This window comes from Trachypithecus francoisi, unplaced genomic scaffold (genome assembly GCF_009764315.1).
Source record: "Trachypithecus francoisi isolate TF-2019V2 unplaced genomic scaffold, Tfra_2.0 Lachesis_group16, whole genome shotgun sequence".
NCBI classification, from domain to species: Eukaryota; Metazoa; Chordata; class Mammalia; order Primates; family Cercopithecidae; genus Trachypithecus; species Trachypithecus francoisi.
In genome coordinates this window covers 62,823,544-62,895,632 of record NW_022681461.1, presented here as the reverse complement: position 1 = coordinate 62,895,632, position 72,089 = coordinate 62,823,544, and the positions used below count along the sequence as shown (strand labels likewise).

General features: G+C 41.3%; 1 protein-coding gene and 1 long non-coding RNA gene across 4 annotated transcripts; one reads left to right on the top strand and one right to left on the bottom strand.

Annotated features, from left to right (window-relative positions):
* Window positions 1-16,059: 16,059 nt before the first annotated feature.
* On the bottom strand, window positions 16,060-26,411 carry TMEM215 (transmembrane protein 215). Of its 3 annotated transcripts, XR_004443560.1 has the most exons (3): window positions 26,093-26,381; window positions 24,933-25,807; window positions 16,060-16,148 (listed from the first exon to the last, which is right to left on the bottom strand). XR_004443560.1 is itself a non-coding variant. In XM_033237548.1 (2 exons), the coding sequence occupies exon 2, from the start codon at window positions 25,747-25,749 to the stop codon at window positions 25,042-25,044; it is 708 nt and encodes a 235-aa protein (XP_033093439.1). In that variant the 5' UTR covers window positions 25,750-25,807; window positions 26,114-26,411; the 3' UTR covers window positions 20,851-25,041. The 3 variants fall into 3 exon arrangements, 2 of the variants coding, with proteins under 2 accessions (XP_033093439.1, XP_033093438.1); XM_033237548.1 differs by lacking the exon at window positions 16,060-16,148 and having other exon boundaries at window positions 20,851-25,807; window positions 26,114-26,411; XM_033237547.1 differs by lacking the exon at window positions 16,060-16,148 and having other exon boundaries at window positions 20,851-25,807.
* A 39-nt stretch (window positions 26,412-26,450) lies between these two features.
* Window positions 26,451-45,507, top strand: LOC117098719. The gene is made up of 3 exons (XR_004443561.1): window positions 26,451-26,495; window positions 42,557-42,670; window positions 45,343-45,507. It is a non-coding gene; the product is annotated as an uncharacterized LOC117098719 (long non-coding RNA).
* Window positions 45,508-72,089: the final 26,582 nt, after the last annotated feature.

Genomic DNA, 72,089 nt, shown 5'->3' with positions numbered 1-72,089 from the left:
TACTCTGCTACTGGTTCCTGTGGATATTTCTGCTTGTGTTGTGTTTCTGCTCCAGTATTTTGATTCTCTGTACCCTCTCTCTCTATCCCTGCAATTTTGGGAGGCAGTAGATTGCCTGGTGACCTCACTTCTCCGATAGATCTGAGAGTTGTTTATTTTTCAGTTTGTTCAACTTTTTACTTGTTGTTTGAATGGAGTGGTGACTTTGAAGCTCCTTACGTGCTGGGCTAGAAACAGTGATGTTTTCTTCAAAGTGAAATCTGATTTTCCTCACTCATGTTCTTATGATAGGGTTTCTTTTGTTCATGAGGGGGACATGCCACTGGCAAGGATCATTTGAAAACTAGACCCTGCAGTTTCACGTGGTGTGAAGAACTCATTTTAAAGAGCCAGTTATCCAAGTCCTTCCTCCTCCTGAGTCCATGCCAGAGCTGGTTTGAGGGGTTCAGGGTCAAGGGCAGATGAATCTCAAAGAGAAGTCCTGCTGATGACATTGGTCAGTGAGAAGTCTACACGAGCTGCTTCCCATGATTCATAAAATAAACTGCTGAGTGAGAATCTAATTAACAATGTTTTCAGTCTAAAAAGATGTAAATGAAGGGAATATATCTTCAAAGTCTCAAAAAGTGTAGAGAGTGCAGGCAGGAGGAACGAAGTTACTTACCAAATCCTGGTGAGCTCTTGAATTTTAAAACAGGTAAATTTGTATGAGTAAAAGGACGTACACTCTTCATGGTAGTAAACTTCTAGAACTGTTTTCCTATAAAGAAGTGACATGATGGCAATGTGATTGTTGTGGATTATTATGGGAAACATTTAGAAGTTAGTGACAGGTGGATAGACATATTCTCCCACAAATCTTCTTAATGTTATTGGCCTCTGATAAAAGCACGTATTTGTGTTATAGCTGGGATCATCAAACCCCGGGCCACAGACCAGTATTATGAAGCCAGTCTGCACAGCAGGAGGTAAGCAGAGGGAGAGGGAGCATTTATCACCTGAGCTCCAGCCTCCTGCCAGATCAGCAGTGGCGTTAGGTTCTCACAGGAGAATGAACCCTGTTATGAACCGTGCATGTGAGGGATCTAGGTTGTGGTCTCCTTATGAGAATCAAATGCCTGATGAACTGAGATGGAACACTTTCATCTGGAAACCACACACCCTACCTCCTCCCCCATCCATGGAAAAATTGTCTTCCATAGAAACTGGTCCGTGGTGCCAAAAAAGTTAGGGGTTGCTATGTTGTAGGACCAAAGGGTATGCATTTTATACACTCAACTCATCCTGATTCGTCTATTTTCCTTAGCTCTGATTTGCTCACTTACTGTAGCAGTTGTGGTTGGGCTCCACCCAGATTCCCTCCTTACTATTTATGTGCATACCAACCCTACAGCCTTCCAGATGCAAAACCTGTGACTCTTTCCTGAGGGTTTTCTCTGGCCATTGTAGCCTGCTAAAATTGTGTACAGTGCAGTGCCTTGGAGTTAATACCTTCCAGAGAGCAGCCCTCAACTAATGGCTGGTGGGAATTAATAGATTAATACCCCAGGCTTCTAGCTCCTCAGGAAGGAGCCAGCTCTGAGGTGTGTTCTACACTGTCTCCCAAGCAGAATAGAGCTCCATTTGTCCGCAGCTGTAACCTGCTCAATAACACACGCTGATCGTTTCTTTTCCTTCCTGGTCTCACTTCCCACCCCACTACTGATGCTTTCTAGGATCATGTCCCAAATAAGCTACTTGCACTAAAATCCTTGGCTCAGTGTATGCCTCTAGGAGAACCCAGCTGAAGACACTGAATTTTTTAAAATTTTGTTGAATAGATAGGCTTTTAAATTGCTTTAATCCTACTTAGAACATAGCGAAGTATAAATGAATAAAAATAAAGCCATAGTATTGAGTTTTATCCAACTCATTTTTTGTAGCTTTTAATTTTATAACTTTTCATTTCAATTTCAAACATAGAAAAGGTGCAAGAGCAGCACAAAAAATACCATATGCCATTCATCCAATTTTCCATATCCTTCATCCAGATGACCACATTTGCCTATTATTTGCCTTCATCTGTTTTCGCTGCTATACCAGAATACCTGAGACTGAGTAATTTATAATGAACAGAAATTTATTGGCTCACAGCTCTGGAGGCTGAGAAGTCCAAGGTCAAAGGACCAGCATCTGGCTAGGACCTTCTTTCTGAATCATCCCATGGCAGAAGACAAAAGGGCAAAAGAAGGCAAGAGAGTGTGCCTGCAGGTTCAAGTCCTTTTTGTAATTGCCATTAATCCATTCATGTGGGTAGAGCCCTTGTAACCTAAACACATCCCTGTAAGCCCTGCTTCCCATATTGCCTTAGGGATTAAGTTTCCAACACATGCTTTTTGTAAGACACACTCAAACTGCAGCATCTTTCTTCTGAATCTTTTGAGAGTAAGGTGCAGATATCATGCTCCTTTCTCCCTAAGTACTTCAGTATCTGTTCCATAAGACTAAAGGCATGTTTTTAATATAACCATAGCAAAATGATCAAAATGAGAAAATTAACTTTGGTACAGTACTACTTTTTAATCTAAAAACCTTATTACAATATTTCTAATTGTCCCAATGTTGTTTAATAGCAAATTTTCCCCCTTAGGTTCAGTATCTGATCCAGGATTATGCATTGCATTTAGTGTCATGTCTCTAGTCTCTGTTAATCAGGATCATTTCTTAGTCTTTGTTTTTTTATGACTTTGACATTTTGATGAAGACTATAAAACCAGTTATTTTGTAGAATGTCCCCCAATTTGGATTATTCTTATGTCTCCTCATGATTATTTTGAGATTATCCACTTTTTGGCAGAAATACTATCAAAGCGATTACATGTTCTTCTCAGTACATAGTATCAAAAGGCACCATTACTGATGATGATATTAACTTGATCACTTTGTTAAGGTGTCATATACCAGGTTTATCTGCTGTAAAGTTACTATTTTGTTTTTGTAATGAATAAGTGTTTGATGGAAACATCTCATGATAAAAAGTAAAAAAAAAAAAATGCTTAAAGAGGAGACAAGTCAAAGAGAAACAGGAGCAAGCAGAAATTGTTCTCCTTGGCCAAATTTGGGACAATTTTATCATTAAAAAATGATGGTCACAGAATTCTACCCATTGCATAAAATGACAATCTGTGACAATTTGATTATTAAAAATAATAGTTATTTGTCATTTATACCTCAATAAAGCTGGAAAAATGACTGTAACAGATGATAACCCATTGCATAAAATAATAGTCCATGAATTCATACTCATTTATAAATAAATAAGTGAACAAATAAAGGGAGGAGAAGGAAAAGTTCTTTATTAGGGTAGAATTACAATTGACAAATGTAGAATGAGTGAAGACAAATGAATAGCAGTCATTAGAGTAATAATTGATTCAGGCAAGAATCATCAATGGATGCTAAAACTTTCATCATTGGGCTATAATCATATTACATCAATAATTATGTAATCAAAAATTACATAATCCAACTCACTTTTATCAAGCAAAGGGCTTTTTCAGGACCTTGTGGGGAATGACAAACAGAAGACCATGTTCTTTTGGTTAGGCTTGGTGGCTCACACCTGCAAATCCAGCACTTTAGGAGGCTAAGGTGGGTGGATCACTTGAGTCCAGGAGTTCAAGACCAGCCTGGGCAACATGGTGAAACCCTGTCTCTACTGAAAATATAATTAGCCAGATGTGATGGTGCGCGCCTGTAGTCCCAGCTATTCAGGGGGCTGAGGTGGAAAGTTCACTTGAGCCCAGGAGGTCAAGGCTACAGTGAGCCCTGATTGGGCCACTGCACTCCAGCCACGGTGACAGAGTGAGGCTCTGTCTCAAAACAAAACCAAACAACACAAACAAAGAAACAAAAAACCCCATGTTCTCCCAATACTTTATTTTTAAATTTTATTATTTTTTAAAATTTACAATTTTTATAGATTCATAATAGTTGTGCACATTTATGGGGTGCATATGATGGTTTGATATAATTATACAATGTGTAGTGATCAAATTAGGATAATTAGAATGTTCAGCATTCCAAACATTCACCACTTCTTTGTGTTGAAAATATTCCAAATGCATTCATCTAGTTATTTTGAAATATACAGTGAATTATTGTTAACTATAGTCAACCTGTTATGCTACTGAATACTAGATCTTATTCCTTCTATCTAACTGTACTTTGTACCCATTAACCAATGACTCTTTATCTCTCCTCCCCTCTACCCTTTTCAGCCTCTAGTAACCATTATTCTACTCTCTACCTTCATGAGATCAATTTTTTTTTTTCAGCTACCAGTTATAAGTATGAGTCTCTCTGTGCCTGACTTATTTCATCAAACATAATGTCCTCCAGATCCATCAAATGACAGGATTTTATTCTTTTTTTCTGGCTGAATAGTGTTCCATTGTCTACATGTACCACATTTTCTTTATCCATTCCTCTGATGGTAGACCCTTTGCTTGATTCCATATCTTGGCTCTTGTGAATAGGGCTGCAATAAACATGGAAGTGAATGTATCTCTTTTATATGGTGATTTCTTCCTAGACTTTATTTTATTTTATTGTTAGATATGGGGTCTTTCTATGTTGCCCAGGATGGTCTTGAACTCCTGAGCTCAAGCAATCCTCCCACCTTGTCCTCCCAAACTGCTGGGATTACAGGCATGAGCCATTGCACCTGGCATCCCTAGACTTTAAATGGCATACTAGCTAGTAGAGAAGATTTATGTACACAAGCCATTACAACACAAAATAAACTAATGGTGTGTCATATAAAATGAAGAGGATAAATGAAACTATCCAAGACAGAATATTAGATGGAATGCACAATGTGTCTAACCCACTGTGGTACTATTTTTACATTGTCCCTCATATGCACACAGTCCCCTAGCATCAAATGTTTTCAGTGAGGAAAAAAGCAGGCTCTAGTCCTTGGGACTAATGAGTGAGGAGGGAGAGAGATGTCTTTGTAGGCAGCTGCTACTTTGGTTTCCAAGGGAAACAGTGGTAGAAGCTGCAAAAGAAAAGGAGTGGGAAGTCTGTGGTTTAGCACAGATGGGTCATTCTACAAAGTGTCTCTACACAGGCAGTTACCTGGACTTCCTCAGAGTCCTTGGATAATAAAAATACTAAAGTGTTGGGATATTAGTAAACAAACAAATTTTACTTTTTCTTTCTGAATTTCTTGGGGAAAATCTTCATTCTTAGAATCTATTTTCCCTACAAGCCATCAAAGCCTGAATATATTTCTCTCCCATGGCCATAGTATGGTTTTCTCTTCTGTACAGTTCACAAGTCCAAGTCACAGGAAAGAAAGAAGGAAATTAGCCACTGCAATCCATGCACCTCTAGTGCAAATCTCCGTTTCAAATTCACCATCAGAACCTGGTTCAGATACTTTCCCTGTTATCCCAATGCAACTGTGCACCTGTAGGCAGGATCCTGCTGGGATCTCAGGAGTGGTTTGGTAGGGAAAAGAGTTGACCAGGAATGGTTGGGACAAACCCGATCCTGATGGAGTGGGCTTTTACCGGCAGACAAGGAGTCTAAATCCAAGAGTCTAAAGACGGCCTGTCCCACTTGGGTTCCCTCATATCTCCCTCACTAAGCAAAAGGTCTGTTTTTTGTGCACATTGTCCCTGCAAGGTCTGGAGACAGGTAGGGAGTTGTGAGCCCTGTTGAACAAGTTATGGTAGAGGACTAGGCCTCTGTTCCATCAGGGAAGGTGGAGTACACTACCCCAAAACAGAATCTCAGTCTTAGGAATTAAATAAACGGTATTATTCATTGATATGGTTTGGCTATGTCCCCACCCAAATCTCATCTTGAATTCCCACGTGTTGTTGAAGAGACCTGGTGGGAGGTCACTGAATCATGGGGGCAGGTCTTTCCTGTGCTGTTCTCATGATAGTGAATAAGTCCTATGAGATCTGATGGTTTTAAAAAGGGGAGTTTCCTGGCACAAACTCTCTTCTCTTGTCTGCCACCATGTAAGACATGCCTTTCACCTTCTGCCATGATTGTGAGGCCTCCCCAGCCATGTGGAACTGTAAGTCCAATCAACCTCTTTCTTTTGTAAATTGCCCAGTCTCGAGTGTGTCATGGACTAATATAGTAAATTGGTACCAGGAGTTGGGTACCGCTGAAAAGATAACCTGAAAATGTGGAAGTGACTTCAGAACTAGGTAACAGGCAGAGGTTGTAACAGTTTGGAGGGCTCAGAAGATAGAAGAATGTGGGAAAGTTTGGAACTCCTTAGAAACTTGCTGAATGGCTTTGACCAAAATGCTGATAATACGGACAATGAAATCCAGGCTGAGGTAGTCTCAGATGGTGATGAGGAACTTGTTGGGAACTGGAGCAAAGGTGACTCTTGTTATGTTTTAGCAAAGAGACTTGCAGCATTTTGCTCCTGCCCTAGAGATTTGTTGAACTTTGAATTTGAGAGAGATGATTTAGGGTATCTGGCGGAAGAAATTTCTAAGCAGCAAAGCATTCAAGAGGTGACTTGGGTGCTGTTAAAGACATTCAGTTTTATAAGGGAAGCAGAGTATAAAAGTTAAGAAAATTTGCAGCCTGACAATGCTATAGGAAAGAAAAATCTCATTTTCTGAGGAGAAATTCAAGGTGGCTGCAGAAATTTGCATAAGTAATGAGGAGCCAGATGTTAATCCCAAGACAATGGGGAAGATGTCTCCAGGGCATGGCAGAGGTTTTCACAGCAGCCCCTCCCATCACAGGCCCAGAGGCCTAGGAGGAAAAATGGTTTCATGGGTCAGGCCCAGGGTCCCCATGCTGTGTGACTTGGTGCCCTGCATCCCAGCTGCGCCAGGTGTGACTAAAAGTGTCCAAGGTACAGCTTGGGCCATTGCTTCAGAGGATGGAAGCCCCAAGCCTTAGCAACTTCCATGTAGTGTTGAGCCTGCAAGTGCACAGAAGTCAATAATTGAGGTTTGGGAATCTCTGCCTACCTTTCAGGAGATGTATGGAAATGCCTGGATGCCCAGGCAGAAGTTTGCTGCAGGAGTGGGGCCCTCATGGAGAACTTCTGACAGGGCAGTGTGGAAGGAAAATGTGGGGTTGGAGCCCCAACATAGAATTCCTACTGGGGCACCAACTAGTGGAGTTGTGAGAAGAGGGCCTCTGTCCTCCAGACACCATAATGGTAGATCCACTGCCAGCTTGCACCATGTGCTTGGAAAAGTAGCAGACACTCAATGCCAGTCCACGAAAGCAGCTGGGAGGGAGGCTGTACCCTACAAAGCCACAGGGGTGGAGCTGCCTAAGACCATGGGAACCCACCTCTTGCATCAGCATGACCTGGATATGAGACATGATGTCAAAGGAGTTCATTTTTGGGTTTTAAGATTTGACTGCCCGCCAGATTTCTGACTTGCATGGGGCCTATAACCCCTTTGTTTCAGCCAGTTTCTCCCCTTTGGAACAGCTGTATTTACCCAATGCCTTTACTCCCATTGTATCTAGGAAATAACTAACTTGCTTTTGATTTTACAGGCTCATAGGTGGAAGGGACTTACCTTGTCTCAGATGAGACTTTTGACTGTGGACTTTTAAGTTAATGCTGAAATAAGTTAAGACTTTAGGGGATTGTTGGGAAGGCATGATTGGTTTTGAAATGTGAGGACATAAGATTTGGGAGGGTCCAGGGGCAGAATGATATGGTTTGGCTGTGTCCCCACCCAAATCTCATCTTGAATTCTCACATGTTGTGGGAGGGATCTGGTGGGAGGCAATTGAATCATGGGGGCTGGTCTTTCTTGTGCTATTCTCATGATAGTGAATAAGTCTCATGAGATCTGATGGTTTTAAAGAGGGGAGTTTCCCTGCACAAGCTCTTTCTTCCCTTGTCTGCTGCCCTGCAAGATGGGCCTTTCACCTTCCATCATGATTGTGAGGCCTCCCCAGCCATGTGGAACTATAAGTCCAATAAACCTCTTTCTTTCCTTCTTTCCTTCTTTCTCTCTTTCTCTCTTCCTTCCTTCCTTTCTTTCTTTCTCTCTCTCTTTCTTTCTTTCCCTCTCTTTCTTTCTTCCTTCCTTCCTTCCTTCCTTCCTTCCTTCCTTTCTTTCTCTCTCTCTCTTTCTCTCACTCTCTTTCTCTCTTTCCTTCTTTCCTTCCTTCCTTCCTTCCTTCCTCCTTCCCCCTTCCCTTCCCTCCCCTCCCCTCCCCTCCTCCCCTCCCCTCCCCTCCCCTTCCCTTCCCTTTCTTTCCTCTTTCTCTTTCTTTCTTTCTTTCACCTGTCTCACTGTGTCTCCCAGGCTGGAGTGCAGTGGCACAATCTTGACTCACTGCAAGCTCCGCCTCCAGGGTTCACGCCATTCTCCTGCCTCAGCCTTGTGAGTAGCAGGGACTACAGGTGCCCACCACCATGCCTGGCTAATTTTTTCTATGTTTTGTTTTTTTTTTAATTATACTTTAAGTTCTAGGGTACATGTGCACAACGTGCAGGTTTGTTACATATGTATACTTATGCCATGTTGGTGTGCTGCACCCATCAACCCGTCAGCACCCATCAATTCATCATTTATATCATGTATAATTCCCCAATGCAATCCCTCCCTCCTCCCCGCTCCCCATGACAGGCCCCAGTGTGTGATGTTCCCCTTCCCGAGTCCAAGTGATCTCATTGTTCAGTTCCCACCTATGAGTGAGAACATGCGGTGTTTGGTTTTCTCTTCTTGTGATAGTTTGCTAAGAATGATGGTTTCCAGCTGCATCCATGTCCCTACAAAGGACGCAAACTCATCCTTTTTTTATGGCTGCATAGTATTCCATGGTGTATATGTGCCACATTTTCTTAATCCAGTCTGTCACAGATGGACATTTGGGTTGATTCCAAGTCTTTGCTATTGTGAATAGTGCCACAATAAACATACGTGTGCATGTGTCTTTGTAGTAGAATAATTTATAATCCTTTGGGTATATACCCAGTAGTGGGATGGCTGGGTCATATGGTACATCTAGTTCTAGATCCTTGAGGAATTGCCATACTGTTTTCCATAATGGTTGAACTAGTTCACAGTCCCACCAACAGTGGGAAAGTGTTCCTATTTCTCCACATCCTCTCCAACACCTGTTGTTTCCTGACTTTTTAATGATTGCCATTCTAACTGGTGTGAGATGGTATCTCATGGTGGTTTTGATTTGCATTTCTCTGATGGCCAGTGATGATGAGCATTTTTTCATGTGTCTGTTGGCTGTATGAATGTCTTCTTTTGAGAAATGTCTGTTCATATCCTTTCCCCACTTTTTGATGGGGTTGTTTATTTTTTTCTTGTATATTTGTTTGAGTTCTTTGTAGATTCTGGATATTAGCCCTTTGTCAGATGAGTAGGTTGCAAAAATTTTCTCCCATTCTGTAGGTTGCCTGTTCACTCTGATGGTAGTTTCTTTTGCTGCGCAAAAGCTCTTTAGTTTAATGAGATCCCATTTGTCAATTTTGGCTTTTGCTGCTGTTGCTTTTGGTGTTTTAGACATGAAGTCCTTGCCCATGCCTATGTCCTGAATGGTACTACCTAGATTTTCTTCTAGGGTTTTTATGGTATTAGGTCTAACATTTAAGTCTCTAATCCATCTTGAATTAATCTTCGTATAAGGGGTAAGGAAAGGATCCAGTTTCAGCTTTCTACTTATGGCTAGCCAATTTTCCCAGCACCATTTATTAAATAGGGAATCCTTACCCCATTTCTTGTTTCTCTCAGGTTTGTCAAAGATCAGATGGCTGTAGACGTGTGGTATTATTTCTGAGGACTCTGTTCTGTTCCATTGGTCTGTATCTCTGTTGTGGTACCAGTACCATGCTGTTTTGGTTACTGTAGCCTTGTAGTATAGTTTGAAGTCAGGTAGCGTGACGCCTCCAGCTTTGTCCTTTTGACTTAGGATTGTCTTGGCAATGCGGGCTCTTTTTTGGTTCCATATGAACTTTAAAGCCGTTTTTTCCAATTCTGTGAAGAAAGTCATTGGTAGCTTGATGGGGATGGCATTGAATCTATAAATCACCTTGGGCAGTATGGCCATTTTCACGATATTGATTCTTCCTATCCATGAGCATGGTATGTTCTTCCATTTGTTTGTGTCCTCTTTGATTTCACTGAGCAGTGGTTTGTAGTTCTCCTTGAAGAGGTCCTTTACATCCCTTGTAAGCTGGATTCCTAGGTATTTTATTCTCTTTGAAGCAATTGTGAATGGAAGTTCATTCCTGATTTGGCTCTCTGCTTGTCTGTTACTGGTGTATAAGAATGCTTGTGATTTTTGCACATTAATTTTGTATCCTGAGACTTTGCTGAAGTTGCTTATCAGCTTAAGGAGATTTTGGGCTGAGACGATGGGGTTTTCTAAATATACAATCATGTCATCTGCAAACAGGACAATTTGACTTCTTCTTTTCCTAACTGGATACCCTTGATTTCTTTCTCTTGCCTGATTGCCCTAGCCAGAACTTCCAATACTATGTTGAATAGGAGTGGTGAGAGAGGGCATCCCTGTCTTGTGCCAGTTTTCAAAGGGAATGCTTCCAGTTTTTGCCCATTCAGTATGATATTAGCTGTGGGTTTGTCATAAATTATTTATATTTTGAGGTACGTTCCATCAATACCGAATTTATTGAGTGTTTTTAGCATGAAGGGCTGTTGAATTTTGTCAAAAGCCTTTTCTGCATCTATTGAGATAATCATGTGGTTCTTGTCTTTGGTTCTGTTTATATGCTGGATTACGTTTATTGATTTGCATATGTTGAACCAGCCTTGCATCCCAGGGATGACGCCAACTTGATCATGGTGGATAAGCTTTTTGATGTGCTGCTGAATCCGGTTTGCCAGTATTTTATTGAGAATTTTTGCATCGATGTTCATCAGGGATATTGGTCTAAAATTGTCTTTTTTTGTTGTGTCTCTGCCAGGCTTTGGTATCAGGATGATGTTGGCCTCATAAAATGAGTTAGGGAGGATTCCCTCTTTTTCTATTGATTGGAATAGTTTCAGAAGGAATGGTACCAGCTCCTCCTTGTACCTCTGGTAGAATTCAGCTGTGAATCCATCTGGTCCTGGACTTTTTTTGGTGGGTAGGCTATTAATGTTGCCTCAATTTCAGAGCCTGCTATTTGTCTATTCAGGATTCAACTTCTTCCTGGTTTAGTCTTGGGAGAGTGTAAGTGTCCAGGAAATTATCCATTTCTTCTAGATTTTCTAGTTGATTTGTGTAGAGGCATTTATAGTATTCTCTGATGGTTGTATTTCTGTGGGGTCAGTGGTGATATCCCCTTTATCATTTTTTATTGCATCTATTTGATTCCTCTCTCTTTTCTTCTTTATTAGTCTTGCTAGCGGTCTGTCAATTTTGTTGATCTTTTCAAAAAACCAACTCCTGGATTCATTGATTTTTTGGAGGGTTTTTTGTGTCTCTATCTCCTTCAGTTCTGCTCTGATCTTAGTTATTTCTTGCCTTCTGCTAGCTTTTGAATGTGTTTGCTCTTGCCTCTCTAGTTCTTTTAATTGTGATGTTAGAGTGTCAATTTTAGATCTTTCCTGCTTTCTCTTGTGGGCATTTAGTGCTATAAATTTCCCTCTACACACTGCTTTAAATGTGTCCCAGAGATTCTGGTATGTTGTATCTTTGTTCTCATTGGTTTCAAAGAACATCTTTATTTCTGCTTTCATTTCGTTATGTACCCAGTAGTCATTCAGGAGCAGGTTGTTCAGTTTCCATGTAGTTGAGCGGTTTTGATTGAGTTTCTTAGTCCTGAGTTCTAGTTTGATTGCACTGTGGTCTGAGAGACAGTTTGTTATAATTTCTGTTCTTTTACATTTGCTGAGGAGTGCTTTACTTCCAATTATGTGGTCATTTTGGAATAAGTGCGATGTGGTGCTGAGAAGAATGTATATTCTGTTGATTTGGGGTGGAGAGTTCTATAGATGTCAATTAGGTCTGCTTGGTGCAGAGCTGAGTTCAATTCCTGGATATATCCTTGTTAACTTTCTGTCTCGTTGATCTGTCTAATGTTGACAGTGGAGTGTTGAAGTCTCTCATTATTATTGTATGGGAGTCTAAGTCTCTTTGTAGGTCTCTAAGGACTTGCTTTATGAATCTGGGTGCTCCTGTATTGGGTGCATATATATTTAGGAGAGTTAGCTCTTCCTGTTGAATTGATCCCTTTACCATGATGTAATGGCCTTCTTTGTCTCTTTTGATCTTTGATGGTTTAAAGTCTGTTTTATCAGAGACTAGGATTGCAACCCCTGCTTTTTTTTGTTCTCCATTTGCTTGGTAGATCTTCCTCCATCCCTTTATTTTGAGCCTATGTATCTCTGCCTGTGAGATGGGTCTCCTGAATACAGCAGACTGATGGGTCTTGACTCTTGATCCAGTTTGCCAGTCTGTGTCTTTTAATTGGAGCATTTAGTCCATTGACATTTAAGGTTAATATTGTTATGTGTAAACTTGATCCTGTCATTATGATATTAACTGGTTATTTTGCTCGTTAGTTGATGCAGTTTCTTCCTAGCCTCGATGGTCTTTACATTTTGGCGTGTTTTTGCAATGGCTGGTACCGGTTGTTCCTTTCCATGTTTAGGGCTTCCTTCAGGGTCTCTTGTAAGGCAGGCCCGGTGGTGACAAAATCTCTAAGCATTTGCTTATCTGTAAAGGATTTTATTTCTCCTTCACTGATGAAACTTAGTTTGGCTGGATATGAAATTCTAGGTTGAAAATTCTTTTCTTTAAGAACGTTGAATATTGGCCCCCACTCTCTTCTGGCTTGTAGAGTTTCTGCCGAGAGATCTGCTGTTAGACTGATGGGCTTCCTTTTGTGGGTAACCCGACCTTTCTCTCTGGCTGCCCTTAAGATTTTTTCCTTCATTTCAACTTTGGTGAATCTGGCAATTATGTGTCTTGGAGTTGCTCTTCTGGAGGAGTATCTTTGTGGCATTCTCTGTATTTCCTGAATTTGAATGTTGGCCTGCCCTACTAGATTGGGGAAGTTCTCCTGGATGATATCCTGAAGAGTGTTTTCCAACTTGGTTCCATTTTCCCCCTCACTTTCAGGCATCCCAATCAGACGTAGATTTGGTCTTTTTACATAATCCCATACTTCTTGCAGGCTTTGTTCATTTCTTTTTCTTCTTTTTTCTTTTGGTTTCTCTTCTCGCGTCATTTCATTCATTTGATCCTCAATCGCTGATACTCTTTCTTCCAGTTGATCGAGTCGGTTACTGAAGCTTGTGCATTTGTCACGTATTTCTCGTGTCATGGTTTTCATCTCTGTCATTTCGTTTATGATCTTCTCTGCATTAATTAATCTAGCTGTCAATTCTTCCACTCTTTTTTCAAGATTTTTAGTTTCTTTGCGCGGGGTACGTAATTCCTCCTTTAGCTCTGAGAAGTTTGAAGGACTGAAGCCTTCTTCTCTCATCTCGTCAAAGTCATTCTCTGACCAGCTTTGATCCGTTGCTGGCGATGGGCTGTGCTCCTTTGCAGGGGGAGATGCGGTCTTATTTTTTGAATTTCCAGCTTTTCTGCCCTGCTTTTTCCCCATCTTTGTGGTTTTATCTGTCTCTGGTCTTTGATGATGGTGACGTACTGATGGGGTTTTGGTATAGGTGTCCTTCCTGTTTGATAGTTTTCCGTCTGACAGTCAGAAGGACTGTCTGTTGGTCTGTTGGAGATTGCTTGAGGTCCACTCCAGACCCTGTTTGCCTGGGTATCAGCAGCAGAGGTTGCCGAAGATAGAATATTGCTGAACAGCGAGTGTACCTGTCTGATTCTTCCTTTGGAAGTTTCCTCTCAGGGGTGACTCCACCCTGTGAGGTGTGGGGTGTCAGACTGCCCCTAGTGGGGGATGTCTCCCAGCTAGGCTACTCAGGGGTCAGGGACCCACCTGAGCAGGCAGTCTGTCCGTTCTCAGATCTCAACCTCCGCGTTGGGAGATCCGCGGCTCTCCCCAAAGCTGTCAGACAGAGTTGTTCGCGTCTGCACCGGCCCCCGCTGCTTCCCCTGTTGGACTTCAGCTGTGGGCTGTCCCCAGAGGTGGAGTCTACAGAGACAGGCAGGCTTCCTTGAGCTGCTGTGAGCTCCACCCAGTTCGAGCTTCCCAGCGGCTTTGTTTACCTACTTAAGCCTCAGCAATGGCGGGCGCCCCTCCCCCAGCCTCGCTGCTGCCTTGCGGATAGATCGCGGCAGACCGCTGTGTTAGCAGTGAGGGAGGCTCCATGGGCGTGGGACCCTCCCGGCCAGGTGTGGGATATATTCTCCCGGTGTGCCTGTTTTCTTAAAGCGCAGTATTGGGGTGGGAGTTACGCGATTTTCCAGGTGTTGTGTGTCTCAGTTCCCCTGGCTAGGAAAACGGATTTCCTTCCCCCTTGCGCTTCCAGGTGAGGCGATGCCTCGCCCTGCTTCAGCTCTCTCGCTGGTCAGGCTGCAGCAGCTGACCAGCACCCATTGTCCGGCACTCCCCAGTGAGATGACCCCAGTACCTCAGTTGAAAATGCAGAAATCACCGGTCTTCTGTGTCGCTCGCGCTGGGAGTTGGAGACTGGAGCTGTTCCTATTCGGCCATCTTGCTCCGCCCCCTCTGTTTTGTTTTGTTTTTGAGACAGAGTCTCACTTTCTTGCCCAGGCTGGAGTGCAGTGGTGCATCTTGGCTCACTGCAAGCCCTGCCTCCCAGGTTCACGCCATTCTCCTGCGTCAGCCTCCCAAGTAGCTGGGACTACAGGTGCCCACCACCACGCCTGGCTAGTTTTTTTCATTTTGTGTATTTTTTTTTTTTTAATAGAGAGGGGGTTTCACCATGTTAGTCAGGATGGTCTCGATCTCCTGACCTCGTGATTCACCCATCTCAGCCTCCCAAAGTGCTGAGATTACAGGCATGAGCCACCGTGCCCAGCCCAATAAACCTCTTTCTTTTGTAAATTGCCCAGTCTTAGATATGTGTTCATCAGCAGTGTAAAAACAGACTTATACATTTACTGATTGTTTATTGTGTACCAGACATTAGATCTAAATGCTGCTGCTTGGGCATAGCTGGGCCTAGGGGCTATACCAGGTTCCTGGATATAAAACCATTTAAAAGCAGCTGGGCGTGGTAGTGCATGCCTGTTGTTCCAGCTACTCAGGTGGATGAGGTAGGAGGATTGCTTGAATCCAGCAGTTTGAAGCTGTAGATCATGTCTGTAACCTTCATTCTGGGCAACATAGCCAGATCCCACCTTTAAAAAAGTATGCATGCACCAATTGAAGGATACCTGGGACCCATATTATTGTTATAACCTGATAATTTTTTTCAGAAATGGAAATTCTGGAGGTGGCCCCAGCGTTCTATATTCCAACAAGCCCTGCAGGTGATTCTGATGTATGCTAGGGCTTGAGAACCACTGGCCTACCTTAATGATACTTGCTCAGGCTTTGGGTAGGGCTAAGAATGCTCATTGAAGGTCTCATAGGGTAAGACTAGGGAAGGCAAGGATTATGTTTTCCAATGGGTTGCTGGTTCCTTGATATATTAGATATGCATTATAAACCTTCTTAGAGCTCTTATAAAAACTCCATACCAATTTTGGTACCTAGAGTGAAGGCAGGACCTAGCAACTATTGTTGGGTAAACTTGGGGACCTCAAAATCTAACATCTGGAAGCAAAATATATCCAGCAGATGTATATGTTTTTTCTGATCATCCAAGTCTCCCTGCTGAGGGAAGAGTGGTTTGTTGGGAGATTGCTATGCAGTGAATGACAAGGGCCAAGAAAATAAGGGTAATTCTGGGGGTTGTGTAACTTTTTATTCTTTCTTTTGATTCTTCAGTCTTTCTGACTTCTGGAAATTTGGCTTCTCTGATTGATGCTTCTAGATTTGGGAATTGGGGGAAGACTTCACAAAGTATAGTTATTTGAATGCTAGTCTTCAGAAATGCCCCATGGAAGAATGTACTCTCAGTTCCTGTCTTTGTCTTTTTTTCGTGCTGCTATAATAGAATACCACATACTGGATAATTTATAAAAACCAGAAATTCATTTCTCACAGTTCTGGAGGCTGGAAAGTCCAAGATCAAGGCACCAGCATCTAGTGAGGGCTGTTCTTCGCTTCTGAGATGGTGCCTTGAAAGTTGCATCCTCTAGAGGGAAGAAACATTATGTCTTCACATGGCAGAAGGTGGAAGGGCAAAAAAGGGCCAAACTCCCTTTGCTAAGCCCTTTTATAATGGCATTATTCTATTCGTGGAGTTGGAGTCCTCATGATCTAAATATCTCCCAGAAGGCCCTACCTCCCAACACTGTTGCATTGGAAATTAAATTTCCAATGCATGAACTTTGGGGGACATATTCAGACATGTGCCTTCATTTACCTTTTTTTTTTAATTGACAGATAATAGTTTTATATATTTATGGTGTAGAATGTGATGGTTTGGTACCTGTATACATTACACAATAATTATGTCAAGCTAATGAACATAATACATCATCTCACATGCTTATGTTTTTATAGTGAGAACACCTAAGATCGATTCTTTCAGCAATGTTAAAACATACATTATTATTAACTATGGTCACCATACTTTACAATAGATTTGGAAAACTTACTCCTTTTATCTAACTAAAACTTTGTACCTATCCACCAACGTCTCCTCATTCCCTTACCCCAGCCTCTGTTAACTATCCTTCTACTCTCTACTTCTATAAGTTGAACTATTTTGGATTCCACATATGAGACCATGCCTGACTCTTTTCACTTAGTGTTGACATCCTCCAGCTTCATCCATATTGTCACAAATGATGAAATTTCCTTCTTTTTAAAGTCTGAATATTTCATTGTGTATAATATACAATGCTTTCTTTATCATTCAAATGTTAATGAAGATTTAGGTTCATATGTTGGCTATTGTGCATGGTGTTGCAATAAATATGGGAGTGCAAATATCGCTTCAACATACTGATTTCATATCGCTTGTGTATATATCCAGTAGTGGGATTTCTGGATTATATGGTAATTCTACTTTTAGTTTTCTTAGGAAGCTCCATGACTATACTAATTTACATTCCCACCCACTGTGTACAAAGGTTCCTTTTTCTGCACATCCTCTCCAGCACTTGTTATCTTTTGTCTTTTTGATAATAACCATTTTAACAGGTGTGAGGTGATATCTTATTGTGATTTTAATTTGTATTTCTTTGATGATTAATTATTTTGAGCACTTTATACCTGCTGGTCATTTGGATGTCTTCTTCGGAGAAATGTCAATTCAAGTCCTTTGCCCATTTTAAAATTGAATTGTTTTATTGCTATTGAGTTGTTTGAGCTCCTGATACATTTTGGATATTAACCTGTTTATATGGTTTGGCTCTGTGTCCCCACCCAAATCTCACCTTGAACTGTAGTAATCCCCGTGTGTTGTGGGTTGGACCCAGACAGGGAGGTAATTGAATCATGGGGGCAGGTTTTTCCGGTGCTGTTCTCATGATAGTGAGTAAGCCTTACAAGATATGATGGTTTTATAAAGGGGAGTTCCCCTGCACATGCTCTCTTGCCTGCTGTCATGTAAGTCGTCACCTTTGCCCTTCCTTTGTTTTCCTCCATGACTGTGAGGCCTCCCCAGCCATGTAGAACTGTGAGTCAACTAAATCTCTTTCCTTTATAAATTACTCAATCTTGGGTATGTCTTTATAGCAGTGTGAGAACAGACTAATACACCTGTTATCAGATGTATGGTTTGCAAATATTTTCTCCCACTCCATAGGTTATCTTCACTCTGTAGATTGTTTCCTTTTCTGTTCATAAGTATTTTAGTTTGGTGAAATCCCATTGTCTATGTTTGCATTTGTTGCCTGTGCTTTTGGTGTCATGTGGAAAAAATCATTTGGGCCTTGAATTTTTGCAACCTGAAGGGTGACAGGCTGCTTTGAGGGGATCTCGCCTGGGAGGAGAATTGAACACAACCTGTGTCCCTTGTCTGCTTTTGCCTCAGCCTGCAACACATTGCTGGGGTCTTAGTTCTCGCCTCTGTGTTGTTGCTTGCATTTAATACCCCATTCTTGTTTCAGTGGAAAATTTTGGCTGACTTTATGCCTTTAAAATTATTTAACTTTACTATCTTTATCCTTCTAATACTTCAGCTAGTCTTATTCACTTCATATTCCTTTAGCTTCATAGTTTTTATTATACTTCTTAGTCTATTATTGAATAGTTTTTGAATTCATTTGATCTTATTTATTGGATGCTATTTTATATTTCTTTTAACCCTGCCCAGCAGGATATTTCTAGCTAAATATTGCCCTTGTTGGAATATACTCTTAAATTGAGTACATATTTTCACAGCCATTTAAAAATATATTAAAATTCTCTAACATTTTCCTTTTACTCTTTACGTTTTTAAAACATTTTCTGTTTGGTTTGTCCTCTTAGTCCATTTTCTGGCATTTGCTTTTAAAGTGGAGATGAGAAGTGGTAACTAACGCTAGGGGGATGGAGGGGGTGGATGCTGCAACAATGACTGGCTTAATCAGGGATTGTTGGCTCTTCTCCCCATGCCCACAATTCTACTTTCTTTCCCCATGCTCCCTTTCCTATACATACTTAAAGGAGGTCTCTCTTGCTATTGTTAAAAGAGACCCTGATATTCACCACAGTCAAGATAAAGAGTTACTCCAATTAAATCCTATTTTTACCTGGTCGGATAGTTGGGAAAATTCACAGGAAAAATTACATGGGTCAGAAGTTATTAAGACCGGCCTCAAATACTGCTCGCAGGAATTGCTGAACAATGCCATCTCTTGTTCCAGAACAAGCCAGGACTTCTCTGAATTACAAACCATGGTCTCTGAGTATTTACAGCTTTTATGGAGAAGAGGAGCATCACTGGTGGTGGTGGGAGAGGATCTGCAACTCAGCCCCTCAATACTGACCCAAGATAATACCCAGGTGGTCTTGAAGGTCTTGTTAAGAATTATTGGTGAAAAAACTTATTAGAAGGACAATAGTCAAAGCTGAGGAATTATATTTTGTTGATCTACTTGCAGGATTAACCTGAGTACATTGATTCACCTTATTTCTGGTCAGGAATTCAATGGTTGTCATATGCTCCTAGAACCACCAGTTCTTATCACATGTTTGGTGCAGTCTCTGACTCATGGAGTGGAAGTTAGGTCAATCATGGAGGTAGGGAAAAATGTTCTGGAAGGATTTCTTTCTTTCTTCTTGTTATATAAGACGTGGTTTTCCCAAAGAAACAATATGCTAAAATAAAAGTTAGGGTCCCAATTCACAGAAGCCAATTTTAATCCACATTGTTGCAGACTATATTCAACTTGAAAAAGAAAGTAGGCATCGAGGGTGACCTAAATGGTGCAATTTAGAGTTTTCACTGAGCAAAACGGAATAAATGAGTGTGTCAGGGGGTGAAGTAGGGGATTGGAAAGATGGATAAAATGTGGTCCCCACCTTCAAGGAGTTCACAGTACAGTTGGAGAGACAGATACGTATGTAACTAATGTGTGTGATGATAGTGGTGGAGGGTGTTGTGAGGCCAGAGAATAATAGAAGGATTGGTTCTGATTCAGAAAATCCAGAAGATGGTGGAAGATGTGGCAGCTTCTCCTTGAAGGACGTTAGGGCCTTACACAGCAGAAGGGTGAAGACAGGGAATTTGAGGCACAGAAAATGGTTGGGGCAAAGCCTTGGGGTGGTCAGCTGCAGGGCACAATCAGGAGTATTCAAGAGGCTCCTGTAGGGGATGGGAGGTAGTTCGGAAAAGCAGAGGGACAGAGTGGGCCTTTCTGAGTTAGTCTGGTGCTCTAATCACTTATACAGAAAATAATGGCCAGGTGCGGTGGCTCACACCTGTAATCCTAGCATTGTGGGAGGTGGATCACCTGAGGTCAGGAGTTCGAGACCAGCCTGGTCAACATGGTGAAAGCTCGTCTCTACTAAAAATACAAAAATTTGCCATTTGGTGGCAGGCGCCTTTAATCCCGGCTACTGGGGAGACTGAGGCAGGAGAATCGCTTGAAACCTAGGAGATGGAGTTTGCAGTGAGCCAAGATCATGCCACTGCACTCCAGCATGGATGACAGAATGAGACCCTATCTCAGGAAAAAAAAAAAAAAAAAAAAAGAAAAGAAAATAATTGCCCGTACTTTTCATGTTAAGATACAGGCAGGTGATTTTCAAAAGCCTAGTTTTTTCAAACAAATGTGGTCTTGCCTCCTACTGAAGAGTTGTCTTATGTACAATAGTTCATTACCATGGAAAATAAGAAAGTGATTAATGGCAAAATTATCTTTTATGTTTAACTTTCTAAAGATAGATTTGTCAAAGAGCAGCACAGGAGATTTGTAATAGCTTTATGTACTGTTTTGTAATCGGTTCATTTTGTAACTCTGTACCTTATTAAGGATAAAGCATGCAAAGCTTCGTACTATCACCGAGAATACCAAGGCTCTAATCTGGGGTCGGGGAGGGGATAAAGGAAAAATAAAAAAAGAATCCCTAATAAGGGTCAGTCCCAGGAACAACTTGCAAAAGACTGTGGATATCTAATATCAGTGCCTGCCTGTTTGTGTATCTTGGCAGCATCATGTACACATTTCTTTTGGTTGGGTGCCCATTGAGTGAGGACCTGTGGTAGGTCATGAGAAATCAAAGTCATGGTCTCAAACTCAATGGTGTCTACATGATTTTATGTGAACTGGACAAGAGGCTGAATGGAATCTAGTCTTTTATTAAGATATTTGGGCAAACCAAGCATTTGTCCCCATTTCCATCCTCAGTTTAGTTTTTCCTAGTAAGAAACTGAAACACAGAAAACTCAAGGGCAGAGTCTATCAGATTCCTGAAATTCCAGTTCATTTGTAAGTCACTGATAGGCGACAATACATATACATATGAAATACAGTCTATTATAAAATACATGATGAGGTACTTTAAGAAAATGCTTTTGGCATATTACAAAGTCATTATTATTGTTTACATCTATTTATCATTTTGCTTGTTGAATACGATGCTCTTGAAGACTGACACCACTGTAATCTGATTGTGAGAAACACATCACTGATATCTTAGCTGGGGAAATGTTCCGTCTTACTCCTAAACATACTAGTTCTGGTCCTGATGGGAGGACCTTTTTGAAGAAGCATCATTTTGTTTCCCACCCTGGGTCTTATATGCACACGACTGAAGGGAAGACCCCCACAACCATATGGAGAGTTCCATTCATTTACACATTTCTGCCTCCTCTCAGCCACAAGGAGATGGCTATTCAATAGTAAAGTTCCTCTCTATTGGCATATAACAAATAATATAGCAGTGTAACCAGCAAAAGGAAAAAAAAAACATACAAAACCATCCATAAAACTTGGTATCTTGCCAGCAATAAGGAATGGCATGACAAATAATGGAACATCACTAAAGTGGCATATTACACAATTGTTCATTGATAATTAGAAATACTACATAGAAACATGGAAACATGCTTGGAATACAATTAAAAGAGAAAAGAAAAACACACTATTATAATATATATGCTGCACATGCATGTGGAGGAAGCCTGGAAGATGATATGCCAAAATAGAAACACAGTAGTTGCTTTAGGATAGTGAGGTTGTGAGTTTTCAGAAACCTTTTCTTTAATGTGATAAAATGCTAGTAATAATAGTGAATTCACCAAATAAATGATGTTGTGGGTACAGAGGGAGGCTATTAATAAATAAGTAGAGCTTGGACGTTGCAAAAGAGAAAAAACATTTAACAAAATGAATCTTCCTTTCCTACATTTGTCATCTCAATGGATATTAAGATCCATAATATTGAAAACATTTTCAAAGCAGCTGCTTAGTAGGGTTTGGAAGAGAGCCTGAACTTAACTGTATGTGGATTTTGTTTGCCAAGATGACTGCAACAGAAAATAAATCTTAAAACAGATGTCTAATATGCTCTCGTTTGAGTATCTTGTCTGAATTCTCACTTAAGAATGAAGAAGCAGTTTGGAAAAAAGAATCCATGTGCACAATAAGTAGGCACATAGAGCAAGAGAAATTCAGTAGAGAAATTTTGAAAATAAAATGCCTATTTAAAATCAAGTTGCAATGTCTATTTGGATTAACAGCAAAATAAAGTAATGCCTACTTAAATTTGTTTCTGTCTAGGAGCTCTTAAAGGCTACCAGGAACAATCTTCATGTCTATTATATTAATAAGAACAATTTGCTAAAACTGTCTAACTCATTGTAATGAGTTGCTGTCTTTTCCTCTAAAGGGTTGAGACACTTTTTTTCTCTTTCTCTTCTACCTCAGTTCAAAAGAATGCGGGTTTTACCTTTTTTTGTGTGTATATATTTTTTTGACTTTGGAAGTTTAACTCTGAATAGTACTTACAAGTATTGATTTGGGGTATCAGGCTACCTTGTTGCATATAGAAAGGGGTTTGTTAATATGTTAAGAGAAATTCACACATACAATCATACATTTTATTTTCACTGGTCAAAGTTAAAACCTCTCACACCAACATTTGCAAACCTTTCACAGGAAAATATTTCCTCAAATGCATACTTAAATACCTTAAGTATCTTAAGTAGGTAATGGGAGAAGAAACATGAAATAGGTTTTGTTCTGAAGCACAACTTGAAAACAAGATAAAATACCTTGTATCTCTAAACTAGTAGTTGAGCCTCAATTTAGAAAGAGACAGAATGATATGAAGGAGTTTGAAATGGTTCCAAGAAATCAGAAAGTAACTTTTCCAACCCCCAGACCATACCTGACACTGCAAGCATCTTGTTGCAGAAAACTGCAGCTTATTGTATAAGATTTGCTGAGTCTCTGTGACCATCTCTCTGTCTCACTATCTCCTCATCTCTAATGGTGGCAAACATGTTAAAGGAAGTTTTTATTCCTAAGAGTTATCCAGTAGTTGTCACCATTATAAAAATATGATTCTTTGTTTTCAAAATGCATTAAAAGTATTAAAAGTTACTGTGATTTTAGGGAACTATCTCTCCCCATCCCAAATCCAATGTCAATCACATTTAGTGCAAGGTTGTGTATTAGATTACTTTGAGTTATACCAACATTTTAAGTTTTCTCCTCAAAAATATTTTACTCTGATTATATTCACTTTATTCTCAGGAATGTATTGTGTTGAATAAATGATATTTGGTAATAAAACATCTGCTTTCCTACATCTACAAAATTCTTTTTTGAGTAGTAGCAGTGCAATCTATGTCACATAATTATCATAAATTTCATAACTTTGGCATGCATTTTACTGTAACTTATTTCCTGGCAATATATAAAGTGCCTTTGACATAATACCATAGAATATTTAAACTGAAAATGAATGATAGAAATAATCAAGTGTAAATCAATTCCCCCTCCATTCACAAAGTAAGAAACTCAGGTGTAAGAAGATAAAATTCGCCCAAGATCATGCATCTCATTTCTGACATTTAAGCCCTACTAAAATAATTACATATTTTTGATCTTGAACTTGACTTGAAAATTATGATTTTTTTTAAAAGAGCATGATTCTTAAGACAGAGCAATTGTTATAGTTAAGAAAGAATTGCAGAGTTGGAATTGAAATACACAAAAAACGTATGCCCAAATTTTTGTCCTCAATTCCCCTTTTGGGAGAAAGTGACTAAGACTATATGATCACTTAAAATGATCATTCTTTGAAGGATACAAAATACTCTGATCTTCAAGATGAACTCTATCACTATTCCTATATATAATTCAATATTTTTCTTCACCAGGGATCAAATGGCATTCTGCTTAATAGCCTTCTTATCTATTGCAGTTGAGCAAGTGAAATAGAAAGCACATTTTAGGATATCATTGTGATTTGTTGTTTTCCTCAGCAGCAAAAATGTATGAAATAAAGAGACTTTTATCATGTAATGTTCACTGATCAGGTGAGCTTAATAAAATCTAGGCTTCAGTGAAATTTAGTAGATTAGCTCTTGTTTCACTGGCATTTAGTCTGTGAGAGGAGTTGAACAAATGTACAAATAATGACACTTCCAAAGGTTTAACCATTGCATTTCATACAAATTATGTGCAATGTTCAAGGCTAATGTGTAGACTTTATAGTTTTCAGATTTTAAAAGGTATATAAGAATGGTAATTATCAGTACATATCTGCCAATGTTAAAGACTTGGATATATATGTAAAATTCATTTTGTCTTGATGAAAACAAATTCTGATCTGTGAAAGTATCATATGAAGTAATTTTGCACCTGGTAAGGAAATAAGACATGAATGATAGTAAATGTTTAGAAAAAACCCATTTCAGATAAAGACGCAATAAATGGATTTAAATGAAGAGTTTAAGAAGTAACATAGCCATCTAAAATTGTTAACTTTTCACATAGCTGGCACACTTATTTTACTTTATTAGAAACCACAATCTTGTCAGACAATAATGCCACAAGACTCAGTTACATAATCCAACTGTCTTTAACTCCCCCTTTCCCCAAAACAATCCCATCTAAGGAGGGTTTAACTCTTATATATTGATTTTTTTTTCTTTCAGCAAATACCAAGTGTGATAAGCTTTTCACCAGACAAAAATTATTTTATATAACAGATCATTAATTTTTTTCAATTTATTCAAACATAAAGCAGCTCAGTCTCCCTATGGTCAGCTCATGCATCATTTGATGCCTCACATCTGCAGCCCACTCTAGATTTATCTTGCTCTTAGCTGGTCCTGGATAGCACTTTTTGGGTTATTTTACAAAACATTCAACATTGTGTAAATTATTAAGAAGCAACAGGAGTGGCTTCCTTTCCTACCCACTGCCTCTTCCAGTGTCCTTAACCCTTATCACCCTTCCCTAAAATGTGTCCCCAACATGCCTATTTACATGACTCTTGGGTACCAGAGGTTATCACACCCATCACATACCAGGTCAATTTCTAACAGTGTGAAGGCTCTCCAAGCAGAGTAATTTCCTTCCATGGGGAGCTGGGCTTAGTCATATTTCTATCAATCCAGCGACCTTTGTATGCAGAGATTAGACGATGGTCTCATGGTCCCACCTGCCTTGTATCTGATTGATATAACAACAGTATCTGTCATAGGGGCTGTTCTGCTTGTAGGAGCAAACGATGATACTGTCCTGGGGCACAAAGAAGATGCTGTCCTCGGGCTCAGGGCACTCAGGTCTGTCCCTTGCTGAGCACTTGATGTCCAAGGCACTGTAGGTGAGGGAACTGCCCGAGGGGCAGTAGCCGTCCAGGTATCTGGACATCTCCTCCTGATGCCCACTCTGCACCAGGCTCTGGCATTCTCCTTCCTCCGTGGGTGTGGGGGTGGTGATGGAGCTGGCCATGGACACCTCACCCTGGCCTTGTGGGGGAGGCTTCCCCCTGAGGCCTGCCTTCTTAGCCAGCTCATCTGAGCTCCCCTTGCCGGACTCCAGGTCTGAAGGGGTCCTCAGCAGCTCCACCACCTCCTTGTCTTTGGGTTTCCGGAAGCAGGGCAATTTGCGGACCCATAGCAGCTCGTTCTCCGGCCACTTGGTGCATCCCTCGGTTTTCCTGGCCAGGGCAATGGCCGCAATGCCTGGTAGGCAGATGGCTGGCCCGATGGCCAGGAGGGGTATGTTTCCCAAAGTCTCCCCTTTCATCCCAGAGACGGTGAACATGAAACCGAAGACCAGGAAGACACTGACCAGGGCCACCACCAGCCCAGTCCTCGGGTTGATGTCATCAGGCCGCATCTTTCACTCCATCCAGGTTGGGGGCTGCTTGCTGACCAGGGAGCAGCGTTCCTCTATTCTGTCAGAGGTGAAAACCACAGTGCGTTTTAAAAAAAACCCAAGTCTAGCTCCCACCCACCAACTCTTGTCTCTCTCTTGCTCTTTGTCTCTGACTTGCTTCTTGACTTTCAGTCTTTGTATCTCTCTTGCAATCTCTCTGTCTCTCCGCGTTTCTCTTGCAATCTCTCCCTGTTTCTATTTCTACTCTTTCTCTCCGTCCCTTCTCCCTCCCTCCCTTTCTCTCTGGTGCCCTCCCTCTCTCCCTCTCACTATTGCAACTTCTGTCTCTCATATCAACATGCACCTGCTGGGGTCAACGAGGTACCTGAGGTTTCCTGCCCTCTCCAGGAAGTAGGGAAAGAAGCCAGCTGTCTCCTCAGAAGCCTCCACAGCAGCTGCCCCCTCGGCTCGCTCCCCTGGTTCTGGGAGGAAAGCCTGGTTTCCCCTACGGACTCTGCATTGGGGAGGTGGAACATGGGAGAGCGGTTCTCCCAGCAGTGCCCGTCGGCCCCGGTGCTGTGCAAGCCGAGCCCGGCGCCAGCTCAGCGCGCAGAGCGCGGGGCGCAGGAGGAGGGAGCACTGAGTCTGGGAAAGAGGGGACACGGCGTGAGCCTGGCCTTGTTACATCACTGTCAGAGCAGGCTCAGAAACGCAGACGGACGCGCGGGGGCGCGAGGGGGTCAGCCCCGGAGAGAGGCCACCCAGCGGTAGGCGCTGCCGGGGTCTCGTCGGGGCTGCTGGGAGCGGCCAGGATTTGTGCCGCCGCCGTCCCGGAGGCTGAGCGGGGCGACCTGACCCGTTTCCGTGCCCAGGGAGGTCTGGGGCGCGAGGCTGCCAGTGGCTAGAGTCGGAAACCAGGGTCGGTTCGCCTACCGGGCAGCCGTTGGAATGTCCGAGCTCGGGCTCCCAGTCCGGGATCCGAGGGGTTAGGTGCCAGCTGGAGATGTCCCTCGGGGACCCGCACCCTTCTCCAGTTACAAATCCGGGTGACTGACGGCAGGCCGAGGGGCTTCCCGACCGCCCTTCTCTCAATCCCTCGAGTTGGGGCTCAGGGGGCTGTGTGCCTCGGGGAGCTGGTGCCCGAGGACTGCTTTGGTCCCGGCACTGGGCGGTGGCGAGGACTGCTTTGGTCCCGGCACTGGGCGATGGCGCTGCGCGAAAGCACTCTTGCAGCGGAGCGGAGCGACTGCGCCGCGGGAGCGCACAGAACCAGCGCCCAGGCGGAGTGGGTTAGTGGTAAGGGGTGTTTGCCGGGCTAGTCCGGGCCTTGGGTGAGTCCCCGGAGTCCCCGTGGCTTTCCAGCTCCAGGCTCCGGACAGGGTGACCTTGGAGCCGGGATTTCACTTCCACAGCGCAGTTGTGCCAGGCGGACAGGGAGAAGGGCTCTCTGGCCCGCAGTTCACGAGGAGAAGTGGCCTTGTCCGGTCAGGACCACCACCCTACGACGCCGCTCCAGCTCTGGGCGATTCTCTCCTCCCTTGCTGAAGCAGGCGTTGAGATCCTGCGTTCCTCCCGCTCTGGTAGTTGGCAGAGGCAGGTGGATTCCTCTGGCCCCGGGGGCAAAACTGGCTTTGGCTGTGATTCTTCAACAGGGCTGCCCAGATAGAGGAGGGCGGTGGAGAACAGGTTGGTGAGCGGTACATGCTTTCGTGTCAAGACACTGCTTTACTGGAAAGAATTTTCGCATCTGGGTCTTCCCCACTTAAACTAGCTGTATGTTCCTGGGCAACTGACTTAAACTCTCTGAGAATCAGTCGTCCTATTTGTAAAATGAGATTCATACCAAATATATGAGGGAACATTGTGAGGATTAAATAAACGTAAAGTTCCTAGCACAATGCTTGGTACATAGTCCGTGTACAAAAATTACACACACATGCACACACGTACACATGTATATGTATATGTATTTGCCCTCATAATTAGTGTCTTCATCATGTATGACAGAAGCCAAACAAATCATAAAGGCTGTGGGACTAATGATTTTTTATCCACTAGGCAGTGAAGAACGCTGAATGTATTTTAAGCAAAGATCAATATAAAAACATTCCAGTTTGGGCCGGGCGCGGTGGCTCAAGCCTGTAATCCCAGTACTTTGGGAGGCCGAGGCGGGCGGATCACGAGGTCAGGAGATCGAGACCATCCTGGCTAACACGGTGAAACCCCGTCTCTACTAAAAAAAAAAATACAAAAGCTAGCCGGGCGAGGTGGCGGGCGCCTGTAGTCCCAGCTACTCCGGAGGCTGAGGCAGGAGAATGGCGTGAACCCGGGAGGCGGAGCTTGCAGTGAGCTGAGATCCGGCCACTGCACTCCAGCCTGGGTGGCAGAGCGAGACTCCGTCTCAAAAAAAAAAAAAAAATAAAAAAAAAATAAAAATAAAAACATTCCAGTTTGAAGGGACAGCAGGTGAGAGCATAGGTTGGAGCTGGTAAGTCTGGAAGCTGGGAGTCTTGTTAGGAGGGCAGTTCAGTAAGCTGGGCAAGACATGATGTGGCCTTAACAATGTAGGGCTGGTAGAGAAGTTAGAAGAAAGCAGATCTGAGGGTATTTAAGGGTTGAATGAAGTGTCTTGGAGCACAATGAAGTGAGATGAAGGGAGGAGCCAAGGCCTACTCCCAACTTTCTCACTTTTAAAGGGGTGGATCAGGAAGCAGATTCTTCTCATTTTCCACTCCATCATCTATTTTGTGTCTTTTGTACTCATGATCATTAGACAGCTGCTGCACCTTTAGGCATAGAATCATTTAGGAGGGAAGAAAGGAGAAAATGCAAAGGGTAAAAGTGAGGTGCCGGTTCTTTGGCCACTTTTATGAGGACAATAATAATTTTCCTGGTAGCCCCACCAAGTATATAGGCATCTGCTTATAATTGACCAGAGATGGATGAGCTTTGGGATACAAAGGTACCTGGGAAATTGTTGTTTATTTATTCACCAGATCCACTGATGGCCCGAAAAAAGGGTTTTGTTTAAAAGGAAAAAGGGAGAAAGAATACTGGGGAAGCAGCCCGCTACGTGTGTTACAACTATTGAAAACTTTTCCGTTCTTAAAACCCTCTCCTTTACTGACACTATTCTATCCTAGTTTTCTTCCTATCTCCCTGGTCACTCATTTGTAGGCTATTTTATAAACTCATATTTTATTTATTTTTATTTTAACAAACCCCTTAGATACTGATGTTCTGTGGGTTCTATTCTTGCTTCTCCCCTTTCCTGATTTCTCTTCTCTTCCTTTTCATTCTATAATAGCCTCAAACAGCCTGAATAGACTGATGACTCCCAAAACTCTCTCTTTAGCTTTGTCCTTTTCCCTCAGTCCCGAATCTGTAATATCCAACTGTCTGCTTGATATCTCTAATCTGGATGATATGCAGACACCTCCCACTTGTTAGGGATTTTAGACTTCAGGGATTTAGACTTGAGCGATTTTGATCTATGCGGATTTCAACATTAGAGGTTGTGGGGTTTGGGTTTGTGTCCTTTGGGATTATGTTCCAAACCCAACCCCATCATCATTTGCCAACTGAGAATTATTTGCAATTGTCCTTTACTCCGTTCTCTCCCTAACAGCCTACATTCAGTAAGTCACCCAAGGCATTGTAGTTTTACCTTCTAGGTCCCTTGATTATCCCCTGTTCTAGTGGTGAACCTAGGAAGATAGCTTTACCTTCCTGTGTTTCAACTTCTTAATGAAACAAAGACTTTGAATGAGGTGCTAGGTAAGATTCATTTTAGCTCTAATATTCCTTGGTTCTCTTGTAGTTACTTCTGCAGGGTTGAATTGATGTCAGTGTTGTGGAGGTGTTTCGACAATAGTGCTGGAAATAAAGTTGGGTCCTAAAGAAGCAAGATTGCTGAATGGAGACCTCCTCTCACTTGTACAAACATCTAATTCTTTTCTGATTTTTAAGCCATGCAGTTTATCTACTGAGGCATTAGATAAGACCCATGCATAAAACCACAGGAAACTTCAATTGCTGTTTAATTATAAGCCTCATTTTCAAAGCAATTCCTTCTTAGAGGTAATTTCAGATGGTCTTTGAACAGCAGGTATACTTGCCCAAGTCAGCAGCAACAGTGGGTAGGGATTGGAGACATCACTCAGGGTCACAATACTCAGAGACAGATAAGGCGTTCTTAGTATTTAATTTCTTGCCTGTATAGACTGATGGCACTTGGATTGTAAAACCTTAAGCAGTTCTTGCAATCCTCTAAGCATATACAGCCATGTACAAAGGCTTTTTATTAGAAGAGCAAGGAATTCAGGCTGAAATGAGACTTTGGCATGTGGGTGTTTCAGAAGGAAACAGAATCTTTTATTTCTGAAATTATGGAAATCATGGCATGCTAGCCTTTGGAGATACCTTGTAGTGTATCTACTCCAACTTCTTTATTGTACAGGTAAAATCCAGAAAAGTTTCATTCATCCAATATAACTTGAGTATTTATTGTGTGCTTAGCATTGTGCTGGGTCCCAGGGTACAAGTCAAATAATGACATGGTCTGCCTTTATAGAACTCACACTCTCAGAGCAAGTTGTATGTGTCAGGATAGGATAGATTATGTGGTGACAACAAAAGACCTCCAGTTCTACAGAAGCTACGTGCTCATAGTATTATACATGTCTGTAATAGGCCAGCTGGTGCCCTTCTCCGTGTCATCTTCACTCTGAGATTCCGACTGACAGAGCAGCTTCCCTTTGGGACATGGCTGATCTTGTAGCAGAGGGACAAAAGAGCAGGACAAACCACATGCTGGCTGGTAAAGTGTATTCCCTAGACTTTGCCATCACCCCCATCTCTCAGGTTCCTCATCCTTTCACTTCACTTCTTCCTTCCAGCTCAGCTATTCAACCCTGAAGGGATAATAGAGACCAGGCCTCGTGGCTCACACCCGTAATTCCAGCACTTTGGGAGGCTGAGGTGGGCAAATCACCTGAGGTCAGGAGTTCGAGACCAGCCTGGCCAACATGGTGAACCCCCATCTCTACAAAAAATACACAAATTAGCAGATGTGGTGGCATGTGCGTGTAGTCTCAGCTACTTGGGAGGTTGAGGCAGGAGAATTGCTTAAGCCTGGGAGATGGAGGTTGCAGCGAGCTGAGATCGAGCCATTGCACTCCAGCCTGGGTGATAGAGCGAGACTCCATCTCAAAGGATAGTAGAGTTTTTGGAACTCCTGAAACTTTGAAGGTTAAAGATGGAAATTTTTGTCTAGTACCATACAAATTCTGTAGTTGTTTTCTCTGAGACCGACAGATGTTTCACATTCTGCTGGATACTCATCTAACATCAGTGTCTTACTCCCTGGTGTGGGCTCAGTCCTTTCCTAGGGTGATGAAAGGAGCAGACAGGCCTGGAGGTACAGTAAATGTGGTGGCCAAATAAAGCCTGGGCCTGTTTTAGCTTGTTCCTTCTCTAGACTTTTCCCAATGTCTGTCTACCCTCTTGTAGTCTTGCTGTCTCTTCTGGGTTTGGATTTTTAGGTCTGGAGCCTGAAAACCCATGAAACATGGATCCTGCTCACCTTCTCTCTGTATTAGGAATGCTATTTTGGTTGTAGTAACATAAACTAGAGCTAGCCTGAGTCAGAAAACAAGAAGAGGTCTTTTTTGGGGGACTTTTCTGAGCACACAAGGGCAGGAATGTAGCTGAACGTCTGAAGAGAATCAGAATTGGAGACTCAAACGCTACCAGGTATTTCTCTCAGATGCTTATTTCTCTTCTCTCTGTCTACTTTGTTCTTCTCTTTCCTTGTACAGACTCATTTCCTCCCTTTATCTGGTATCCATGTGGAAAAACATGGCCCCAGTAGCTCCAGTGTGTCCACGTTACAAATCTGGTCACCTAGAGGCAGACAAGGTGGTGATCTCTAAATTTTAAAGTCCCAGGGAAAGAGTTCATTGTATCATTTTGGGACAGGTGCCCATTCATAGTCCAGTCAGCTGTTAGGTGACGTAGTTGCCAGGAACTCCTTTATTGTAACAACAGGATAGGAGGGGAATAGTGGCCAGAGGAAAAGAGTGGAGTGATTTTCTGGTGGCTGAGCTGTCAACTGAAAATGTACCTGGTGTATATTCTGCTACTTAACATCCTTCTAGAGTTTAAAGTCTTTGAGAGCAGAACTCATAGCTCCAAATTTCATATAGGGATTGGGGGCATATCTCATAACAAGACAAATTATAAGCATAATATGCTCTGCTAAAGGAGAGTATCAACAAGAAATGCATAGAGCTGAAGCCTAGAAAACTAGGAGGTTTCATTGAGATATATTAAATAAAAATGGAATAAATGGCATATTTATTAGTGGAAAGACTATGGTAAAGATTCCAACTCTTCCCCATTTAATTCATAGGTTTAGCACAAGTTCAATTAAAATCCCAAATGGAAATTTTCTTGAACCTTGAAAAAATGGCTTTTAAAGTTCATCTGGGAAATCACACATATAAATAGTAAAAATGGTTTGAGAGAGAAAAGCAATAAAATCAGGGCTTTATTAACCACCTATGAAACTAAATTTAATCACTACAATAATTAAAGCTGCCTGGTATGGTGCAAAAAAAGTCACACTTATCAATCGAGTAGAAGGCAGATGTTGGAAATAATACTATGTATTTATTAGAATTTAGTTCAAGATAAAGGAAGCATTACAGACCCAATGGCCTTGAGAAAATTGACGATTTTGGAAAAAAGATCTTGTTTTGGGATGACATTAGGACCATTCTCCACCTCCTGTCCCCAGAGAAAGATAAAATTAAAATATTGTGACTGTTGTCTACTGTTCTTGAGTCAGTTATATACATATTTGTTCCTTTTTTTTTTTTTTTTCTGAGACAGAGTCTTGCTTTGTCACCCAGGCTAGAGTGCAATGGTGCTGTCTCAGCTCACTGCAACCTCTGCCTCCCAGGTTCAAGTGATTCTCCCCCCTCAGCCTCCGAAGTAGCTGGCACTACAGGTGTACGCCACCACATTTGGCTGATTTTTGTATTTTTAGTAGAGACAGGGTTTCACTATGTTGGCCAGGCTAGTCTTGAACTTCTGACCTCGTGATCCGCCTGCCTCAGCCTCCCAAAGTACTGAGATTACAGGTGTGAGCCACCGTGCCTGGCCCATATTTGTTTCATTTTTAAGAAAGCTAGATTACAGATGGCTGGCAGTGGTGGTAGCTTGCACCTGTTATCCCAGCACTTTGGAAAGCTAAGGTGGGTGGATCACTTGAGGTCAGGAGTTCGAGACCAGCCTAGCCAATATGGTGAAACCCCGTCTCTACTAAAAGTACAAAAAAAAAAAAAAATTAGCCTCTTGTGATGATGGGTGCCTGTAGTCCCAGCTACCCAGGAGGCTGAGCCATGAGAATTGCTTGAGCCTGTGAGGCTGAGGTTGCAGTGAGCCAAGATCATACCACTGCACTCCAGCCTGGGCAACAAAGCGAGACTCTGTCAAAAAAAAAAGAAAAAGAGAGAGAGAGAGAAAGAAAGATGACAGAAAAGATGGAGAAGAGGCAAATTCTCCAGTGTCTCATACTGAAAGCCTGTTTGTTAGGAATTATGCTGGGGAATTGCCTGTGTTTTCACTAAAGAACAAAGAAAAACAAGTTTTAATATTCTGAATGAGAGTTATAATTGGATATAGTCATGAGTTTACAATTTCTGCTTCAGGGGAGTAAATAAAAAGGATTATAAAATGGTGTTCTTTTGAAATAGTCCGTTACTTCTGAAATGACCAAGAAGCTTGACTATGGGTTAGGGACAAGCACCCCTCATCTGCCTTACCCACCAAGTGAACCTTGCTTATATGGGAGCCCAACAGGGCAGTGAACAATTCCCAACTTTGGAAGAAGGTAGGAAGGTGTGCAGGGTAATGTATTAGTCAGGGTTCTCCAAAGAAACAGGTATATTTTTTAAAATTGGCTATGTGATTGTGGAAAGTTTGTGAGTCCAAAATATGTTGGGGAAGCCAGCAGTGTGGAGACTCAAGAGGGAAAGAGGGAGTTGCAGTTGAGTCCAAAGGCAGTCTGCTGTAGAACCAGGAAGAGCAGATGTTGCAGATAAAATCTGAAGGCAGTCTGCTGGAGAATACCCTTTTGCCTGGGGGAGGTCAGCCTTTTGTTCTATTCAGGCCTTCACATAAGGGGATGAGGGCTACTCACGTTATGGAGGATAATCTGTTTTACTCAAAATCCTGTGATTTAAATGTAAAATCATCCAAAAACACTCTTACCAAACATTCAGAGTAATGCCTGACCAATGTTTGGGCACTGTGTCTCAGCCAATTTGACATATAAAATTAACCATATTATCTATTAATTATTTAGATAATATCTGAATGATGCCTGGCATTGCTTTGAATAGGAATTAAAAAGTAGTGAAAATTCCTTTGTTCTGTTTCTTAGTGCCTCCAAGTTCTCTGTTGGCATGTTTTTAAAAAGAGAGATGGGGGTCTTGCTCTGTTGCTCAGGCTGGAGTGTAGTGTCTATTCACAGGCATGATCACAGTGTTTTACAGCATCAAACTCCTGGGCTCAAGTGATCTTCCTGTCTCAGACTCCCAAATAGCTTGGACTACAGGTGTGTGCCACCATGGGTGGATTCTATTGGCATATACATTTTAAAGTACGGACCAGCTTAAATATAGATCATTTGAAATTAGTCACCCTGAGGAACAAAAAGAACAAGAATGAAAAAAGAATAAAGTCTATGGTACTTATAGGACACCATCAAATTAATCAATACATGCATTATGGGCGTTCACAAAGGAGCAGAGAAAGAGAAGGGAGCAGAAAGCTTATTTAAAGAAATAATGATAGAAAAACTCCTCAAATCTGGGGAGGGAAATGAACATTCAAATCCATGAAGACCAGAGAACTCCAATTAGATTGAACATAAATAAGGCATTGCCAAGACACATTATAATCAAATTGTCAAAAGTTAAAGACGAGAATTTCAAAGCAGCAGGAGAAAAGTGATTCATCATGTACAAGAGAACCTGCAAAAGACTATCAGCAGATTTCTTAGCAAGAACTTGCAGGTCAGTGAGAGTGGGATGATATATTCAAAGTGCTGGATTTAAAAAAAAACCCTGCCAATCAAAAATGCTTTAACCAGCAAACCTCTTCAGAAATGAAGGAGAGATAAAGACTTTCCCATGCAAACAAAACCTAAGGGAATTCATTACTACTAGACATGCCTTGTAAGAGATGCTAAAGGGAGTTCTTCAAGTTGAAATGAAAGGATGAAACATGAAAAAATATGAAAGTATAAAACTTACTAGTAAAAAATATATAGTCAGATCCAGACAACTCAAATATTATAATGGTGGTGTATAAATCACTTTTAATTCTAATATGAAAGTTAAAGGACAAAAGTATTAAAAATAATTACAGCTACAATAACTTATTAGTGGATACAGAATATTAAGAAATGAGATGAAAATTGTGACAACATTAACATAAAATATTGAGGGTGGAGTAAAAGCATAGTTTTTATATGTGATCAAATTTAAGTTGCTATCAGGTTAAAATAGACTATTATAACTATAAGCTCTTTTATGTAAGCCTTATGGAAGTTACAAAGAAAAAATTATCTGTAGTGGATAAACAAAGACAAAGAGAAGGAAATTGAAACATACTATCACAAAAAATTATCAAACCACAAGGGAAGACATCAAGAGAGGAAATAAAGAGAGAAACTATAAAACAGAAAACAATAAACAAAATGACAACAGTAAGTCCTTACCTATTAATAATTACTTTAAATGTAAATAGATTAAATTCTCCAATCAAAAAGCATAGAGTGGCTAAATGGATTAGAAAAAAAATCCCACCAAGATCCACGTATATGATGCCTCCAAGAGACTCACTGTAGCCTTAAGGACACATATAGACTGAAAGCAAAGGGAGAGAAAAAGATGTCCCATGCACATGGTAACCAAAAGAGAGCAGGGGTGGGTATACTTATATCATACAAAATAGACTTTCAGTCTATTTCGAAATTAGAAGAGACAAAAAGGTCAATTCATCGAGAGGGTATAACAATTGTAAATACATATGCAGTCAACATTGGAGAATCTAAATATATAAAGCAAATATTAACAGAAGTGAAAGGAGAAATACATAGCAATACTATAATAGTAGCAGTCTTTAATACCCCACTTTCAACAATGGAAATATTATCCAGACAAAAAAAAATCAAAAAAGAATCAACAGACTTGAACAACATTATAGACCAAATAGACCTAACAGACATATACAGAGCTTTCCATCCAACAGCAGCAAAACACACATTCATCTCAAGTATGTGTGGAACATTCTCCAGGATATATCATGCCAGGCCACAAAACAAGTCTTACCAAATTTAAGAAGACTGATATCATATGGAATATCTTTTCGAGCCACAATGATGTGAAACTAGAACTCAATAACAGGAGGAAAGTTAGAAAATCCATAAATACATGGAAATTAAACCGTGTGCTCTTAAACAGCCAATGGGTCAAAGAAGAAATCAAGAGAGAAGTTAGGACCGGGTATGATGGCTCACACCTCTAATTCCTAGCACTTTGGGAGGCCAAGGTGGGCAGCTGGCTTGGGCTCAGGAATTTGAGACTAGCCTAGGCAGCATGGTAAAACCCTATCTCTACAGGTAGCACATGCCTGTGGTCCCACCAACTTGGAAGGCTGAAGCGAGGGGATTGCTTGAGCTGGGGAAGATTGCTTGAGCCTGGGAAGCTACGGTGAGCCCAGATTGCACCACTGTACTCCAGCCTGGGCAACAGAGTGAGACCTTGTCTCAAAAACAAAACAAAACAAAAACAAAAATAAAGGGAAGTCGAAAAGTATCTACTGTAAGTGCTGCCTGAGCCTGATGGTGATGGTTTTCCCAAAGCTTTGGAAATAAGGTTACCCTCTGAGTGTTTAAAAAAAAAAAAAAAAAAAAAAAAAAAACATACACAATGAAACAGTATCCAGATGTTGGATAAAATCCAGACCTTGTTTCTTCCTCCTGGAAGTGAGCTGTCCATAAGAAACAGAAAGTAGCCTGTCCCTTCACATGGAAGGCATGTTCGACTCCTCCTTTTTGGCTAGCATGGAAAATGCTTTTTGGCTACATGGCATATCTTGAGGTCTTTAATTTACTGAAGTCACACAAATATGTGTGACTGAAGAGTTTTGGCATAAGGGGAACAAGGAGGGCTTCCATGGTCTAAAATTATCTCCTTTCTGATCTGGGTGCTGGTTAAATGAGTGTGTTCTATTTGTGAAAATATATTCAGATGTACACCAATGGTTTGGCTCCTTTATGTACAAGATGCTTCAATAAATGTTAATGTAAAAATTAACAATAATTTATTGTATATTTTAAATTAGCAAAAAGAGTGGAATTGGAATATTCTTAACACAAAGACACGATAAATGCTTGAGGTGATGGATATCCCAATTATGCTGATTTGAATATTATACACTGTATACCTGTATAAAAATATTACATGTACTCTATAAATATATACTACTATTAGATACCCATAATAATTAAAAATAAAAAATTTAAAGTAAATAAATGAAATAATAAAAGGGAATCTGAAAAAAGTGGAATTTAAAAGGGATGCTTAAAAATCTAAAAATAAAAAACAGCTTTTTAACATTTATACTCTATCATAGCCATTGAAATTATTTTAACTCATTAATATGAATCATTTTGTGCTCAGAAATATTTGAGGCATAACATTCTAAATGGTGCTTTTTGCTGTTAACACATTAACATTATTGCTATCTATTAAACATATTTGACAAAATAAAATTTCTAATCCAAAAAAATTAATGTAAAAATGTGTGCAGACAAGTGCTTCTCTACCTACCTGCATCATGTCTTCCAAATTAGTAATAAAAACTTAAACCAATTGCCATTTTATCTTTTGAGCCTAACTTTCAGAGAAATGTCTTATTCTACCCAAGATTCTTTGATTTAAAGGAAGAAAAAGCCATTTGAGGTAACTAAACAAAGAACACTATTGAAAGGATACTGGAAAATCTCACCAAATGTAAGGACAGGAAGTACTGCTGGCCTTGGGCGTCTGGATATTGGCATCTTTGAAGGGCAGTCACTAATGGCACCTCTCTTCGCCACATGGTGCTGAAGAAATTGAGGAACAGAACAAAGCAGGCCAAAACACAGCCTTTATTACTGATGGACATTGGGCTTGAGGATGTGGCTTTCAGTCTATTAGCTAAGCATGTTTGTTAACTCCAACTTCAGAATTCGGTTGACTTTACCCCATTCTGAGAAAACTGGACCTGGGTAGACCCTGCCTGGAGGAGGAGAAGATGCCTTCCATGTGAAGAGACAGGCTACTTTCTGTTTCTTATGGACGGTTCACTTCCAGGAGGAAGAACAAGCCAGGCACACCTAGTTATTCTCCCAAATTTACCAGCTAGATGAGAAACTCACCTCAGAGTAGAGAGAAGCCAAGACTGCATTAGGAAGAGTCCTTCATTATGGGAACCAGGAATAGGGACAAAGCCCTTCCTTTCATGGACACTGTGATTGAGTTACTCCCTTTCTCCCAGTGTCTGTGTGTTCTCTCATCTCAACCTCTCAGCACATTTGCTTTGTCCCTGTCATTCTCCCCTGGCACATTTGTTTGTCCCTGTCATTCTCCACCACTTCTTCTTTTTTTTTTTTGAGACGGAGTCTCGCTCTGTCGCCCGGGCTGGAGTGCAGTGGCCGGATCTCAGCTCACTGCAAGCTCCGCCTCCGGGGTTTACGCCATTCTCCTGCCTCAGCCTCCGGAGTAGCTGGGACTACAGGCGCCCGCCACCTCGCCCGGCTAGTTTTTTGTATTTTTTAGTAGAGACGGGGTTTCACCGTGTTAGCCAGGATGGTCTCGATCTCCTGACCTTGTGATCCACCCGTCTCGGCCTCCCAAAGTGCTGGAATTACAGGCTTGAGCCACCGCCCCCGGCCCATTCTCCACTTCTTATTCTTACTCATAGCCTGATATGGTGGCCTTACTCCCTTAGTTTACCTCACTATCCAGCTTGGCTCCCACAGCTGACACACTTGCCCTCCCTGTGTCCCGACTCCAAATTTCCAGCTCATCTTTTAAATCCAGGCTGCCCAAGACTCAAGCTAACAGCCAGTCAACTCATTCATTCACTTGGTCAGACTAAGGAAACTCATAGGAGGCTGGTATATAAACCAGAAAGCCACTTCACTGATCTTCAAAGAGACATGTTACTTTCCAGTGACTCAAATATTCATATCTTTGGGAAACCATAGTGGAAATCTGAATTTGTGATAATAAGCATTATTGACAATTTGTTAAGTGGGATAATGCTTTTTGGCTACATGGTATATCTTGAGGACTATAATTTACTTTAAAATAATTCAAAATGAAAAATAGAGTATAAAATAAGGGGAGGCATCCATTTTGGTAAACAGTTTGGTAACTTCTTACAAAATAGAGTTACCATATGACCCAGAAATTCTGCTCCTAAGTATCTACCCATGAAAAATGAAAACATACATGCACATAAGAACTTGAACACACATGTTCATAATAGTATTACTCACAATAGTCAAAAAGTTGAGACAATCCAAATGTCTATCAACTGATAAATGAATAAACAAAATATGATAAAACCATGCAGTGAAATACTATTTGGCAATAAAAATTAACAAAGTATTAATACATGCTACAACATGCATGAACCTCAAAAACATTATGAGTAGCAGAAGATGTCAGACACAAAGCAACATATGGTATATAATTCCATTTGTACAAACTTTTCAGAAAAGGCAAATCCATAGAGACAGAAAGTAGATTAGTGGTTGCCTAGGCCTGGTGATGGGAATGGAGAGTGACCGTAAGTGGGCACTAGGTCATTATACTTTCCCTTCTCATGGTCAAGCAAATGCTCTGTGTCCATTTCATGAAGATACTGAGAACCTACTATGAGCTGGGCATTGTGATCAGTGCCAGGTCTCATCTCCTAGAGACTATTGGGTAGAGTGGAAGGAATACTGGCTTAGGAGTCACAAAATGTGGCTTCTTGTCCTGGCTCTGCTGTTCACCCGCCAGGTGACCTGACCCTGTCACTTGGTATTTTACCTTGTTTTATTTAAGTGCCTTATTTGGGTGTCTGGCTACAATGATGGAGGGGACATTTGTCTGACTCTTCTAGACAGAAGTCTTCTATATTTTATAATGCCTTTTTAAAAAAATTCATTTTAATTGCTCACCCTTTATGGGCACAAATACTTATAGCTCTGGCATAGCACTTACCATAGTGTATGACAATTTAATCTCTCTACACATTTGTACAGGCTGTGCGCTTCTCAAGTGCAGGGAGGCCTCCTCTGTGTGAGCTCCAGCATCTGACACACTGGCCCAGACTAAGCAAGCACTCAATACATGTCTGGTGAAGGAATAAATGAGTCTCACTGGTAAATGGGGATCCTAGCAGACATTGCAGGTGCCAGGGCTAACCCCTTGGCATTCACCTCCTTACTTAGGCTGCTTCCTCCTGTCACCCTGAGCTCTTTTTCTGGCCAAGGGAGAACACTGGCCTTGAGGGCAAGGAAAGCTGGTTGTGCCAGAGTGAATGGCTCTGGAGCTGCTCTCGACCAAGGATGGGTGGTGAGTCGGTGGATAAAACCCCAACTTCTTCAGCCCATGGTTGGGATAAATAAGGCGACTCCGCTGTTTCTCAGAATCTCCAGGAGAATTTGTGCTCCAGTTTCCCAGTGGTAACTGACTGATTTCCTACCCTGAGTTGCTTTCTTTCCCCTCTCTATCTTACTTCCCCACACCCTGCCTGTGCTTTCTAGGATCTCCTCCCAAATAAACTACCTGCACTTAACTCCGTGCCTCAGGGTCTTGCTTCTGGGGAACCCAAATCCTGCCTACCTTAAAGGATTGTTGGGATAAGCAAGTGGAAAACACTTATAAAAGGCTTTGAGATCTAAAAATATAAGTGGTGTTACTCTGGGCATGAGTTGTTCTCAAGAGGAGTGTGGTAGGTTGAATAATGGTCCCCATAGATATCCAGGTCCTCATATCCAAGCCTGTGAATATGGCTTTACAGGGCAAAACGGTCTTTGCAAATGTGATAAAGGACCATGAGATAGCAAAATTATCCCAGTATGCTCTACATGTAACCACTAGGGTCCTTATAAGAGGGAGACAGAAAGAGAGCTGACTCAGAAGAAGAAGGCAATGTGACCACCAAAGCAAGATGCACTGCTAAGCTGCTAAGTCTAAGCTGCACTGCTGACTTAGAAGTTGGACACAGTGGCCATGAGCCAAGGAGTTCAAGGAATGCAGGCTGGAAAAGGCAAACAAACAGAAGTCCAAAATCATTTTCACTGGGCCAAAATCTAGGTGTTGGACTTCTGACACCTGTAAGAGAATAAATGTGTATTGTTTCAAGTCACCAGGCTTGTTATGGGTGCCATAGGGAGCTAATACTAGGGGAGTCCTGCTTGTTGTGCCCAACCCACTCCAGCAGGTGGCAGTGTGGGGCAAAGGGGTAGCAGTAATTTCCACTGGTCTCCGGAGAACCCTGCTCACTCCCTGTCCTGCTGTCCTCAAACAATGTAAGACCAGTCTGCGCTGTCTTCACCCCCTTGGAGACCAGTCCTTAACCACAGACTCATGAGAAATTTCCACTGTGTTTCAAGGACAACAAAAAGAATCAGGGTTTTTATGGGCTAATGGAAGTAAATCAACAAGCTCTAAAATTAAATCATAAATATGCATTGAGAAAGCTGAGTGGAGGAGCTCGGAAGGTTAGCCCCAGTTCCCTGCTGTTATTAAAATTGACTTTAATGATCAACCGGGTTTCTTATCATGTTAGGATTCATATCCCAAAAGCAACAGCAAGGTTCTTATGGTCGTTGGGGACTCTATGTTCTCCTTTCATTTGCAGCCCAGACCACGTAGAGCTCCTCTAAAATGTGCTATGACTCCATCCTTCTTCCGTTAGGATTCACAACATGCTGGGAATCACCACTTCATTCTTTTTTTTTTTTTTTTTTTTTTTTGAGACGGAGTCTCGCTCTGTCGCCCAGTCTACCACTTCATTCTTCTTAGTCAATGTCCAAAGCTGGACTTTTTAGAGATTTAAAATAAAATTTTGGGATAATCAAGGAAATTTGAATATGAATTGATACTAAAGAATCATTAATTTTGTTAGGGTGATAGGCATGATGGCTATGTCAGAAAACATCAATATTTTTTAGAACTTCACAATGACCTATGTAAGGGATGAAATGATACAATAGAAGGGAAGAAAGGAGGGAAGGAGAAAGGGAGAGAGAAAGGAAGAAAGATTCCACTTCTAAGAACACAGAAGGAAAGATGTAAAGAAGAAAAGAAAGAAAAGAAGAAAGAAAGAAAGAAAGAAACAGGAGGAAATAAAGAGAGACAAATGAATCGAATATGGAAAAAGCTTGAGAGTTATTAGGTTGGTGCAAAAGTAATTGCAGTTTTTGCCATTGAAAGTAATGGCAAAAATCGCAATTACTTTTGCACCAACCTAATATTAAATGTAAGTGATGAGTATATAGATGTTCACTGTATTATTGTGTGTCTTTGCAAATATTATGAGATTTGTTGGAAAATTTAAATGACTAAAAAGAATATTTAAAAAGACTTCCAAGACAGCTGCAGGAAATGATTGTGAGCATGGGCTCTGGAGTTTCTTGGTTTTCAGTCTGGGATCCTATACTATCTAGCTGTGTGACCTTCGGCAAGTTACTCAACCTGTCTGTTCTCAGTTTCCCTTCAGGTAAAATGGATTGAATAATAGTACTTACCTCAAAGAATTGTTGAAGAGAATCAACAAGGTGATATTCCTGAAGCACTGGAAATAGTGTCTGGCACAGAGCACTGTTAGTGTTTATTATTACTACATACTATCATATAATGTTATATAATATCTTATTATTGTATTACTTAGTATTGTCTGTTACACTAGTTCAGTGGCATTCAACTGGGAGTAATTATGACTCTGTAGGAGACATTTGGAAATATTTAGAGATGTTTTTGGTTGTTGCAACTAGGGGTGCTGCTGGCATCTAGTGGGCAGAGGCCAGGTGTTATTAGTCTATTTTCACATTGCTATAAAGAACTACCCAAGACTGGGTAATTTATAAAGAAAAGAGGTTTAATTGGCTCATGGTTCTGTGAGCTGTACAGCCTTCTGCTTTTGGGAAGGCCCCAGGAAACCAACAATCATGGAGGAAGGTGAAGGGAAAGCAAGCACCTTCTTCACATGGCAGCAGGAAAGAGAGAGGGGCGGAGGAAAGTGCAATTTTTAAACCATCAGACCTCATAAGAACTCACTCACTGTCATGAGAACAGCATAGGGGAAATCCGCCCCCATGATCCAATCACTTCCCACAAGGTCCCTCCCCCAATATTAGGAATTACAATTCAACATGAGATTTGGGTGGGGACATAGATCCAAACCATATCACCAGGGATGCTGCTAAATATCCTATACTGCAGAGGACAGCTCCACAGCAAATAATTATCTGGATCAAAACGTCAGTGGTGCTGAGGTTGAGAAACTCTGCAGTAGAGTTAGTAGGACGCTGCAAAAAATATTTGAAAATACAGATAAGCAAAATAAAGAATAACCATTATCCATTATTTCACCATGCAGGAGCTATCACTATCCAAAGCTATCTTCATCAAAATTAAGGTGGGTTATAAAGAAAAAGCCCCTTTATCTCACTGCAGTGAGATACGAAGACAGTCATGACCTGGGTTCATTTCTCCAAAACTGTCACAATGTGAGGAAAGTTATCCAACTTATTCATACTTCTGAGAAATGTGCCATTTGGCATTTGACTAGACTATTACTTTCTATTTGAATGAAAGTGAATGAAACACAAGGAAACTATTTGAATGATCTATGTCAAAAATCTTGGTGGGAACCTACCCTGACACCATTTTTCTGAAAAACAAAACAAACAAAACAATACAACAACAACAACAAAAACAAAAACAAAAAAACTTGGCAGATCATATCAAAACCCTTTTAAAAGTCCACATTCTTTGAATTAGCAATTCCACTTCTAAAAACTTATACTGAAGAAATTATTAGAAAACATGCAAAGATGTCTGTACATTGTTTACTGCCAACTGTATTGTTTTTAATTGTGAAAAATTAAAAGGACTTAAATTGTAAACAACTAGTCAGTGGGGATTGGTCGATTACCTTCCAGTATGTCTATGCAGCCATTTTTTAAAAGACAATGTTTTCCTATGTAATGGTTACTTATGTAGAAAGATAGTCATAATATATTCAGTGAAAAACAACCACAGGAAAGGCCTGGAGGGCTAATGTGCCAGTGGGTGTCATGCAAAGGCTATAGGTGAACACCAGCAAGCATTGTGGCAGGGGCCAGAACTCACTGGGAGAAGGGTGAGAAGAGGCACGCCCTCATCTCCAGCACTCTATGGGGGAAGTATGCTTGGGCCAAGATGCAGCTGGATGCATTTGGGGACTGCGCTCTAGCAAGAGAACCTCACCCTCTGTTGCTCTCCTTTTTAATAGACCAGCCTTGTTACTGAGTAACAAATATTTTGCTATTTCAGATGCTAAGCCAGGTCTATGTTTAGGTGCAGCTCTTTAGGGAGCTTCCTGAAGCCCCTGGAGTCTTTGGCTCCCCTGGTCCTGGGGGGAGTTGGTTTGAGCACAGCCACTTCTACTGCCCAAGGTCCCAGCTAGCTCATTGCCAGCAGCCCAGAAAGAGTCGTAAGGGTCAGCAGTCCTGTCTTCCTTTCTCACTTAGTGAAACAGCCATCTTTTTTCAGTCTTCAAATGAGGCGTTGTACCAGATGATCTCTAAAGTTACGATTCTAATATTTTAATCACTGTCAATGACAATTTCTGTTGTTACAAAGATCTGTAAATTTCCCTGGAGTTTCACTGACTGCAGTAGTGAGGTCCACTTGCTATAATATTATTGGACCAGCAGGGAGGTGCATCTCAGTGTTAGTCAACACTTTCCTGTCCTTCCTCCTCTTTTTCTTCCTGGGTCTTCTCTCTGCCTTTCAGGAGGCTTATATGGCTTAATTAACTCAGATCAGTGAAGTACTTTCAAGAGTGCAGGAGTAAAGTCAATGTCTTTTTACAAATAATAGCTCATTGGAAACTCAAGTCACTCACAGCATTATTAGCAGAAGATATTAGTCTTGTTGTGGTTACTTGAAGCCTATTAGTTCTAATGTGCAACATCTGCTCCTTGAAGGAAATCATGGCTCTGGCGAACTCACCTGAATTCCCTGAGTCCTTTGCATAAGGATTTGAAGGTGTGCTTAAGGCTGAGCGAGGGAATTGAGGGAGACGAAATTCCTTAAAGATATAACATAGATGTTTTTTGGAGGGATCATTCTCTGGTTGTAGAGAATTTTTTAAAGGCGGGGTTTCTGTGAGTTTTAGGGGAAATGCCCCTCTCCAATTTCTGCTCTCAGGGAGTTGATTGATGGCAGAGGGTGGGAGAAGTCATTTAGGTCCTAGAGAGTGAGGCAGTTTAACCTTCTCTGGCTTCAGCTCCCAGGAGCACACCGGGGCGCTACAGAAGACCAGGAAAAAGGACCTGAGCCAGCTTGCAGTCTTAACAAAAATTTCAAACGTCGCAAAGCAGCATACATTCTTACTCTCCAGTTCAGTGTTGCCAGCGAAGTCATACCGAACACAGAAGAGGAAAAGAAAGAAAAAGGTAGGTCTGTGCGCGTTGTTTTATTTCTCTGTAGCCAACTTTATCCCAGGAAGACTTGTTTCTTGTTAAATCCTTCCAAAGAATGGAATAGCTCCTAGCCTGCGAGGAGGTGGGACTCCTCGGGAAAGGTAAGTTCATTTTGTTTTTCCCCATAAGCCTTGGTGAAGGGGAGCAATTTTGCCTCTGTCTGCCCTCTGTGCTCCTTTCCTCACTCCATCCCATTATATGAAAAGGAATATCAGGTCCACAGTCAATGGAAACATTTACAAGATTCTGAGAAGACCCAGGAAGCGTTTTGCTCCGTGTAAGTAGGTCTGGGAACAGATCCTGGAGTTTTTAAAGACCCCTCCACACTGAAGTTCAGTCTTTAGGCCCAGCCACCTTGGTCATTGTAATTTGCAGACATTGGTAGTGTTTTTCAGTCTTTTGATTCCACAGTGCTTGTTACTTACATGTGTTCACATCAGCCAAAACATTTCAGAGTTTTACTTTCAGTGGAGTTTTACTTTCAGTGGTGGGAACTGTGAACAAAAAAGTGGGAATGTTTTCTCAAAGAGTATAGCCCTCCTCTCCTGTCCACTAGATTCTGAGAAGCCTTGGAAACAGCTTTAGCTTCAACTACTGCCCTGCTATTCAGGAGATCTGCAGCCTTGGGCGGGTTATAGATGCTCAGATCTTCTGTTTGTTTTTTCATCTGTAAAATGGGGAAAATAATATCTAATCCTAGGTACCATGAGGGTCAGATGCGATATAAAATGCTGACTGTATGTGAAGCTCTCAGCAGAGTGCTGGCCCATACCTAGGCATCTGCTGTGACCTGTGTGGGTGCCTCACCTGTCCTGGCAATGGGAGATGCTATAATTTATTGAGTGCTTTTGATGTTCTGGACTCTGTGCTAAGCCCTTTGCATTTACTATTTCATTCCCTCCTCACAGCAGTCCTAAGGGTAGCACTATTAAGTCCCCAGTTTAGAAATGAGGAAACTGAGGCCTAGAAAGGTGGAGGAACTTGTACAAGGTCCTACAGTGAGTAAGTTGGACAGCAGAGTCCAAGTTCTTAATTTATTAGGTGTTGGTTGCTTTCCCCTCCTCCTCTGTAACTTCCTGCAGGTCTTAGAGTTAACTTCCTCCAATTATGATTTTAAATCAGAGAAGACGGAACATTTGTAGATCACCTGCAGAAAAACTCCACTCTGCCAAATTCTCAGTATCTTGTGATTAAAATAGAGAGGCTGAAAGACACCTCAATTCATCACTGTTTGTCCCTTTTTGCCCCTTTCTTTTCTGACTGACAGTTCCCATTTGAGCACCGAATCGAGGGCTTGGCAATACTATTCATGCCCAAGAACCAATTCAAGTGGTTCTGATTTAATTTTTATCAGACTCTATTCTGAAAAGTCCAGGATACCTTGTGCCTCAGAAATTAACTTCTGGTAGCCACAATGAAAAGAACTGGAATGATAAAGTGAAGCCAGTCAGGAGAAGTGCAGAGGTTACTAGAATCCCTCCTGGGAATCCGTGCTTCTTCACATAACCTAGACAACATTTTGTGGGAGGTGTGATTCTTGTTTTTACCCCCATAAAGTTTTAGTGATTCTAAAAGTGGTATGTGTTTATTATGGAAAATTTGGAAAGCATAGAAAAATATAAAAATAAAATTTATATTAATCATAGTTCTACTACCGCTCTCACACAACCACTCGTGGAGGTGTGGAGGTTTATTTGCTTCTAGCTCTTTCCAATAGTTCTAATAAATAGTTGGGATCTTTGTAATATACATATATGTTTCCCTGTTTCTTATCTTGTAATGAAAACATTAAATTGTAAATTATTTGCAAGTATACAAATGAAAACTGTGATGCCTGCATAATATTGAGTCAAGTGGAATTGAGATTTTAAAGAATAAAACATACCCTATGTTAACTGCCAGTCAGTTTAGAAATAGAACATTGCCAATATTTTAGAAAGCTCCCTTTGTACTCTTACATGATTGTATCCCCCTTTCATCTTGAAGGGTAACCAGTATTTTTGAGAATATTATTTTCTTTCAGCTGTGGTGGCCCATTACTTTGGTGGCCCTTTAAATGAACCATGGCTCCCTCTATTCTGCCCTAGTGTATAGTCTGCTCTCACAGTGACTTCAGAGTTTGTCCATATGACTTGCTTTGACCAATGGGACATTAAGCATGGCAGAGAGATTTAATAAGTGCTTGCACATTGGGATAAGTTTTTCGGGGAATATTTCTTCTTGCAACCCTGAGACCACCATGCTATGAGGAAGCTCAAGCTAGCCAGGTGGAAAGGCCTCATGGAGGAGATTTGGGAACCTAGCTGAGAGCCAGAATCAAGGTCCCATACTTATGGCCCCAGTCAGGCTGTTCCAACCAGACCTGATATTTGAGGCAACCCAGCTGAAGCTCCAGACACCATGGAGCAGAGATGAGTGATCCTTGGTGTGTTCTGTGCAAATCCCTGGCCCACAGGATTGTGAGCAAAAAGAATCATGGTTGTTTTAAGCCACTAAGTTTTTGTATGGTTTGTTATGGCAGCAATAAATAACAGCACAGCCTCTGTGGGCATCCCTAAACAATACATTGTTTAGTTTTGTCTATTTTTTGGACTTTATATAAAATAGAAAGCTACTATATATTTGTTTTGGTGATTGTTTCTTCTGTTAAAATTATGTTTGAGAGACATCTCCATGTTCTGTGCAATTGTGGCTCATTCGTTTTATTTGATGAGTAGTGCTTCACAACTAGTTATTCATTCTACTGCTGATGGACATGTGGACTGTTTCCAGTTTTGGGTTGTCAGAAGCAGTGTTACTATGAATATTCTTGTACATATCTCCTGGGGACCATGGGCAAGAGTTTCCCTAGGGTATATTCTTAGGTGTAGAATTGCTGGATTGTAGGATATGTATGTGTACAGTCAACTTTATTAGACATTATTAAATTGCTTCCCAAATGTGTCTCCTTTTGCTACTCCTACTAGCAGTGTATAGAAGTTTCCACTGTTTCTCATCTTTGCTAATAATTGGTTTTATCAGACTTATAAATTTTTATATATCTTGTAGTTGTGTAGTATCTCATTGTAGTTTTAATGCATCTCCCTAATGACCAATGACCTGCTTTTTATTTTTATCCACCATTTGGACATCCTCTTTTCTAAATTGCCAGTTCAAGTATTTTGCCCATTTTTCTATTTAGTTGCTTGCCTTTTTCATAACAGCTACTCTTGGCTAGGCTTTGTGGCTCATGCCTGTAATCCAGCACTTTGAGAGGTCGAAGTGGGAGGATCACTTAAGCCCAGGAGTTTGAGTAACTGGGTAACACAGTGAGAGCCCTGTCTCTACAAAAAATTAAAAAATTAGGTATGGTGTTGCATGCCCATAGTCCTTGCTACTCAGTAGGCTGAGGCGGGAGGATTGATTGAGCCCAAGAGATTGAGGCTGCAGTGAGCTGTGATGACACTACTGTGTTCCAGCCTGGGTGACAGAGTGAGACCCTGTCTCTATATTAAATTTTAAAAAAAGCAAAAAATGCCAAAAATCATATTAGCCATTCTTTATAGGTTCTAGGTATGCCTTTTGTTCCTTATATGTGTTACAAATATCTCTTCTTCTTTTCACTATATTTTAGGATGTCTCTTTGGATAATTTTAATGCCAGCAAATTTATCAGTACTTTCTTTTATAGTTAGTGCTTTTTATGTCTTGTTTAAGAAATCCTTTTCTATCCCATGGTCATGAGATATTCTCCTATGTTTTCTTCTAAATGATTCTTTTAAATGATCTGATGGTAAGGACTTCATGTACCTAGAGTTTGTTTTTGTGTATGGTCAGAGGCAGGAATTAATTTAGCATTTCCCCCCATGTATATCCAATTATCCCACCACTGGTTATTGGAGAGCTCATCCTTTCCCCATTGATCTACAATGCTATTTTTGTTATGTGTCAAATGTCCATATATAGTGGGTCTGTTTCTGAGTTCTCTGTTTATTCAATTGTGGCTTTGTTTATCCTTTCTTGGTCTTGATATCTGGCAAGGAAATCCTCTCATCTCATTCTTCCTCAGGAGTATCTTGGCTAGTCTTTGTTTTTCTGTGTTAATTTGAGCATCAGCTTATTAAGTTTCACAACTATATATGGGTTTTTTATCAGAATTGCATTAAATCTATACATCATTTTGGATGAATATTCTACATCTATTTGGTTATTCTTAATGTATTTCAATAAAGGTTTTACAATGTTCCCTATTAAAGTCCAGCACATTTTTTGTTAGGTACTTAAAAATCCTATTGCAAATAGTATGTAATTTTTTGTTCTTTGAACATATCAGAATACACATGATTTCTGTGTTCAAAGTTATGTGAGTATGGGAACAAGAGAAGGCGATTTAATAAGTGACACTTTGAAGTAAGAACGAGAAAGATGACCTATGGAAACTTTTGGAAAATTTACTTATTTTTTGTGTATCTGTGGATGAGAATCATTTTTATTGCTGTCAGTTATCAACAACTCACAGAGTTGTAAAAATAGCTCGAAGACAATGAAAGGTGACCTCAGAGAAGCAGATAAATGGGAAGGCCATGTTAATTTTTTATTAAAACGATTTTTTTATTTCAATAGATTTAGGGATAAAAGTGGTTTTTGGTTCCATGGATGAATTGTACAGTGGTGAGGTCTGGGCTTTTAGTGGACCCCTCACCCAAATAGTATACATTGTACCCAATGGGTAACCCTCACCCTGCTTCCACTCACCCCTCTCTTTTGAGTCTCCAATAAATTTAGGTTAGTTCCATGAGCTTTGAGGTTTTAGTTACTTGTGTTACAATCAGTGATACGGGACGGGGGCAGGGAAGCGCTGGGTAGAGAAAGGCGCGTCCCTGGCTAGAGGTCCACCCCACAGACCGAGGTGAGGACAGACATTCCTGTTTTCGCCCCCAAATGTTGCAGTTTCAAAGACCACTCTGGCCCACCGCGGCTCCACCCTGGGCCTTTAAAAACCCGAGACTCTAGCAAGGCAGAGACACAGAAGCTGTTGGATGGTGAGAGGAACACATTAACAGAAGAAGACAAGCGACTGGACAGCGGAAGGACGTCGAGGGGAAGAGCACACTGACAGATGCCCGCACCAGTAGGCCATCCAACGGCGGGACCAGGCGGAGTTTGGCCAGGGCAATCGGAGGAGAGCTGGGGCAACAGAGCGACCCAACTCCAGGGAAGACCATCTCCCTTCTGGCTCCCGCATTGGCTGAGAACTACTTCCACTCAATAAAACTTTACACTCACTCTCCAAGCCCACCTGTGATGCTATTCTTCAGGTGCACCAAGGCAAGAAGATAAGATACAGAAAGCCCTCTGTCCTTGCCACAAGGTAGAGGTTCTAATTGAGCTGGTTAACACAAGCCGCCTCTAGACTGCAAACTAAAAGAGCAAAACTAAAGGAGCACCCTGTAACACACGCCCACTGGGGCTTCAGGAGCTGTAAACATTCACCCTTAAACACTGCCGTGGGGTTGGAGCCCCATAGCCTGCCCATCTGTATGCTCCCCTAGAGGTTTGAGCAGTGGGGCACTGAAGAAGTGAGCCACATCCCCATCGCATGTCCTGCGAGGGGAACAAGGGAACCTTTCCCATTTCTGTAGGCTTCCATCCAGAAGGTTGTCTGACACATTCCCTCATCAGCCTCAGCCTCAGAAATACACGAATGGTACGATTTTTCCCATTCATCTCATGTGGTGCTGTGGGAAAGGAGATGTGTTCCAGGACCTACAGGTCCCCAGCACTCCCAGCAGCAGCCCCAGATGCCACCTATGCAGACCATATGGCACTTCTTTCCAAAACTATTGCCTCACATAAAAACCCAACAAATATTTCTTAGGGATCTACATTGTGCTTAGTTTTGTGACTGCAAAACCAAATGATAAATAGTTTCTGCCCCTAGGGAATTCACTGTGTAGTGGAGAGATAGAAATATCAATAGGTTATTAGCACTGGATAGGGAAAGAGCTAGAGAGAGATAAGTACAGATTCCTGCAGGAGCTCAGAAAAGAAGGTGATTGTGTGAGGATGTTTCCTGCTTGCTCCTCCAGGCCTGCTCTCACCCTTCTCCACCCAGCATTCTGCCCTACAACACTGGCTTGCATGAGCTATGTCACTGGACTCCTTCATCTCCCAGTCTCTGGCTGCGCTGGTTCATGGGGCGGCATTAGGTGATGGGAGGTGGAGGAGGAGAGTGAGGTGGGGTATTTATTCCCCTGGTTTCCCCTGCAGTGTGGCCTTGGGCTGGCTGCATCCCTCCAACAAGAGCCACAGCTCCACTCAAGGTGGCCATCTCCACACCCCTTTCCTGCCAGTTCAACAACTACTCTTCCCTTTGCTGTCAGGCCTCAGGTGGAAACAGCCCTACTCATAGCACGCTGGGTATGGCACTAGCCCTTGTATTTTCTTTATAAACTGCTTATACCTCTGTAAATAATCCTATAGCAAATCTTTGCCAAATTATCCTTATTTCAGTGTGTCATTTTTTTCCTCCTAGGACCCTGACTAATAGGATGTCTAATCCTGTTGGGGCTATGGGCAGCATGATGACCCAGCGGGGAGGCTTCATGGAGAAGATGACATTAAGGTTAGGTTTTAAGAGCGAAACAGGATTTTGTCTAAAATTAGCCTTAATTTCTCACAATTCATGGGCAGTAGTTAAATTGAAACATCTCCAGGTACAATCTCTCCATACTGTAAGTTTTCCTCATCATTGATGGTTCTCCATTTCGTAAGAAAAGCTTATTACGAACAAACAAAAAAGATACCCCAATGATGGTAGTTCTTTTGGCATTTGTTAACTGAAAGTATTTTATAATGTAAAAATCTTCTTTTTAAAATGAATTCACATTTAATTAATCTCAGTAGCACACATGTAGATTTGAAAGTAGTACATATGTATGTGAAATATTTTTTAAAATTCAGTCTGCAGATAATTCTTGGCTTACATATAAGTTTGAGAACTCTTTGAAAAAATTCTCCTAGGGGTTCATGGCCAATGTCAGGAGTCACAGATCTACACAGAGTCTCTATATCCCTATTCTCTGCTACTCTACTCCTTCCTGTGCACAGGCTTCCATATCATCAAATATTAGAGATAGAAGGAGAACAATTTCCTTGATCCAATCACTGTATTTTATAGATGAGAAAACAGAGGTGAAGTTACATTTTCAAGGGTCACATAGCTAGAGGCCAAGTCAAAAGGAAAACTTGGGTCCCTTGTCTCCTAGTCTAGAGTTTTGTCTACTATTAAAAATTGTCATTATCGCATGGTAACATTTTGTGTCAAAAATTTGATCTCCCAGTGGCCTCCAGATTGAACAGATGGTAAACATTTCCTTTCTCTTCCTGCCCTCCCTTTCTCCGCTCATTCTAAGGTAGCAAGTCCTGGAATGGCATGGAGTCTGCTCTTAGCCAAGGACGAATTCCTACATCACATGAATAGTGGGAGAAACTAGGCTTCATCCACTCCAGATTAAGGGCAAGAGTGGTTATCTAATCTCCACCCCCAACCCAAGAGCCAGAGGAATTTAAGTTGGCCATGAGCAGAACAGACAGGGCCTAAAAAGGGAGGAAGCTCCTGGGCATGAGGGCAACTGGGTTGACCTAAGATGCTCTAGATGAGACTATGGGTAGCCCTGTATGAACAGCCATTCTTGGGTCTGCAGAGGATTTCACAACTCAAGTGTACATGATCATTCATCCCCATGATCCTGTCTGTGTCCCATGAACAGGAAGGTAGATACTGAATCCCTGAGTCTCGAGAGGTGACCTGACCAACAGCATTTGGCCTCGGAAGGCAAAACGTGGGGCCAGAACTCAGATCCCCTGACTTCTTGTCATCTACAGGCTATCACTACAGTACAGTCTACAAGGCAACTTAAGGGCTTGAAGGTGGAGCTTTGCCCACCAGAGATAAATACATTGGCTCATTGTGTTTCATTCCTGAAGCCAGAAAACAGATTTGACCCAGTTCATGGTATAACCTTGAGTAGGAGGGCTCTAGCCAGATAGTGTGCAAGTTTAGAGGACAAAGGTCTTCACAATGAAAAGATCTGACTATTTTTGCAATCATAGGCATCTACAGACATTTGAAAACTGTTATAACCCACTGAAAAATAAATAGCCCTTCCGGGAAATGCCTCTATTATAGAGTGTTTCCCATGTAGAAAGAACTTGGTCTAATGGGAGTAGTAGTGAATGTTTGTTGTTTTGTCTGCTGAGTTACATTAGACATATAATTTGACTGAGATCTGATGTATTCTTATAGTTCTTAGTCTTCTGGTTACTGCTGATTGGCCAGAGATGAACATGTGATCCAAGTGGAGCCAGTTAGACTATTGGCCATTGACCACAGTGGATATTCTGGGAATGGGCACCTGAGCCAAGATCAGTTAATGAAAATCCTTTTCTGGAATTATTTTTTCTTGAGTTGTGTCTGGTGACAAAGCTAGGTGATAAGTGCCTGCTGCTGCTACTAGTTGTGTTTCTGGTGACTTGGAGAAGACTAAGAGAAGAAAACTGACATACAGAGAGAGGCTGAAATGAGAGGTCAAGAGGGAGTCCTGGTCGCATTCTAGTCCTGGTTTGAGTTGACTTTCAGGCCTTTTTTTTTTTTTTTTTTTTTTTTGAGATGGAGTCTTACTCTGTTGCCCAGGCTGGAGTGCAGTGGTGTAATCTCAGCTCACTGCAACCTCTGTCCCTCTGGTTCAAGTGATTCTCATGGCTCAGCCTCCCGAGTGGCTGGTACTACAGGCATGTGCCACCATGCCTGGCTAATTTTTTTTTTTTTTTTTGAGACGGAGTTTCTCTGTTGTTGCCCAGGTTGGAGTGCAATGGCGTGATCTTGGCTTACTGCAACCTCCGCCTCCCAGGTTCAAGTGATTCTCCTGCCTCAGCCTTCCCGAGTAGCTGGGATTACAGGCATGAGCCACCATGCCCGGCTAATTTTGTATTTTTAGTAGAGACGGGGTTTCTCCATGTTGGTCAGGCTGGTCTTGAACTCCTGACCTCAGGTGATCCGCCTGCCTTGGTTTCCCAAAATGTTGGGATTACAGGTGTGAGCCACCGCGCCCAGCCAATTTTTGTATTTTTAATAGAGACAGGGTTTCTCCATGTGGCCAGACTGGTCTTGAACTCCTGACTTCAAGTCATCTGCCTGCCTCGGCTTCCCAAAGTGCTGGGATTATAGGCATGAGCTACTGCTCCCGGCCGGGCCATGTATTTTTATAATTCAGTTGTATAAGTAAAACAAAATCCATTTGTCATTTGCAGCTAAAAGAATGCTGACTAATTCTGATGCAGTTTAATAGCTGTAATTTCTTGAAAGTAAACTTCACATCTTATTCATCTTAAAATCTCTAGTGTGCCGCCACCACATGATTTTCTCCGAGTAGATCCAGAGGGATTTATTAACAAATATTATTTATTAAACTTCTATTATCCCAGACCCCTAATGTATGTTGAATGTCTGTCTCCAGGTCTACGTAGGGAAATCCATGTAGTGAAACTTCTAGAGAACTGAGTGTAACTCAAGAAAACATTTTCTGTTTTAAGAAATACCTTCAGAATTCTCGGTCTGGAACTGCTATTGAGAAGGCAGAGGAAGCCCTGGACAGGACCAAAGCCAAGTCAGGAACTCATCCCAGAATTAACTGGAGAATTTGTCCTAGAAGTTAGGGTTCTGAAATTCCCCCAGACCAAGGAGGCAAGGAGGCTATAACCTTTGTAAGCAAACCAGATCTTAGGAATATGACTCTTGGAAGCCTCAAGGGTTTTTAGCAGAGAGTTTTGGGGTAGGAGGCAGAATAGGAGCCATGGGCCAAAGAGCCAGCTCATGAGATTCACTTTCTTCTTAGCCTCTTCTCACATTCATTTGTCTGTTCATAAGTTCATTCATTCATTCATTCATTCATATGTCCTTGAGTACTTATTATGTGCCAGGCCTATCCCAGTGCTACTGCCATATAAAGCTTCCTTTATATCCCCTGTTCGTGGATGGTGTCCACTGAGGTTCCAATCAGGTGGTCTGAGTGTGGCAGGGCTTCAGGAAAAACAGTCAGTCATCCTGTAGCAGGGAAGGTGGAGGTAGATGGGAAAGGGACTTTGGAGAGGTATCAAGATAGCCAGGACTGGAGAAAATTCTGGAGATAAAGGAACACTCATTGAGGTGAGCCGGATATTTGAAACTGCTTTTCCCTTCCATGTCTTTTTCTTCTCTTCTCTCCTCTCCTCTCCTCTCCTCTCCTCTCCTCTCCTCTCCTCTCCTCTCCTCTTTCCTTTCTTTTCTGAGACAGAACTTTGTTCTTGTTGCCTAGGCTGGAGTGTAATGGCATGATCTTGGCTCACTGCAAGCTCTGCCTCCTGGGGTCAAGTGATTCTCCTGCCTCAGCCTCACCAGTAGCTGGAACTACAGGTGCACACCATCACACCTGGCTAATTTTTTGTATCTTTAGTAGAGATGGGGTTTCACGATGTTGGCCAGGTTGGTCTCAAACCCCTGACCTCAGGTGATCCATCCACCTTGCCCTCCCAAAGTGCTGGAATTACAGGTGTGAGCCACCACGCCTAGCATCCTTCAAAGTATTTCTCTTTGATTCTTAAGTAGCAAGGACAAAGAACTTGAGAAACAAGTAGAAAGTGACTTCTAGGAGGCAAAGAATTTGAGCAGAGCTTTTATCAGTTTCTTATGGCAGGGGAGACAAAAATTGGAGTTTAGAGCTATAGACACAGCAAAAACCTGAGAGGCCAAAAGCCTGCAGAAAAATGAGGCAGTCTACACCACTTATCTCCCAGAGATATTCACTGACTTAGAAAAGAGACAATTAAGGAAGGTGCAAAGTTGCCAAACAGAGCTTTCTCATAATGGTGGGGAGATAAAAATTGGATTTTAGGGTTTTCCACAGAGAAGAGGCCCTGAAAAACACTACAAGAAATTCTAGAACTGGAAAAATGCCCCTCTTAAACACTCCCCAAATGTCCTGAAATTAAAAACACAATAGATTAAGAGTATGTCAGAGCTATCTGTAGAAATGGTTATTCATCTGGAAGATAGATGAAGATAAAATATCTAGATGGAAGCATAGAGTGTTAGGAAAAATATATAGAAAATACAGAAAAAAGCGTAGGAGACATGGAACTAGGTGACAAGACCTAACACACATGTAACTGAAATACCTAAAGGAGAAAACAGAGAATGATTTAGAAGTAGTATTTCAAGCATTAAAGGGTGAAAAATGTGCAAAATGGGTAGAAGATATCAAACCATAGATTCAAGACATATTATAAAACACAGTAGTATAAATACAAAGGTAACCACATGTAGGAACATCATAGTAAAAGTTCTAATAGAGGAGAAATACAGAACACATATTTGAGTAATTCAAAAGTAAGTAGGAAGAGAGAAAAAGGAACACAGAGGAGGAACAACTAGAAAATAGTAACATGGTAGATATAAATTCAAATGTGAGTAATTACATTAAATATAAATTGACATACACCAATTAAAAAGCCAAAAGGAATAGAAAAAACACCCACAATTGTATGCTTCTTACTAAGAGACATATCTTGAATGTCAGGACTTGGACAAAATAGGTTTTTTTTTTTTTTTTTTTTTTTTTTTTGAGACGGAGTCTCGCTCTGTCGCCCAGGCTGGAGTGCAGTGGCCGGATCTCAGCTCACTGCAAGCTCCGCCTCCCGGGTTTACGCCATTCTCCTGCCTCAGCCTCCCGAGTAGCTCGGACTACAGGCGCCCGCCACCTCGCCCAGCTAGTTTTTTGTATTTTTTTTTTTTTTGTAGAGACGGGGTTTCACCGTGTTAGCCAGGATGGTCTCGATCTCCTGACCTCGTGATCCGCCCGTCTCGGCCTCCCAAAGTGCTGGGATTACAGGCTTGAGCCACCGCGCCCGGCCCAAAATAGGTTTTAAGGCAAGATGCATTAAAGAGGATATTTTTAAAGGGTTAATTTACCAGAAAGATGCAATAGTTCAAATTTGTATGAACCTAATAACATAGCTTCAAAATATGTGAAACAAAATCTAACAGTCCTAAATAGGGAAGTGAACAATCTTACAAATATAGTGGAAGATTTTAACAACTTTTCCCAGTAACATATGGAAGAATCAAACATCGGTGGAGATCTAGAAAATTTAGAAAACTTAATGGATAAATTGATCTAATTTACATAATTTACCAGTGTATCCAACAACTTCAGAACACATTTTTTTCAAGTAAGTCTCAAAGAATCTTTTATTGTTACAAATCAATAACAAAAATAACTAGAAAATCTCCAAATATTTAGAAATTAAGTAATATACATCCAAATAGTCCATGAGTCAAAGAAGCTCCAATAGAAACTTGAAAATATTATAAATTGAATGATAATACAAATATGGCATACAACATGTATGAATGAAGGTAAAGCAGTACATAGAGGAAAATTTTTGTCCTTGAATGTATATATTAAAAAAGGACTTAGAGCACATTATCTAAACTTCTATCTCAAAGAGTTAAAAAGGAACAACAAATTAAGAAGGTTGAATAAATGAAATAATAAAGATAAGAATAAAAATTGAAAAAGTCATAGAACAGAAGTCAACACATCTAAATGTCAGTTATTTCAAAAATTAATAAAATCAATAACCCCTAGCAAGATTAAGCAGAGAAAGAGAGGGAGAGGGAGATCGGGGGGTGGGTTGAGGGGTGGAGAGAGAGAGAAAAGAGTGAGCATGCAAATTACCATCACTGGGCATGAAAAACAGGATATCACTGAAGCTCCTACTAAAATTTTAAAAACGTTGGTATTATTAAAGACTTTATGTCACTTAACAAAAGCTCAAATGAATGAACACTTTCTTGAAAAACACATTCTTATCAAAATGAACACAAAAAGAAATTCTAAATAGCCCTATAGCTATTTTAAAAATCTGAAAATTGCAGTGATTCCATATAGAAAACCCCAGGTTATATGGCTTCCCCAGTGGACCCTTCAAATATTCAGGAAAGAAAGAAAAACAATCTTATATAAATTCTTTCATAGAATTAAAAAAATGGAAATAATCCTTGCTCATTTTATAAGGCTAGGATAATCTTGATGCCATAACCTAACAAGAATATTCATGAAAAGAAGAGTACAGGTCAGTATTCCTCATGAACATAAATGAAAAAATGCTGAACAAAAATTAGAAAACAGAATCCAGATATTTATTTAAAATTCATGCAATGTTTATAGAAACACAGTTCGCAATTGCAAAATCCTGGAACCAACCCAAATGCCCATCAATCAATGAGTGGATAAAGAAACTGTGTATGTGTGTGTATAAAAAATGGAATACTACTCAGCTATAAAAAGGAATGAATTAACAGCATTTGCAGCAACCTGGGTGAGATTGGAGACTATTATTCTAAGTTAAGTAACTCAGGAATGGAAAACCAAGCATCATATATTCTCACTGATATGTGGGGGCTAAGCTATGAGGACGTAAAGGCATAAGAATGATACAATGGACTTTGGGGACTTGGGGGGAAGAGTGGGAGAGGGGCAAGGGATAAAAGACCACAAATATGGTGCAGTGTGATGGGTGCACCAGTATCTCACAAATCACCACTAAAGAATTCACTCATATACACAAATACCACCTGTATCCCAATAACCTATAGAAAAAATAAAATAAAATAAATGTAACATCAAAGTTGGGTTCAATCCAGGAATGCAAAGTTTATTATTTGAATATCAGTGTAATTCAACATATTAACAGATTGTTTCTATAAAAACAATTGATAAAATTAAACATTCATTAATATAATTCAACACATTAATAGATTCTCTCTATAGGCATTATAAAAGCAATTGATAAAATTAAGCATCCATTCATGGTTTGAAACAAAAACTAAAACAAAACAATGCCTCTGAGCAAACTAGAAGACTTGGTTAGTTTAAGCCTTAAGAAGAAAAAATCCCAATTTAGAATATGTTTCTCATCTGGGATGTCACTGGAAAATGCTTTTATTATGAGCAGAAGGGCATCCAGGAGCCATTGGTAAAAATGTCCACGATTACAGACCAGTCATACTAATAGCTTCCATTTATTGAGCATTTACAATATGTCAGACACTGTGTCAATCCATTCTTATTTAATTCCTACAGAAACTCAATGAGATATATTGTCATCTTCTCCATTTTATAGATAAGGCTCTAAGGTTCGGAGAAGGTAAGTAATTTACTCAAAATGGCATAGCCAAGGTTCAAAGAGATCTTTCTGACTTCAGAACCCAAGATTTTAACAAATGCAATTGCCAGGAAAATTTCCCATTGGCACCAGCATCTCTGTTTCTGTTTCTTTGTGCCATATTCTGGAAAGATGTACAGAAGGGTAAATCCACCACTGCTGTCTAGAGGGTCCTGCCCTGCTGCTCCACATATTCCTTCTCATAGCACCCTTTTGCTTGCTGTGACTCATTTTCTGTCCCTCTATTGAGATTCAGCAGGTTATGGCTGCTCTGGTGAGAAATACAACTATGGCTAAATCTATAAGGAAAGAACAAATTTGATATCCTGGGCCCTACATTTGTGGAGTGTGTGGCAGAATTCTTCTATAGGGAAAAGAAACCTGTAAGTTTCTAAAAACAGGCAGTTGGATGATAGAGTGGACAGAGACAGTTTGCCTTTTGATTCATGTTATGGCTTTTTCCCACTTATCATTTTTATATTGTTTCTTGAAAAGAAAGTCATTCATACTAGTATAGTCATGAATCTTATCTTTGATTTATCCCTTGCATTTTCTATCAGACTTAGGATACCAGTTATATCTTCAGGAAGACACTGTCTTCCTAAATTACTTACCTTCTCCGAATCTTAGAGCCTCATCTATAAAATGGAGAAGATGACAATATATCTCATTGAGTTTCTGTGGGAATTAAATAAGAATGGATTGACACAGTGTCTGACACATTGTAAATGCTCAATAAATGGAAGCTATTAGTATGACTGGTCTGTAATCGTGGACATTTTTACCAATGGCTCCTGGATGCCCTTCTGCTCATAATAAAAGCATTTTCCAGTGACATCCCAGATGAGAAACATATTCTAAATTGGGATTTTTTCTTCTTAAGGCTTAAACTAACCAAGTCTTCTAGTTTGCTCAGAGGCATTGTTTTGTTTTGTTTTTGTTTCAAACCATGAATGGATGCTTAATTTTATCAATTGCTTTTATAATGCCTATAGAGAGAATCTATTAATGTGTTGAATTATATTAATGCATGTTTAATTTTATCAATTGTTTTTATTAAATTCCTGCATGTAGGAAGTTGGGACTAAAGATATCAGCAACTGCACACATGGCCCGGTGTCTCTGTCTTATTTTCCAATGTCCTTTGCTCTCAGTCCTTTATCACTTTTTATGTAAGAGGCTGTATCTCAAGAAGTAGGTTCTCAAGACAACACAAGGAGTCATAGTTCTAGGTTAGATTTCACCAAGATAGCTGGGAATCCAAGACTACAGGAGCTACTGAACTGACACCATCTACCCTGCCCTTGCATCAGTGAGGGGCTCATTAGTAATAATACATACAAGAGAGGAAGGGAAGAGAAGGGTAGAGATAGAGCATGAGCCTTGGAATCAAGCAGACTGTGACTTGAATCCCAGCTCCATCGTTCAATAACTCTATGAATCTTGGCAAATTAGTTTCTCTGAACCTTGATTCCTTTGCTGTTTTTGTTGTTGGTGGTAGTGGTTTGTGTGGATAATGAAACTTTCTGACATTCTCTGCAATTTTTTTGTATGTAAGTACATATGTGCTTCTCTTTCTATGGAAAGGATCCATTATTTTCATAATATATTCAAAAGGGGTTTCTGACTCCAAACAATATAATCACAGCTATAAGAAGACATAAAAAACAACTTCTAAATAAGTCCTTATGATTGCTATAAATGAGTGTTACCAACCTGTTAACCAAAACATTTCAAAATGTTGAGGGCTCTCCTTCAAATACAATGTTTCCTTGACATCTGGTATCATTGGTATAAAAATGGGGGGAACAGGTATATGTTCTTTTTCCCAATCCACTATTGCTTTTATGTCTCTAAAATATCTCTGGAAGATACACAAAAAAATTAATAACACTTTGCCTATGGAGAGGAAAAGTGGGTGGCTGGGAGTTGGGAGTGGGAGGAAAAAATTTCACTTACTTTTATACATCCTTTTTCACTTTCTGAATTTTGAACCATATTCATTCATTATCTGGTCAAAAATAAACTTTAAAAATAAAGAAAAAAGAGTACTAAGAAAACCTTAGAAGTCAAAGTTAATATTTTGGTCTGAACCATAAATCTTTAAAAATTTATTATTTTATTTTTTATAATTTTTATGTATGTATGTATGTATGTATTTATTTATTTATTTTGAGATGGAGTCTTGCTCTGTTGCCCAGGCTGGAGTGCAGTGGCACAATCTCAGTTCACTGCAACCTCCACCTCCCGGGTTCAGGCAATTCTCCTGCCCCAGCCTCCTGAGTAGCTGGGACTACAGGCACATGCTGCCACACCTGGCTAATTTTTTTTGTATTTTAGTAGAGATGGGGTTTCACCATGTTGCCCAGGCTGGTCGTGAACTCCTGACCTCAGGGCAATCCGCCCTTGACAAATAATAATTGTACATATTTAGGAAGTACAATGTTTTAATATATGTTTATGTCATGAAATGATTAAATCTAGCTAATTAACATACTCATTATCTCACACACTTATTTTTTCATGGCAAGAATATTAATAACCTACTCTTAGAAAACTTGACATGTATAATACATTATTATTAACTGTAGTCACCATGCTGTGTAATAGATCTCTGAAACTTACTCCTCCTATCTGACTGAAACTATCCTTTGAATAACATCTCCCCATTCTCATCCCCCTTAATTCTATCCTCTGGAACAAGAGTAGAATGGTCACTATCATTCTACTCTGTAGGTTTGACTCTTAAGATTCCACATACAAGTGAGATCATGCAGCATTTGTCTTTCTGTAACTGGCTTATTTCACTTGATATGATGTTCTCCAAGTTTATTCATATTATTGCAAATGACAGAATTTCCTTCTTGTTAAAGGCTAAATAGTACTCCATTGTGTATATATATACCACATTTATTTATTCATTCATCTGTTGATTGACATGTATGCTGTGAATAATGCTGCAGTGAACATGAGAGTGCAGACAGCTTTTTGACATACTGATTTCAATTCCTTTGGCTACATACTCTGAAGTGGGATTGCTATATCTTATGGTAATTCTGTTTTCAATTTTTGAATGATAAATTTTAATGACCGTGACTGAATTGGCCAATTTAGACAAACACAAGAGTTTCCAGTTGACTGTACCTAAACAAACTCTAGGAATAACTAGAACTTGCTAGTTTCTTCATTTCTGACATTTCAATATTCCCAATATTTCAGCTCTTATATTTCAAGTTGGTTATAAGGTTTGGGTCTAATCACCTTTGGTGGTTTTAAGGACTCTCTTTAAGACTCTCAAATTATTATGTTGGAGTGTAACAGCAAATACATCTGCATCCATGTTGGATGTCTGTTGAATTTTGTCCTAAACTCCAGGCATATAATATGTAGTCATGGGCCAGCCATCTCCTGATCCTAGCCTGTGATGTTTAGGCCTTCAAATTTAACTAATCATTTAATGTGTATCACATAGAAGCAGAAATAAGCCTTGTTAGGAAACATCCTATCAGAGGAGGATTGCCTGCTTGGCTTCACCATTCTGGCTGAGCCCCAGCCACCTAACTGTAATAGTGAAGTGTTGCAGGAAGTCAGGGACCCTGAACAGAGGGACCGGCTGAAGCCACGGCAGAAGAACATAAATTGTGAAGATTTCATGGATGCTTATTAGTTCCCCAAATTAATACTTTTATAATTTCCTACGCCTGTCTTTACTGCAGTCTCTGAACATAAATTGTGAAGATTTCATGGACATTTATCACTTCCCCAATCAATACTCTTATAATTTCCTATGCCTATCTTTACTTTAATCTCTTAATCCCATCATCTTCGTAAACTGAGGATGTATGTCACCTCAGGACCCTGTGATGATTGTGTTATCTGTACAAATTGTTTGTAAAACATGTGTGTTTGAACAATATGAAATCTGGGCATCCTAAAAGAACAGGATAACAGTGATTTTCAGGGAACAAGGGAGATAACCATAGGGTCTGACTGCCTGCGGGGTCGGGCAGAGCAGAGTCATATTTCTCTTCTTGCAAAAGCAAATAGGAGAAATATCGCTGAATTCTTCTTCTCAGCAAGGAGTAGCCCTGGGAAAATAATGCATTCCCAGGGGGAGGTCTCTAAAATGGCCACTTTGGGAGTGTCTGTCTTATGCAGTTGAAGATAAGGGATGAAATACGCCCTGGTCTCTTGCAGCACCCTCAGGCTTGCTAGGGTTACGAAATTCCAGCCTGGTGAATTCTAGTCAGACTGGTTGTCTGCTCTCAAACCCTGTTTCCTGTTAAGATGTTTATCAGTGACAATGCGTGCACAGAGGGACATGGAACCTCATTAGTAATTCTAATTTTGCCTTGTGACCTTGCTTTGCCCTTCTGCCCTGGTGATCTTGTGTTGCCATTTGAAGCATGTGATCTCTGTGACCCACTCCCTATTCGTACACTCCTCCCCTTTTGAAATCCCTAATAAAAACTTGCTGGTTTTGCAGCTCAGTGGGCATCACGGAACCTGCCAACATGTGATGTCACCCCCAGAGGCCCAGCTGTAAAATGTTTCTCTTTTGTACTCTTTCTCTTTATTTCTCAGACTGGCCGACACTTAGGGAAAATAGAAAAGAACCTATGTTGAAATACTGGGGGCTGGCTCCCCCAGTAGTGAAGTAGGGTTTCCTCAGGTCAGGGGCCTCCATCTGATGGTACCTGAAGGGGATTTGGGATTTTATGAAGATATGAATAGGTTTATACAGAATGACCAAGCTCTGGGTCTTTAATTAGAACTTCACAAAACATCATATTGTGGGGGCAGTTTTCAGTCACTTCTCATTAGGACACTAGTGACAACCCAGTAACTAAGGTCTGGATTATTTTCCTTCTTTTATGTTTGGGGATTCTTGTCCTGAAAGAACTTGTCCTGTACCATTGTATACTGGATGTTTGATTCTCTCTTCAGTGTCCTTATTCCTCAATTCTTAATTCCTTATCTACAAGCCTGTGAGAGTATCATCTTCAGATACTTCATAAATTCACACCTCCCACTGTCCACCCCATACCGGTATTCTTAGTACGATGCAGCAGACACCTCTACACCTCCACTAATGGGGATGGCCAGAAGTGGCCTCTGCTTTCGGTCCTTCCGGCCCAAGCGTTCTCTGTGTTTTCTGGGACAACTGCCTTCTCTTTGTGGCATCAATGCCCTTCTGTTTCACCATGTCAGTGGAGGGGGCATTTCAAACCTCTAGGGGGAAACAGCCACTTTTTGTTAGAATGTGAAGAGAAAACTAGTCTTGCATTTCCCATTTGCTGTGTGATATAATTAAACATCTCCCAGAAAGTGGGAAGCCTGGCTAACTTAAGAGCTTGCTGCTTAATCACTGTATGCGCAACTGTAAACCATGAGGCAGGAGTTCCTAACCTGCCTCCTGCTGATTGTCCTGGTTACCACTAGGCTTCCCCAACAGGCTGGACTCTTTAGTGACTGGACTTGAGTCTGAGGCCTAATGTAACCAATTCTGTGATTCTGCACTGCTTAAAATTTAATTCCACTAAAATGACATCAGAAACTGGGGCATTATGAAGAATTCCTGACAAAAGAAAACGAGATTTGACTGAAGTTTCCATGGTCTTTGACTCATGCTTAAATCACACCCAGTGCCTGCCCTCCCAGTTTGCATCCCATCAACCCAGCATTATTATGAATTTCAGATCATGGGACGAGAACTGAAAAAATATGGACATTCCAGTCATAGCCCTTTGCCCTGAACTTTGAAACCAAAGCATTCAGCATTGCTTCTTGTTCTTTCTTTGCCTTCTATCTTGTCAAATGGACAAATTACACTAGGATGACTTGGTTTGGGACATGGAAATTATACCTGTCTTTTCTTCTGTAAGAAAGCCAAGTGGTTGGCTCAAATCATCCCACACAGGGTCTCCTTCATAAAGATTTTATTTCTACTAAGACATTCGAAAAGTACAGAAACCTTCCTTCTGCTGACTTGCAAATGTCATACCCTTTAGCAAAACAGAGTGTAAAGGTCCCTGACCGGGAGCCTTCACAGGCTGGAGGTTTGAACTATTCCACTGCAGCTGGCAGGAAGCCCAGAAGATGAAATCTACACCCAAATGCCAATCTCACATGGTAGGAAACTTCAGGGAGAATGTACCTAAAAAGGCCTTTCTTTCACAGCCCCTAATGAGTGCTTGCTGAGGCAGGAGGGAAGCTACCGAGCTTAATGACTTCTGGCTGGGTAAGTTCCTGACACTGGGGAAGGCTCAGCCCATTGTTTGACATCACAGACTTTTTCTACAGCACAGGCCATCACTGCCATTATTCAGGTGAACTACAAAGACAGAGCTTTGCATGCTTCCTTTAATGGAAAGAAGAGTAGTTACAAGTATGTACATGGGTGTTTAAGAGAAGGACTGCAGTGTCTGAAGTGCTCACCCAAATAAAACCTGGATAGTCACCCTGCTGTGCATACACATAGTTCCAACTCTCTGGTGATTGCATTTCTCTCTCTGTTCTGGAGGACAGTATGTAGCTGAATGTGATGGGACAAGCGTAGACTCTGCAGCTAGACAAAGCAGCTCTGTGACTCAGTTACACCCTCACCTTGGCAGGTGATATAACCTCTGTGAGCCTCCATTTCCTCATCTGTAAAATGGGGACAGTTAGACCTACCTCACAGGGTTGTTCCAAAATTTAAATGTATGAAAGAACAACTCCTGGCCCACAGTAGGAGTTCAGTGAACAGAGCAGTTACTGTCACTGTTGTTTGGCATCCTCTTAATCTTTCCACACTTCTGCCTTGGCCCACAGAAGAGGCATTTTGGGCTGGGTGTGGTGGCTCACGCCTGTAATCCTAGCACTTTAGAAGGCTGAGGTGGGCAGATTGCCTGAGCTCAGGAGTTCGAGACCAGCTTGGGCAACATGGCAAAACCCCATTTCTATTAAAAATACAAAAAATTAGCCGAGCATAGTGGCGCACACCTGTAGTTCCAGCTACTCAGGAGGCTAAGGCACGAGAATCGCTTGAGCCCGGGAAGGGGAGGCTGCAGTGAGCCAAGATCACGCCACTACACTCCAGCCTGGGAGACAGAGCAAGACTCCGTCTCAAAAAAAAAAAAAGAAGAGGCATTTTACTAACAGCAGTCCTGGGGAGGAAGCTTCCTGCCCTCCTCGTCCCCTCTTCACTTTCCTGTCAGGAACAACTTACCTGGTCAGGGATACTCACCAGTGACATGTTTCTGCTATTCTTGGCCCCATCTCTGAGGCCCAACCAACCACAGCCATCCATATTTTTTCTTTTTGCTCCAATTTTCCTTTTTTGTAAATAAATGATTCCAACCTGAAACTGCATCTGACACCATTGGTCTGGAGGCAGCCTAGAGGCTACTTTCTCTCTCTCATTCTGTTCTGCCATCTGTGGGTGTTGGGTGTTCTTTGATCCTCCACACATAAGTTGAGTAAGTGTCTACTCTGCAGACCCGACTGTCCCCATGTCAGACCCCTGTGACCAGACCTGGAAGGAGGAAGCAGGAAGTCCCTGCCTGGACTACAGGAGTGAGCTTCAGTCTTAAATCCAGCTTTGCTAGTACTATAGCTGACACTATTTTGATCCTCATCTTGTTTCTTGCCTGTGTCTGTTCTCAATACCAGCGTGGGGTAGAAGTGTGATTAAATTAGCTCCCCCAAATTTCTAAGGCCACTGTTAATAGTAGTAATATTCATCTATCCTCTTGGCTTGTGACTGTCTGTTTTAATCCGTGGATTTGCTGACTGCCCCACAGTTCCTTCTGTAGCCTCTGGTATCCTTTTTTGTTTTTTCATACTTCAAGATATCACCTGAAGGAAGAATTTCCTGGCTTGCCAGACTGGTTATAAAAATCTAGAAAACAGAGGTTCTTTTTTACTTTAGTCGTCAAGCCACTTGCCAGCAGAGTAAATTTACACTCTCTGTTGACATGATAAAATATCTTTAATTAAAAGCCAAGAATATTATGATTGTCATTCTGGGTGTAGCCTTGTCCAGTTTAAATGCACAGCAGGGCCTTTTATGCAGTCCTGAACACTTGAGTCCCACTCAATCAGGAGCAACTTGGGTATCAGCTTGACATTCTCATCCCTATTTCATCATGGAGGGAGGCAGCTTAGGCCTAGCCTAGGATTTCAAAGGAACTCACAAAAGGGGCATTTAAATGCCACTCTGTTAATACCATCTTTGAGTTCTGAGTCTGACCGATGTATTGATCTTCATTGGTTTGGGTGGTCTTTGGAGGATTTTCTTTTCAGCAAAAATTCTTGAACCTTTGCCTATAAACAGACTGTCTCCAGTAATAACTTTGTCTCCCTGCTCAGATTCCCCTTCCCATCCAAGCCAAACTGTTAATAACCCACCAGCTTAGAACTTCCTCCTCTACATCTCCCTTCCTGGCCCCGCCGTGTGCTCACAAGATAAGTAGGGAGCTAGAACAGCCCCAGGCAAATGGAGAGAAAGTTGTTGGAAAGGGGTGCTGGAGGAAGGATTTGTGGGGAGGATTAGTGATGCATGGTCATTGGACCCTGCAAGTGGGGAAATGCTGCTCTGTGATGGCCCAAGACCTTCTTGGCACTCTGGCTTCTCAAACTAAAGAGAAGAGCCACTCTGTGAAGGAGGTCAGCCCTGTAGGATGGAGCCCTCTCCCTATGTTCTCCTCATCCTGTTCTGTTGAATTCTTGACTGGGTTCTATTGGGCTGTGAAGGTGTAACCTAGATTCATAAAATAACCCTGTCTGAATATCAGCCTGGGGCTGGGGAAAGGGTAGAGGAACTTCACATACCAAGAAGTGGTCTTTATTCAAGGCTTAGTAAGGTGATGCAATTATCAAGATGTGTTCCTAGGACTAGCACCATCAGCATCACCCAGCAACCTGTTAGAAATGCAGATTATCAGGACCTACCCCAGACCTAGAATCAGAAATTCTGGGCTTAGGTACTCCTACAATCTGTGGTTTAACAAGCCCTGCAGGCAACTCTGAGGCACTTTAAAGTGTGAGAACCACTGGTCTAGTCAAATGGGTGAAACATGACTCAGGTTCTAGGTGAGTCACTACCCAGGTGAATGGTGATTGGTTAATATAATTGCACAAAAGTTCTATCCTTTTCAACCCCAGAAAAACTGGAGAACGAGAGATTCTACTGTGTGCTTGGATCTTCCCTTAAGGATGTTACTGCCGGTCCCACATTGGCCTAGATTCCTCAGGGACCAGTTCTGTGCTGATCCCCTTTTCCAGGGGCAAATGGCAGGGCCTTGCTGAGACTTGTTCACCTTGGGATATGCAGTCTTCTGACTCAGGACCTGCCTCGGGAATTGACTCTTTCTCAACCTGGAGGAGTCATGTAGCTGGGTAGGACTCAATTCAGACTACTGTGAAAAGAGGGACCCCAAGAGGAGGAGGCGCATCTGATTTTTCCTGGCTATTTCATATAGCAGAAAGAATATGAGATTTGTGGCCAGGACAATGGAATTCATGTTTTGAAACTGGCACTCACTAGCTGAGGAAACTTGTACATCACCTCTCTGAGTCTCCATTTTCTCATCTGTATGATGAGAATAAGAATAATATCTAATTCCTAAGATGTTTGTGAGGATTAAATAAGATAACAAAATTGAAATGCTTATATGTAAAATGCCTTGTGCCTATAGAAAGCTCTGTAAATGCTAAGTTGTTTTGTTGATAATTATCCTTCCAAGCTTCCAGTTCTTTATTATGGGAGAAACCTGGACAGCTCTGTAATAAGTGGATGACCAGCAAGACCCCATAAGCCCTCCTTGTCTCTGCATACTTTCTTGTGGCTGATTTTTTTTTTTTTTTTTTTTGAGACAGAGTCTCGCCCTGTCACCCAGGCTGGAGTGTGGAGTGCAGTGGTGTGATCTGGGCTCACTGCAAGCTCCACCTCCCAGGTTCACGCCATTCTCTTGCCTCAGCCTCCCAAGTAGCTGGGAATACAGGCATGCGCCCACCATGTCCGGCTAAATTTTTGTATTTTTAGTATAGACGGGGTTTCATCGTGTTAGCCAGGATGGTCTTGATCTCCTGACCTCATGATCCACCTGCCTCAGTCTCCCAAAGTGCTCGGATTACAGGCGTAAGCCACCATGCCTGGCCTGGCTGATTCTTAACATGAAGTTTCCCAGCTATAGTTACAGCCTAAGATAACAGGTCTCCACAAATTTCTGTCTCTTGCTTCTAGAGCAGACTATTTTATCCAAGGCTGCTGGGATTGGAGATGTAATTGATACTTAAATTAGCCCCTTGCAGAACAATGTATCGCCCAATAGACTTTTTAGAATCAGAATAGGGGACCATCCAGAGATACTTTCATTTGTGTTACTCTTTCTATTTCAGGTGATTCTTAAGTTTTGATGGTTGGAATAACTTGACTGTTATTATCCAAAGCAGTATATTTCAACTGGGGGCAATATCTAGAGACATTTCTGGTTGTCATAAGGAGTAGGGGGCACTGTTAGCATTAGATGGATAGAGACTGGAGATGCTATTAAACAACTTACAATGCACCATGCAGCCATCACCAAGAAAGAACGATCTGGTCCAAAACAGTAGTGCTGCTGTCGAGGAACTCTGATCTAAAGCAAGTTTGGGAAATATACTGAATTTTGGGGCTAATCCTAATCACTTGCTGTGTGTGCCTGGAGCACTGTATTAAGCAGGATTTCGGAGTTACACCTGGGTACTTGTGAGTGGCATGATTGTTTACAGATGTTCTTTGATCAGGGAACAGGAAAGAAGATAGGGGACTGGGTATTTCCCACACCAGGCCTGGAGCATTTCAAGCCTCACTTTCTACTCCAACCACCACTATCCATAGTGTCCACAGATTCCCAGGGAGGTGGTTGGGACTGAAGCTGTATAAAATATCCCTTGTACTTCTTCATAAACTCAAGGTCTTGAATAGGCTTTTCTGGGCCAACGAAGCAGAGACGTTGCCCCATACTGTGTGGTTAGTAATGCTTTCTTTAGTTCCTTTGGACCCGGAGTTTCCTGAGGTAGGCAAATACCTCTATGAACCTGACACTCAGGTACCATAGAAATTCTCAGGCCCTAATCTTGGGTATTAATTCATTCTAATTTAAGGGCTTCAACTAGAGCTTTCTCAAGCTTTGCTCAGAAGAAGGATGAACTCTACCTTTGCAATGATTATTGAGGAATAAACAACATCTGCTTGCAGGAACTGCTCTCTTCAGCTAGTTTTACAAATGATAGATAAAATCCAAAGTAGACCTTTGGCAATCTCATTTGGGCTTAAAAAGGGAGTGAATGGAAAAGTTCTTTCTAGGATATTCAAATCCAAGGGCAAGCCTGAGAACTGGGCAGTAGCTCAGATGTGATCAAAGGTGATTATTTACAACCTCATTGATAACTCTAACTAAAGAATTGAGGCTCAATTTGGCCCAAAAGATGGCTCAACACAAGACTCTAGATCAGCCTGGCAATGACCCGTTTCCCTAGAGCCAGCTTTTGGCTTTTACAACTTTGTAAAAATGTAGTTAGACCAAATAGAGACTAAATCCCTGGGTGTATTGTCTCTCCACTAGAATGGGAATAGAATCCCTAAGGATGCAGTGTTCAGACCTAAAGGATGTACCATAATCCCACAGACTTCTAAGAATGCCCCACTGCTACCTCTGAGGCTTGCCTATTTTTTGTTGTTGTTGCTGTTTTTGTTTTTTGAGATGGCGCCCCATTCTGTCAAGCAGGCTGGAATGCAGTAGTGTGATCTTGGCTCACTGCAATCTCTGCCTCCCAGGCTCAAGCTATTCTCCTGCCTCAGCCTCCTGAGTAGCTGGGATTACAGGCATGTGCCGTCACTCTCAGCTAATTTTTGTGTGTGTGTGTATTTTTAGTAGAGACAGGGTCTCACCATGTTGGCCAGGCTGGTCTCGAATTACTGACCTCAAGTGATCTGCCTGCCTTGACCTCCCAAAGTGCCAGGATTACAGGCGTGAACCACCGCACCTGACTGCTAGCTCATCGCTATGGTTTAAATTATGTCCCCCCAAAAAGATACGTTGAAACCCTAGTACCTCAAAAGATGACCTTGAAAATAGGATCTTTATAGAGGCAATCAAGTTAAAATGGGGTCATTAGAGTGGGCCCTAATCCCGTGTTACTGGTGTCCTTATAAAAGGGGGGAATTTGGACACAGAGTCAGACACATACAGCGGGATGCCATGTGAGGATAAAGGCAGAGACTAGGGTGACACAACTACCAGCCAGGAACACCAAACGTTGCCCTCAAACCATCAGAACTA

Excerpts from the sequence above, each read along its gene's own strand:
- TMEM215 (XM_033237548.1), bottom strand. The coding sequence starts at position 25,749 with ATGCGGCCTGATGACATCAACCCGAGGACTGGGCTGGTGGTGGCCCTG.